Below are 72,089 nucleotides of genomic sequence, written 5' to 3'. Positions count from 1 at the left end.
AGTATTCACCCAATTTAAGAATGATAGTAGCTTAAAAGAGAAGTAGAATCTTGCACGGGTGATTGTCATAGAAGTTAAAAGATGAGAACTCTTTCCATTGGCCCTAATAACTCTTTCGCAAACCACCTGTTATTAAAACAGTCTAAACCTTTTTGCTCTTGACCACATACAGACAAACCTCTATGTCCTCAGTCAGTAATATGAGAAAAATCTGGGTCACAGAACAAGATCTCAATAATTGATTCAAGGCTTCTCCAGAATTTGTGAGCTTTTAAACCCACAAGGTTTACATGTGGTAAATTACATTATTCTGAATCCTTAGCAAGGAATGTAAAAAAATTCAAAAGCCTAAATGCTCAGGATAGAATTTCCAGTACCATGTTGAATAGAAGTGAGGAGAATGGGCATACTTGCCTTGTTCCCACTCTTAGAGGAAAAAATTTCAGTTCTTCACTATTGAGTATGATGTTAGTTGTGGGCTTTTCATATATGGTCTTTATTAAGTTGAGGTAATTTCTTTCCATAACTAATTTGTTGAGAGTTTTTATCATAAAATGGTGTTATTTTGACAAATGCTTTTTCTGCATATATTAAGATAAACAGTTGTTTTTATCTTTTGTTCCATTAATGTGGTGTTATCACATTAATTGATTTTCATATGTTGAACCATCCTTACCTCCCAGGGATAAATCTCACTGCTTGTGGGTTGTGGTGCATAACCCTTTTAATGTGTTGTTGGATTCAGTTTGCTAATATTTTGTTGAGATTTTGCATCTGTGTCCATCAGGGATATTGGCCTGCAGTTTTCTTTTCTGTGGTGTCTATATCTAGCTTTGATATCAACATAATGCTGCCTCATAAAATAAGTTTGAAAGTGTTCTCTTTCCTTCAGTTTTTTGGGAAGGGTTTAGAAGAATTGATGTTAATTCTTCTTGGAATGTTTAGTAGAATATATAGTAAAGCCATCTGGTCATGAATTAATAAAGAAAATATGATATGTACATACATTGGAATATTATCCAACCTTAAAAAGGGGGGAATCCTATAATGTGCAACCACATGGATGGAACTGGAGAGCATGCTAAGCTAGTCACAGAAAGACAAATACTGTATGATTCCACTTATATGAGGAATAAAATAGTCACATTAATGGAAGCAGAGAGTAGAGTGGGGTTTTCCAGGGGCTGGAGAGAGGGGGAAATGGGGAATTGTTATTAAATGGGTGGGAAGTTTCAGTTATGCAAGATAAATAAGCTAGAGATCTATCGTACATCATACCTATAGTTAACAATACAGTATTGTACACTTAAAAATGTCTTAAAAGGGAAGATCCCATGTTAAGTGTTCTTATCATAATAAAACTAATTATTTAATTTTTTTAAAATTAAGTAGTAGCCAAGGTAGCACAAGAATAGACGTTAAGGATAGAAAAGTATTTTATATATTTTCACATTACATGTAATGTCAAAACAAAGCCAACATCGTATTTATTAATGATAATTCTAGAATTAGGAACCAGTCAAAGATATTCATGATCACCACAAGTATTTAACATTAGACAAGAGGAAGAAATAAACACTAAGAATATTGGCCCCCAAAAAATTCAAGAGGTTTGGTAACTAAGGGCTAAGTTCTCTTCACTCGAGAATGCCTATAGTTGATTGACTGAGAGAGGCACAAATGCTAGTCAATAAAGTATCTATCAATTGCTTCCATCTCTAGTAGCACATGATGGCTTGCCTATGAGCCAGTCCCTAATAAAACTATAAAACATTATAAAATGCAATGTTGCATGTCTGCTTTGCAGAGGTAAAATTGCTTGATTTATCATTTGCTCAGCATAAATGCCCTTCTGAATGGTGTCAAGTATTCAGGGGGAATTGGCAAGATCCCATATCCACCTTCATAAGACATTTCCACTTTTTTTTCTGTTTTTTTAAATTTATGCAAATAATGTGCCATAACTAGTCCATGGTGATACTATAAATCAGGGCCTGCGCTGGGGGGAGTAAACAGTAACCACAGGCAGTTGCAAGATAACAATTAGGATACTAAGCCTTAAACCTGAGACCCCCGGGGAAGGCCAGAGTCCTTAATATGCACAGTAAATTTTCAATGGTATCCACTGAAAGAACTGAAATATAGTATGTAAGTTCTAAACCAATAAAGATGAAAAAGAAAATAGACATAATAAAAATAAAATTCAATTGATTTAAAATAAAAAGAAAGAAAATGTAAGAAACAACACCACAACAGAGAGAGCGTGACACAAATGGAAATCAAAATCAAATAATAGAAGAAACATCCAAATATATAAATAGCCACAAAAATTACAAATTGACTAAATTTGTAAAGAAGAGACATTATCAGATGAGGCGAAAAAAATCCACCTATATGCTATTTATATGACACATTAAATGTAACGACATGAAATGTTTGAAAGTAAATGGTTAGGAAAACATATAACAGGCAAATACGAACAAAAAGAAAGCTGGACTGGCTATATTACTGATCCAGGAAAATATTAAGGAAAACATAATCAATAGAAAAAGATAGGTTCATTGTATAATGATAAAGTTTCAGCTCACCCAGAAACTATAACAATTCCAAACTAAAGTCCATGAATAAAAATAGCTTGTAATAAAAAAAAATAATATTAGAATAGGAAAAAAGAATTGTCAGACATCAAGGAGAAATTACCCTTACAGTATCAGGTTTCACAATACATCTCTCAATTATTGATAGTTACATGGAAATAGAAATTAGAAATTAGTAGCCATTATTCTAATGTGGGAAGCCAGACATAGTGAAAAGAGTGCTAATAGTGAGATAAAGTAGCTAGAATATAGCCACTAGGAAGTATTATGTACATTTAATTCATGCATCAAAATTTTTAGCTAAGTATTAATACTCCCATTTTAAAGATGAGGAAACTAATCCTCAGAAACTATATAAATTGTACATAGTCACACAACTGTTATGTTCAGGATTCAAACCCAAGTCTGTCTGACTGTAAAGCCAGCTCTTTCTTTGAAAGAACTTGGTATTTAGGACATACTTATCACTCAGTAAATGCCAACACCCTCTTCCTAATGTAGGCCTTCAGAAACATTTATTGAACACTTTCCTTCTGCCATCTACTATGTTAAGAACCGGGAATACTGAAAATAGAAATACTCTGTGCCTTTTAAGAAATCCCCTGTAGATTCTCTCCTTGACTAAACTTTACTCATGCTCCTCTGAGCACTCTAGTCCTCAACATAGGCATCTATCCCTGTTGGGCCTACATGGCCCAGTCGTGTAGCAAGAATCATCTTATCATCCTCAATATGTGATCAAATTCCTCATCCCCTACCCTTGGTATCTGATCACCCTAGCCTTCTTTCAGCAAGAATTCTGTCAAGTCGGTTTAGCCAGAATCCTCCCTTACCTGAGATGTTTTTTCTTAGTAATTTTACTTCCATTGGCCCCTTCTGCTCCTTCACTATAAATCCCCACTTGTCCAAGCTGTATTAGGTATTGAGACCAGTTTTATACTCAGGTCTCTTTTCCCCTATGCAATAGCTCCTGAATAAAAATCTGTTTTTACTGCTTTAACTACTGTCCAGCTCTGATTTTTTTTTTTAACCTTAGTAAGGAGACAAACACAGAAACAAACCATCACATTATAATAACTTAAGTGCTGAGGGGGAATCATGGTGCTTTTAAGGGCACTGAAAATGAGGGGATTAGATGTTAGTGGATTGCTGACAGTTGAGGCTGGAAAGACAGTTGAGGCTCCCCTTCTTTAAAGCACTTGCGTGACATAGGAAAGCAATTGTGCAAACATGGGTAACAAAGTCAAAATCCCATGATTTTCAGTCTAAATTCTCTGAAACATCAATTTGAGTATTAAAAAGCCTTGGAGAACAATATTGGTTAAGTTGGTATTCAACAGAAAAGACTTTAAAATCTTAAATTGATAGTCTCAAGTGTAATTCAGGATTCCCTCTTCAAGTACATTTAAAACAAATCCCCACGCCCTTGATCCAAATTGCTTCCACATTAACACATGTGGTTGAAAGTTTAGAGACTTTCATGATAAATATAAATAATGAACTAAGTTACCGAAAATTTGGTTTAAGGTTTAAACTCAGAATTGTCATCACTTGACTATATTTTTCCTACAGTTTGAATGTGAACAGCAATACTGCATCTTTGTTTATTGAAAACATGACAATTACCCACAAGAATAGGATTTATTTGTTCAAAAACAAGTAATTAAAATCAAATCACCAAAGAAAAAAGCTTTCCTTAAAAAAAGAAGTTGGAAGAAAAGACATGACATTGACAAGACATTATTTTGAGGCATCTAACAGTTGTTAATGTTTGCAATTAGTGTTTCAGTCTGAAGATATAACCGTCCTAAAGTCCCAGAATTTCAAGGGAATTAGTGAGGAACACAAAGTTAGGGAGAAACAAAACTGTTTAATGGCCTGTTGAGTAAATCCTTCTAATTCTATGATTTTTATCTGAGTTGAATTTGCTTCACAAAGCAGCTAATTTAGTGACTTGCTCTTGAAATCACCAAGATACATTTGATTACTCTAACACAGAATATTGCAAGCTAACAAAACATACAAGATATTTTTAATACACCATGCCTTATTTTACCCAACTGGTATGTATCTCAAAAACAATTTTCATTTTTGATAATTTTTTTCTTGATCATTCAATTCACAAATTACTATGTGAATTCCATGTTTATGAATCCTTTTATAAGGTAAACAGTTGCCATTCTGCCTTAAAGACATTAACTATAATGGATATTTTCTAATTCTTATTTTATAACTTTTAAAGTAAATCATATCTGCATTGACAAATTATTATCAACCTTTCAATTCTTACTTCTCACCACCCTGGAGTTTATTAATTCTTTATTTCACTTTACATTGCTACTAGTCACCTAAAATATAGACTCCATAGCAAAGTTTCTTCATATAATGATTGAAAATCTGAGTGGAGAATAGTAGGTCATAGAGAAGCTAATAAATCCATTAGTATTGGGGGTAAGTGGAAATTGGAACAGATATCAGAACTTGTGGAGAGATATAAAATAATTAAACAGGCAATAAAAGATGATAGGAATAAGTAATAAAACTCATGGTACAAATAATGTTATAGAAATTTAAACACAATGTAAATCATTATGTACTAGAAAAATCTGAGAAAACAATGTAGAGAAGGTGGTTTCACTGGTCCATGAAGGAATCAAACTAGAAACTGTAGCCATTTTTCTTCAAAATTATTTTCAGCACTGTATACTCTTTCTTTTTGGGATTCTGATAGCATAAATTTTAGTAGATATTTTATCATTGTTCCACAGGTTCCTGTGGTGTTCTCATTTTTTAAACTTCTTTTTTCTCTGTGTTCTGATTGCACAATTTCTACTGATTCATCTTCAAGATCACTGGCTCTTTCATTGGGGTCTCCATTCTGCTGTTGAGCCCATTCAGTGAGGATTTGGTTTGATGGTTGTTGTTATTCTTTTTCCAGGTCCAAGATTTCCAATTGGTTCTTCTACATTATCTTCTATTTATTTTCTAACACTTTTTCTTTTTCCATTAATTGCAAAAGTGTTTGCAATTGCTTGTGCCAGTATTTCTATAATAAGATGTTTAACTCTTTGTCAGATAATTCCAACACTTTTGTCATCTCTATCCTGGCATCTGTGGGTTGCCTTTTCCATGCAAGTTGAATATTCTTAGTTTTTCATATGCCAAGTTTTTTTGGATTGAATCCTGGGTGCTTTGAATATTACATTATGAGATAGTAGGTCCTGTTTAAATTTTATTGAGAATGTTGATATTCTTGTTTTAGTAGGCAATCAACCTGGTTAAGTTTAGGCTATAAGTTCTAAAACCATAGGCCATCTGTAGTCTATTATGCCAACATCTGTTCAGCTTTCAAAGCCCTTGCAGTTCTATTTGTATCTGTCCCACATATGCACAAGTCAGCTTCAGTCTATGACCTGGGTGATGGTCTGTTGGTTAGTTCACTTCTCAAAGTCTGTAGTAGTACAGTGATTAGGATCAGACCCACGCATACACAGCTCAAAGGTGAGTTCATCAGGAATTTTCCTGAGCATTTCTCTCTCCATGGTCTCCCCAGTATTTACCAATTTTCTTGGGCTCCTCCTTTTCACACCTCCTACCAGAAAAGTGGGATTTTATTTACTCCCTTCTGTCGCACACTTCTGTAACTACATCCACATCTAGAGTCAAGTGGCAAGAGGAAAAGGGAGAGGGGAACAATTGGGAGGAGGTGTTTATCCCACCTTTTTGGTGGGATAGCTGTACACAGCTCCACTGGTCAGAAGAAGCTTCCTCTGTCTGGGAATTTAGTCTCCTACAGGTTCCCATTGAAATCTCTTTCTCCACCACTACAGGCTTGGTTAGAGGCTGGAGTACAGGAAAATAGAGAAAAGAAAAAAAAATCCCAGCAATTTCATACTCTCATTCTGAGATTTAGAAGTTTCATTTATTTCTCCTTGAGCCAGAACTAAAAAGCTTTTCCTAGAGAGCTCTCTGCACCGTGGTGCCCATATCCAGATTTCAGGTTGTGCATTCAGGCCAGAGAATGCCAATGGAGGTTTGTTGGTATGTTTGGTGGCTATATGTTGGTATATTTAGTTCTAATATTCTCCCCTAATCTTCCTGCTAATATTTTCTTTTGACTATTCAAATTGGTGTTCCATGCATGCTGTCAAAGTTTTATAGTCATGTTTAATGGGAGAGAGAGTGTGGGGTATGCTTACTCTGTTTACCCCAAACCAAAATCTCTTTAAGTTTTAACATAAAGTAGTATATATAAATATTTCCAATATTTAACTTTGATTATACTCATAATATAAATCTCATTTATATTTGGTGCATTTTTATAATGTGTTAGTATTTTTAGAAATAGATTTACAATATGTCAATTAGAAATTTTACATCTATGCTCATAAGTATAATTAGTTCTATAGTTTTATTTATTATTCTGGGTCATCATATTTGGGTATAGAATTATGGCAACTTTGCAAACTTTTTTAAAAAATCTCCATCCATTTTTTTCTGAAATAGTTCAATTAATATTAATTATTCATTCCCTAAAAATGAGAATTCATCATTAGAACTTTCTGGGTTAAACATTACATTATTTCCCTAAAACTTACCTACCAGAAGGTGTCTGTATGGGGGCGGGGGAGATAAATTTGATAATTGTTAGATGCAGCCACCAAAGCTTTGAAATGGATTATATTAATTAAATACAACATTCTGTAAATCTACTAGTACATTAGCTTGAAGAAGTATGGAAAATTCATGCCTTCACAGGAAAAATCACTACCTAAGCATGACCTTCCATGGGTTGTTTCTCATTTTCATCTACATTGTAACAAATGCAATGAGAGGGGAAAAAAGGACATCAAGAAAAAAGAGAAAGAAAACAAGTTTTTTTTTCTGTTTAGTTCACATGGTAGAATTAAAAATGGAACTATTAATCAAAAGGCCTGGATGAGAAAACGAACTATCCTAGTGACTAGTTAGTTATATGACATCAGGACACATCAATTAGTGTCTTCAAACTTCAGTTACCTCATTCTGGAAAAGAGAGATTTGACTGTAATTCAGTGTTTTTCACTAGATTTGGTATGATAAGATTCATCTTGAATACTTCATAAAAATTCTGACTTCAGGGGCTTCATCCCAAAATTCTGATTCAGTAAGGAAGTACTAAAAATTTTCATTTTACCAAACACCAAAACTGATCTAATGCATGCTGTTTAACAACTGCAATTTGGAAAATATAGTAAAATATTCCATTTTCCTTATGGTTGTATCTTGAGCCTTTTTATTAGGAAATAAATAAAAGCAGAACTCAAATTTAAAAAAAAAAAATCCACAGAGCTTCTAACCATCAGTGTTCTTAGAATCTTGGTTTACAAAACTCATGAATCTCCTGAACTCAACTGTTAAGAGTTGACAGAAATTAAAGTCTTTTACTTAAAAGAACTACTTTTACATGAAAGGCATCTATAGGCACTGTTAAAATTTCAAATAGAATATGCTTAGGAATTGCAAAAGCTATTACATTAAACCATAGGAAATTAATAATATTCAATAATTTTTCACCTACAAAAATAGAATAGCAATTTCCTATTATTCAATGTTATTTCATTATAGGCTTTCTCATAATTTAGTAGGCATAATTCCTTTTGGTATTTCTGTCTTTTTCTCTACATTGTGAGCAAGGCTATTTATAATACAGGAAGGATTGACGTATAGGAAATTATTATGAGGTTTTTAGGTCATTACTTTTAAGAGTTGAGAAGGTTTTGTTTGTACTGGTGGTAATATCAACTTTAGTTATTTTCTTTGTGAAGCTATTTACTAGTTTCACCTAATCCACATTCCCTTCTGACAGAGCAGAGAAAATGAATAAATCTGCAGGGATTAATTGGTCCCTTGCACATCAGTCAAGTAGCTTCTTAAGATTTGAGCTCAGTTATCTTACTGGTTAGCCAGAAGTTTGGTTAGCAATACACTAAAGAGACACAGGCTGAACAAATTTCCAGTATTAGGAAGAAGTAAGGAGATCATTCATTTTTTCATTCTATAAATATTTATCAAGGCTTTGAAAGGCACCACTGGGAACTGTGGGGATTTCAAATATAAATAAGACCCAGTCTTTGTTCTCTAAAAGCTAAAAATTTAGTGAGAAAATAGACACAAGCACAAGTAATTACATTACAAGGTAGATTGTGTGATAAGGGTTATAATTTTAGTATAATTTCTAATGAAATAAATATGTCTACTCCTTCAAAAAGTATCCAGTGGAGTTGGAGTATCTTTGCTCTCATTTTTCTTTTTAAGAAAATACAATAAGGGCCAGGAGCAGTGGCTCAGGCCTGTAATCCTTAGCACTGTGGGAGGCTGAGGCGGAAGGATCATTTGAGGTCAAGGGTTTGAGACCAGCCTGAGCAAGAGCGAGACCTGGTCTCTACTAAAAACAGAAAAATTAGTCGGGCATCGCGGTGGATGCCTCTAGTCCCAGATACTTGGGAGGCTGAGGCAGGAGAATCGCTTGGGCCCAGGAGTTTGAGGTTGCTGTGAGTTATGATGACGCCGCCACTACACTCTACCCAGGATGACAGAGTTGAGACTCTGTCTCAAAAAAATAAAATAAAAAAATAAATGCAAGAAAATGCTGTGATATCTTTAAAATAGATCAAAGAAGGTTTGTTTTACACAAACATTGTGTGGTGAATATTTGCAATTTATATCTCTAAATGATAAAATTTCAACATTTGACTCATTAATCAGAAATTATAATTCATGCTTGGGAATTTATGGTAACGACAGATAAGACATCACAAACTCAGCAGAGCTTCTGGTTAGCAGCAAGATCATTTGAATGAATATTCACTTTGAATGAATAAAATAATATATATGGATGGTTTGTTCTTATCCTACTTTTTGGGAAGACAGGTGGGCATAGGCTTAGTGTTGTTTTATTTCTATTTTTTGGTTTATTTCTTTTGTCTTAGAACCTGATTTAAGAGTGGTTTCATTCGTTACAGGGAGTTATATGAATGTCATGGTAAAATCTATTATAGTACCAGTGACAGCAAAGCCTCAAACATATGGATGCTTCCTTGACCCTGGGATTTACCAGAGGATCTCAACAGGTTTTATAGGTATTAAGTAGTCAAGCCTCAAATCAGCTCTGAAACATGGATATTACACAGGGTTAGTACTATGAACCATAGGGGCACTAGGAGATATATATTTAAACAGAAAATCTTTTGAGAAACATCAAGCTGAGACTGAACAGTCCTGCCCTACACTTGAGTGTAGAATATGTGTTAGTGCAGATGATCTCCAACTTTGTTATACCTAAAACCATTGAGGTAACTTGTTAAAAAACATAGTTTTCAGACAAGCACTTCTAAAAATCTGGATATGTTGTTAAAATACAGGTTCTGCTTCAGCAGGTCTGAGATCAGACTATATTTTAAGCACCAAATGCCAGCACTGGTATCACTGGGAATCAGTAAGTTAGTCTGGGCTTTACCTTCATAAAACACAGATTGCTAGGCTCCACCCCAAGCCCTCCTGATTCAATAGGTCTGAGGTGGAGCCCAAGAATTTATATTTCTAATGAGCTCCCAGCTGATGCTGATGCTGCCTGAGGATCACACTTTGGATAACGCTAATCATATTGTTCTCCAGAATCACTGGGATCTGAGCAACGTTATTTTTAACATACTCCCCTAATAATTATAGTGAGAATAAAAAGTTTAGAACTATAAAGCCTATAGGGTCTGACCTCGCTATAGGGGGCTGACTCTGGAAGGCAGCAAATGGCATATATCCCCAAAGCTAAATGTTACTTCAGTCAATGCCAGTAGGAACAACACAAGAAGTGGAACAAATAGTGGAGGTAACAAGTGGTTGTGAACACACAGGAATGGGGCCAACCTTGACTCCAATCTAAGGAGGCCTGGCCCTTCAAGGCATGGCGTGGTTCTGTAGTAGTGGATAGAGGAAGCAGGATCTGACCAAGGCAATGGATGGTAATATAGCCAGAGCAGTCTAAATGGTGGTTAAAGAAGGGATTACAAAGGTGAAAGCCAGTTCTGAGGACTTACTAGTAATGAAATGAGTCATGGAGTGACAATCTGGGAAATCAAGAACAGGTCAGGACAGAAAGTATAAAGTAGTTTAGAGTAAACTGCTCAGGACGGAGGCCCAATTCATGTTCTAGTGGCTGGCCAAACATCTTATCTGAAAGAACTGAAAGAAGTAGGTGTGGACATTTAAAACATTGTATCTACTTAGACACTAATACCTGCAAATCCCTCCTGTTTTTATCTGAATATAGCATAAGTTCCTTCCAGTTTACTAAACATACTTCCATTTTGTATTTAATCAGTCTTCTTTTTTCAACCATCAAGTTACCTGTCATTTCCATAATTTTTGCTTCTATTTGTCCCAACCTTTTCTCTCTGTCATTGTTTAGAGCACAATAGCTACTTTTCTTTTAAAAAAAAAAAAAATCTATCCTGGACATTAAAGTTCCCAAACTGTTTTTATATTCTTTACCTGGCATCTAAAATTCTAATAAAGTTATTTATCAAACTAACACCTAAAGACAACATGCAGTATTTCATGTTTAACATACAGATCCCTGGGCATTACTCTAAGGCTAACCCTACTCAATCTGAATCTCTGGATCTAAGCCCCTTGAAACATCCATTTTTACGAGTTTCCCTAGAAATTTCTATGCACACAAAAAGTTGAGAATTACTGTACTTATTGCTCTTTCCATTCATCCTCATCTACCTCTCCACCAACCCCCTCACCACACCCCCATAGGCCTCAGCTGTTATACATTTTCCAGTTTGCGTTACACCATTTAGGTGAATAATTCAATATAGCTTCTTAAAGGCACAGATATATATCATGTCTGGATATTCAGAAACTACTCAAAAATAGAGGGGTAAAACACCATTTAAACATGATTAAACAGTTTCTTTTCCATGTTAAAATATAAGATGTAATGAATGTTTTGGATAATATCCTTATAATATCAAAGCAAACAGAATTTAAAATCCACTTCCAATCTTAATTTGAGGTAACCCTATCAATGTTGATATCTAAGAACATGGAAAATAATAAAATCAAATATAAAGCTAAGTAATATCATCCCCTACTTTATAACCCAGAACATCAAGTTCATTCATTTATTATTTATTTATGTTTGGTTAGATTGGAAGGATAAGCCCATCACAGTAGTCTCTGGGCACATTTACAGCATTTTAGAAGAGACATTCTACAATTTCTGTATAAATTCTGAGCAGCTTAAAGTGAATACTAGCTCTGTTATTTAAAAGGATTTCTGGTTTGTTTCAACTTGAAAGTGATTTAATAGGAGGCCCACAGAGAAAATCTGTCTCAGTAATCAAATTATAACGAGTAAGGATTAAAAGTATTAAGAAGTTTAAGCAAACTTTTCAGCTGCCCTGTTTTTTTCTTGGGGGGGCAGGGAAGGAGTCATATGAAGTTGACTGTGGGAATAAGTACAACAAAATTATAAGAAAAAACACAAAACTTCACAAATTTGGGGTTCATTATGCATCTCCAGCAACAGTGTCTTTCAAATGTTTGGGTTTGGCCAAACCCTAGCAGCTTTTTTCCTATGGACATTTTGTCTCAGTTTACTACTCCCTTTCTCAATTTATAAAGCCAACAGTATATTATAGGTAAATCTAAATTTACATTTTTAGATTCATTTGTACTTAATTCATCAAAGTATTTTGTTGTGTGAGCCATTGGATTTTAGAGAAAACTTGTGATCTTTTTAATAGACTTTTGGAACCTTTTTTTTTTTTTTCCTTTCTTAGAAACAGGAAGCCACTTTAGCCAAAAGCAACCAAGGTTAAACTCCAGAGTGTTCGATTTGGGCTTGACATTTAGAAACCATGGGATCCAAATGGGTCTTGAGCTTGGCAAAACATTCCTTCCCTTTTTTATTAGGTGAAAAAAAAACATTTAAGATAAAAGCAAAAATGATTAAAATGGGAAAGCATTCCTTAGTATTTATAAGCAAAAATAAATCCACATCTTCTGCTTTTTAATTTAAGAAAACTCACATTTCTCTAAAAAATTTGTAAACCAAATCAATTTGTGATTTTTTATCATATACACTGCATAGATATGTATAATGTATAGTAAGTTTGTGTACATATGCACACTTATAAAAGGCACATTTTCTCTTAGTTAAGAATTTCTTTACTGCTTTTCTAAAGTGACTAAATTGTATTATGACTGGACATAACAAAGGCAGAAACCCCTAAAAGAACAAATGGTAAAATTTATAGATTCCTCTCAGATCAATGCCCCAAATATGCAAAGTGATTGTTAATAACCTACTTTTAAAGCTCTTCAGACGAGATCAGGTGCATTCAGGGTGGTATGGCTGTAGATACACACTGGGGAAAACAATCCTTATTCAACAAATGGTGCTGGAAAAACTAGACAGCCACATGTAGAAGACTGAAACAGTATCAGCACCTTTCACCTCTCACAAAAATCAACTCATAGTGGATAACAGACTTAAACCTAAGACGTGAAACTATAAGAATTCTACAAGAAAATGTTGGAAAAACTCTTATAGACATTGGCCTAGGCAAAGAATTTATGAAGAAGACCCCAAAGGCAATCACAGCAACAACAAAAATAAATAAATAAATGGGACATGAGCAAATTAAAAAGCTTCTGCACAGCCAAGGAAACTATCACAAGAGCAACAGACAACCTACAGAATGGGAGAAAATATTCGCTTGTTACACATCCGATAAAGGGTGTAACTAGAATCTATACAGAACTCAGGAAAATTAGCAAGAAAAAATCAAACAACCCTAACAAAAAGTGGACAAAGGACATGAACAGAAACTTTTCAAAAGAAGATAGACTAACAAACATATGAAAAAATGGTCAACATCTCTAATCATCAGGGAAATGGAAATCTAAACCACAATGAAATATCACTTATCCCCAGTGAGAATGGCCTTTATCAAAAAGTCCCAAAACAATAAATATTGGCGTGGATGCGGAGAGATAGGAATGCTCATACACTGCTGGTAGGACTGCAAACTAATACAGCCTCTGTGGAAAGCAATATGGAGATACCTCAAAGAGATACAAGTAGACCTACCATTTGATCCAGCAATCCCATTACTGGGCATCTACCAAAAAGAACAAAATATATTCCATAAAAAAGGCACCTGCACTAGAATGTTTATAGCAGCACAATTCACAATTGCAAAGACGTGGAAACAACCCAAGTGCCCATCAATACATGAGTGGATTAATAAAATGTGGTATATGTATACCATGGAGTTCTACTCAGCCACAAAAATCAATGGTGATCTAGTACCTCTTGTATTATCCTGGATAGAGGTGGCACCCATTCTACTAAGTGACATATCCCAAGAATGGAAAAACAAGCACCACATGTACTCACCATCAAATTAGTTTTAACTGATCAACACTTAAGTGCATATATAGTAATAATATTCATCGCGTGTCAGGCAGATGGGAGGGAGGAGGAGGGGATGGGTATATACACTCCTAATGAGTGTGGTGTGCACCGTCTGGGGGATGGACACACTAGAAGCTCTGACTCAGGTGGGGCAAGGGAAATATACATAACCTAAACATTTGTACCCCTGTAATATGCTGAAATTTAAAAAAAAAAGAATAAACTAGTTTCTAGCATGATAATATAGGCAACACTAGCCTAGTTTCTTAATCTTTCCAAACCTCCAATAAAAACAGATGTGGAGGCTAGAATAATAAAACAAAATTGTATGGCCAACATCTATAGCAAAATTGACAGAAAGGATATTCCTGCAACACTGCAACACTAAAACTTAAACCTGACATCAGGCCCACATGGTATCAGCAACTGCATGGAAGAAATTGGAGGGAAAACAAAAGCACTTCTGATGAGTCTGAGATCAAGAAACAGATATTTACCTTCCAAATAAGCTATTCCCATTAGTGTTGAAAGCTCAGGGAGCCAATTCGAAAACGGCAGACACACCTGAGAAGGGTCTTCAAAGGCTGTGATTCATGAGTGAGTTTAAGGGACCACAGAACAGAAAGATCATGCCGCAGAGACCTAACACCAAGAACTCTCCAAACTGATCAACATAAGGCACCTTTCAAGGGAGAACTGCCTGAGAGGACAAGTTAAAAGGAAGCAGTGTGGAAACACTGAGAGAAAAGTAAAGAGAAGCTCCGGGATAAAAGAATGGAGGAGAAGTCCAGAACCATAAAGGTAGGCAAGTTCACGTGACTCTCCCTTTTCTTTGAATACAGAAAAATCCTTCTCACTTATAATCAGTAAGAGGAATACATTGTGGACAGATCTCATGTAAAGTTTTTATGAGAAAAAGAATAATGAGCAGAATACTATCAATGTGGACAATAAGGTATGATAGAAAACATACAATAAAACAGATAAAAAAAATTCCCTACTATTTCAAAACAAGCTATAAGAATTTAGGAAAATAATAGAAACTATGAAAGAATACCAGAACAGCCGGGCGCAGTGGCTCACGCCTGTAATCCTAGCACTCTGGGAGGCCAAGGCGGGTGGATCGTTTGAGCTCAGGAGTTCGAGACCAGCCTGAGCAAGAGCAAGACCCCGTCTCTACTAAAAATAGAAAGAAATTAGCTGGACAACTAAAAATATATACAGAAAAAAATTAGCCGGGCATGGTGGCGCATGCCTGCAGTCCCAGCTACTCGAGAGGCTGAGGCAGGAGGATTGCTTGAGCCCAGGAGTTGGAGGTTGCTGTGAGCTAGGCTGATGCCATGGCACTCTAGCCTGGGCAAGAGTGAGACTCTGTCTCAAAAAAAAAAAAAAAAGGATACCAGAAGAATTAGAAACAGTCAGAAATGAGATGATGAGGAGGAAAAAGGAATATTTGAAAAGAAAGGAGTCAAAACTCAGGAAAGGCTTAGAAATAAAAGTCATTCAAGAAATGACTAAGAACAAACAAATGGATTTGGATAATGGGTAAAGTCTTTGGCTACAAGGATAATTCCTTATAAAAATAGAATATGGGTAAGATGAAATTTAAAGAAAATATAAAAGTCAAAAAAAATGGAAAACAACTTAAAAGAAAGTAATAGAGAGATAGAAAAAGGCAAACAAAGTCCAGTACCAAAGAAGTCTCCAAAGAAGATACCTAAAGCAATAGAATAGAATCTATACTAAAATGTATAATTCAGGAAAAAATTTTCTTGAATAAATAAAAACTTTAAGCTACATATATGTTGTAAGTGCAAACCACTTGCCTAGAAAAATTTAATCAGAAAAGAGCACATTGAGATATATTCCAGTAAAACTAACTTTTAAGCAAAATGCAGTCTTCAGAGTACCTAAATAAAAACAATGGAATATTACTCAATTATAAGAAACGACAGTGATCTATCTATCACCTCTTATATTTTCCTGGATAGAGCTTGAGCCCATTATCTGAAGTGAGGTATCACAAGATCAGAAGAATAGGCTCTACATGTACTCGCCATTAAATTGTCACTGACTGATCAACACTATGGTGCTCACACAGTAGTAATGTTCTACAGGGATTAGGAGGTTGTGGTCGGGTGGGTAAACTCACAACTAGTGGACTTGGTGAGCACTGTAGAGGGAAAGGGCATGCCTCTAATCCTCACCTGGGTGAGGCAAAGACATAAAATGTAACCAATTACAAAAGGTTTGTACCTTCGTAATATCCTGAAATAAAAAAAAAAAAACTAAGTCACTTATAAGGGAAAGAAAGCCTGATTGTTATCATGCTTTTTAACAGCAATACTTTATGGCAGAAGACAATGAAATATCTTTTTTTTTTTTTTTTTTGAGACAGAGTCTCACTCTGTTGCCCAGGCTAGAGTGAGTGCCGTGGCGTCAGCCTAGCTCACAGCAACCTCAAACTCCTGAGCTCAAGCGATCCTCCTGTCTCAGCCTCCCGAGTAGCTGGGACTACAGGCATGCACCACCATGCCCGGCTAATTTTTTTCTATATATATTTTTAGCTGTCCATATAATTTCTTTCTATTTTTAGTAGAGATGGGGTCTCTCTCTTGCTCTTGCTCAGGCTGGTCTCGAACTCCTGAGCTCAAACAATCCGCCCACCTCGGCCTCCCAGAGTGCTAGGATTACAGGCGTGAGCCACCGCGCCCGGCCAACAATGAAATATCTTAATTATATTAGAGAGCCCCAAGGAAAGAAAATTTGAGCCAAGGATTTTATATGCAGTGAAAGTGACTGAAAAAAAAAATGTTGAACTTTTTGTAAACATTCAAGTACTTAGGAAATATTGCCCCATGGAATCCTTCCTGAGGATTCTATTACAGAACAAACTTTGGAAAACCAAAATGATTGGAGACTAGACAATAAGGACCAGGCATAAATAGCTATAGTAATAACTTAATATGTATTTACCTATAGAACTATGATTAAACAATAAATATAAGGAAACATTATAGTAAATAATGCTATATGCTATCATAATGTACACACATCACAATTATCAAGAAGTCCAGGGAGAAGGAAAAAAGAACATAGAAAACAGAACAAACTTTCTAGTTATCTTAGAGAAGCTGCTAGACTAATGAAAAGTACCATAGAGTTAGAATATCACCAGCCCCTAATAAAATAGTAGATATAGACAATAATTTTTAATGGCAGTTAATACCATAAAAAGAAAAATAACAGACAACATGTGCCTCCTGATAGAACTACAATCATGATCTTTGAAGTATTTTTGTTATACAAAAATAAATCAAACCTGAATTTGAAAAAGTCTCTAAATTCCACTAATTTACAGAAAACACAGGAAAAGAGCATACTAAATAACCCTACAGGGATACAATGAGCAAAATCCAGACTGTGAGAAATTGTTCCAGATAAATTATTCACTTATTTCTACAAATAAATTGTAAGAGGGAAAAAGAGATGAAAAAAGCGTATAGATCAAAAGAGATTTAGGATACATGTCAAACAATTGCAATGTATAAACTTTGAATTCTGCTTTGAAGAAAACTACATCTTAAAAAGTAATTATGAAGCAATTGAGAAAATTTTAACACTTTTTGGATATATGATGGTATTAAGAAAATAGTGGGAATTTTAAATATTTTATATTTCTGTTTCTTAGAAAAAATAAATAGCTCATTAAAAAAATCTCATCTTCATTAAATTCTCACACTTTTTAACCTAGTAATATGCTAGCATAAAATTATACCATAACACTACGGGACAGTAATATCAGATTACATTGATCAAATAAAAATTTAGAAATCTTTTGTGTATAAAAATAAAGCAAAATACTAGAAAGTATGTCAAATGAAATCTAGTCTAATAAATGATTCCTTGGCCCAAAACCTGTCATTTTAAGGATGTTCAGTGATAAAATTTTAAGTTTACTGATTAATCTATTCCATAGACATAATTAATATTCTATGAAACTTATTTATTTTCATGTCTAAAACGAGCTCTCTCTGACTTATATTTAAACCTATTTCCTTTATTTAGCCTTCTTAGAAATGGTCATATGAAGACCAGACCTGGATTTGCCTATCTTTTTGTCAGTAACTGCTGGGTGGTTTGGGGAAAGTTAGAGCCTCATGAAGTAGATGTAAAGATTAAGTGAGATAATATTTAAATGGTGGATATGAAAAGCATTCACTAGTTATTATAAAAAATTTTTTGATTAATAGCTATATCATGCAGGAACCTTGCACAAAAAGTAATCCACTATATCTATTATAGTTTTAGAAGAAAAGGCACTATTGTGGTATGGGGTTGGGGGAAGTTGGACAGTTTACAGAATCTCTAGGAGAACAAAAAATTCAGTTTTTTACCACAGAGACAAGAACAGAGCATCCAAGAAAAATGCGCAAATAGCTGTCACCTTGTTGATTAACACCTTAGACACCAGGAACTGGTTGCCAGAAACTTAGACCTTGCTTACCATAAAAGAATCAAATGCCTCCACTACCAGGATTGCCAACCAACTAGCTCTCATCAGCATAACCACTGCTGCTCACTTCTGCCTCTAGGTCTCAATTGGGTGTATGTGCTTGGTGGAATGTAGGTCATGACTATAACCCTTGCTACAAAGTATTCTGGAAAATACAACTTTAGCCTTCTTTACACAAAAAGATATGCTAGAAGAGAGTCAAATACTTACTAGGTGAACTCAAATATTTTCCACTGTGTTTTAAAATACTTAAAATCAACCTATGTTTTTTCTAGCACGAGCACAGCCAACTCCTCTAACCTTCCTCAAATCGACTATTCTTTCTCAAACCTTTAATTATCTTTACTAGACTTTTCCAGTCTTTCCAAATCCTCTATTAAAATGTTAGTAAGCTTGGCCCTATATTCTAATTTGTCTCATTAGTGCCAAGTGTAGCAGAAGGATGTTTTTTAGAAGTCATACATCTGCTAAAATATCCCACTGTATTCCAACCTTTATGACAGTAAATTGATTTTGCAGATACATATTCAACTTGTTGGATATGATTCTTTTTTCTTATATAGTCATCTATAACATAGTGCATATATATTAGCATATGCTTCTTTAGATCTATATTTTAATTTTAGATTATCTTTTAAAGTCATTAAAATTAACAAAGATAATTATCTTTTGAAAAGTATAATATGTTAGATGCTACTTTTAAAAAGAGTAAAACAACATAAATATTACCAAATTACTTTTTCAAAAATAATAACCTCCAAATGACACAATACAACATGGTCAAGTTCCAAAATTCATATTCTTTAAGATGGAAGGTCTACTTACTGTCCCCTCTATTCTCAGCTCGGTGTTCGTTACTTATGGCTACTTTCAGAGTTTAAGGAATCATACAAACTATATTTATTCATGTTTGCAACTATGAATGAATCCCTTTCTTTAAGAGGCTTTTTCCTTTTTTTCCAGGCAGACATGTATACATATAAAATCATTTAAATATAAGCAAACCCAAGGAAGGATAAGGGACTTTTATCTTCTAGAAGTAAAAGTGTTGAGAAATGTATCAGATCATTTAAGTTTCCCTACCAGATGTGATCAGACTTAAACATTTCATAATTCTGTTTATAATAAAAATGGTAAAGAAAACAAATGGACAAATAAAATTTGCAAAGGAGTGAACTGCAAAATAGGGAAATATGGAAAGAGATGAAGGAATTACTTACAGGCAAGAATGAATGGTTTGAATATGATACAGAAGGTAATGAAAAGAAAAAGGTTTAATGATGCCAGGAGAACACTATGATTTTGGCTATAGAATTCTGAAATGGCCTAGAGCAGGGATGAGAACCTGTGGCCTTCTGGCCACATGTGGCCTTCTAGGTCTTTAAGTGCAGCCTTTTGACTGAATCCAAATTTTACACTTAATCTATTTTTATTAATACATTTTTGTATGTCTTTTATATTTTATTTTATTTTTAAAATGAGTATATTTAAAATACCAAAGAATAAAATAAGTTTCAACAAAATAATCCTCCCAGATTGACACACACAATTAGAACATTAGTGAGCCATAAGGGCTAAATTGACAGCTGCTACGCTCATGGTTTAATTCTAACTTCTCTTGCCTGACTGGCACCAGTACTGTATACAAGGCTGGTTGGCAAGAGTTTATAGGGGTAGAGTAAGCCAGTCGGTTATTATCTTTTGACAGTGTTGCATTATGTTTCTGTTTGAAGTAGAATTTGTAAATAGTTGCATGGCTCAACAGTATTTTTTAATTCTGTCTTAACAGGCCACCATATCAAAGAAGATCAAGACAATGCTGAAAGAAGAAAACAGATTTTTTAATGAGGACTGGGAATTGCAATATTACCTTGTTTCTGCTAAAGATAAGATGATTTGCTTGCTTTGTGATACTGCAATATCAATATTAAAAAAACTCAATGCTCATTAGCATTGTAATACTCATAAGTACCAAAATATTTTAAATTAGAGGGAGAAGCCCGAAAGATTGTGTTGCAGAAATTAAAAGATGAAAAGCAAAAGCAAAGACAATTCTTTCAAGCAGCAATAAAACCTGGAAATAATGCCACTGAAGCAACTTATAAAGTAGCTTATATACTCGGGGGGAAAAGGGAAGCCATTCATCGATGTAGAAATTGTGCAAGAATGCATAGTCGAAGTTGCAGGATGCTTAGACCCTGATAATCTTTCAAAGTACCAACTGCCTCTTTCAAGGAGAACATAACTGACTGGCAGCATGAATTAGCCTTCAACTTAACAGAACAACTTCATGCAATACTTCAAAAGGAAAATATTTATTATACAATCACTTTGGATGAATCAACTGATATTACTGACTTGGCACAGGTTTTATACTTCATTCAGGTTATAACAGAAGATTTTCTTTGCTATGAAGAGTTACTTACTTTGGGCACTCTTGCAAACATAACATAACATAGGGAATAGATATCTTCAACAACTTGAAAAATAAATGTCGTGAAGTTGGATTGAATATGGCAAATTTACTGAGTGTATGTACAGATGGTGCACCTTTCATGACAGGAAAACATGAAGGGTTTATTGAGCAGATAAAAGAAGTATTAACAGATCCAGATGCTCTCATTTCTTTTCATTGTATCTTGCATTAGCAAAATCTCTGTGCTAAAACTACTATTAATATTTTAAGTGACACTTTGCAACAAGTTATAAGTATTGTTAACTATATTTGTACAAATCCAACAGGGCATCCTCAGTTTCATAACATGCTAAGGTGTGTGGATTTGCCGTATCATTATAAAGTACGTTGGCTATTGCAGGGACAGGTGTTGGCCAAAATTTTATCTCTGTGAGAACAGATAGTTAAATTTCATAAAGGACAGAATCAGCAATGTGAACTATTGAAAGAAGATTTCTATGGTAATGAAGCATTTCTGTATGCTATCATGTCAGATCAAAATGACTTGACTATTTCTTTGAAAGGTAAAACTAAGTCTATATATGATATGTGGCAAAAAATCCAAGCATTTCAAAAAGAACTATCTTCTTTTGAAACACTTCTTCAAAAGGAAATTTCAGATGAACATTTCCCCAGTTAGCAAAGGTCATTGGTGAACAGGATGATATATGCGAATCATTTTAACAATATGTAGCTGTTATAGACCTATTAATTGTAAAATACAACGAAAGGTTCACTGACTTTGAGAATCATGATATCATACTCAAAATAGCGTTTTGGCCTCACTTAGTTGATACCACGAAAGCACCTAAAGAACTGCAGATGGAATTGATTGAGCTCTCAGTAGATGACATTTTAAAGTCATTGTTTGATGCTAAGAAAGATCCAGTTGAAATATGGAAAAATGCAGAATACTCATGCCTTTGGCAACATACCCAAAAAATGCTTTCTTGCTTTTCAACTACTTATTGCTGAGAATCTACATTCTCCTACTTAACCCAAATCAAGACACCCTTAACATCACAAATGACTGATACCCATCTAGAGGATCAGCTGAAACTGCGGACTTCCATGCTGCAACCAAATATTCAAATGTTTTCCAACAAAAAGCAGATACAACAAAATCATTAAAACGTTAGTTAACTTTAAAATTAACAAATAGTATTCATTTTTTGAAATTATTCAGTACATAGATTTTTTACAAAATAATGTACATTTTTAAGTATATCTATTTGAAGTTTCTTAAGTGCAGCCTTATTTGATTATAGCTAAATTACTGCAGCCTTCCAACATGAAAAAGTTCCCCACCCCTGGCCTGGACTATAAGAAGGTAGAAAGAGAATGGTTAGATATCTTTGGCTCCATTGGTCTAAAGCAGGTATAATTCAAAATTTCTCAGTTTTGGTAAACTAAAGCTATCTTCAAGTGGCTAAAATAATCAATATATTTGGTAAAACTATTCATGCACAAATATTAGTGGCCAGTTGTTCAGAACAGTGTCAATTGATTTATAGACTGAAATTTTTCAACCAACATAATCAAGAGATAATAATTAAAACCAAGGAAGAGGAAAAACTATAAAGTGTAGTCCTTGCTCCCTTAGAACTCCCAGAACGACCCCATACATGCACAACCAAGTCTGATAGGCCAGACTGGCAGTTTTCAGGCTTCTTTGCTCCAAGGTTATTGGACCAATGACAGAGGCAATGACCAACCTCTTTCCAGCAGGCCCAGAGGGACCTGGTAAACAAATTTCAAATCTCTGGAGAATATTTTCATCCCTACAATGAACTACAGGCCCTGCTTATGTTTACCATATGGGCTTATTCTCCAGCCAATTAAAAGATAAGCAGCCTCAGAAAACATATGGTACATATTCCACAATGCTTTGGAGAAATTATATAATATAATGTGTCTTCTATAGAATCTACAGTTTAACATAGAATACAAATCTATGTTATTAATACAATCTAGGAAACCTGCCAATATCAGATTGTTTTTAGGCATAAGCAAATACTAATTTTCCCATTCTTTTATTTTTTACCTTATTTTAATTTCTTTTAGAGACAGAGTCTCACTCTGTCATCCAGACTGGAGTGAAGTAGTCCAATTGTAACTCACGTAATCTCGAATTGCAGGCTCAAACCATCCTCCTGCCTTATCCTCCCATGTAGTTGGGACTACAGGTGCACAACACCACATCTGGTGAATTTTTCTAGTTTTTGTAGAGACAGGGTCTTGATATGTTGTTCAGGCTGATCTTGAACTTTTGGTCTCAAGAGATCCCCTGCCTCAGCCTCCCAAAGTACTGAGATTATAGGCCTGTGCCACTGTGCCTGACCCATCATGTCCTTCTTAATGGGAGAAAAATTGCAGTTCATCCCATGTAGTTGATATTTTGTAATTTTTCTCCTTTTGCTAGCCATAATATACTAACCAATGGGCACTCTTTTGTATCTATGTAAGCCAACTTCCTCATAGCATATAATGCAGTTTCAATAGTTCTTAGGTATTATGCCCTGAAGAAACATATGAAATAATGATTCTATCAATTGATATAGACCTGTAATTGAAAGTACATCAGTATGCAAATGCTTTTGAAAATATTTTTAATCATTCTTTAAGTCCTATATCACTTAAGCATGATTAAAAATTATAATCTTTTCCTCTAAATATGTAATATAATGTCAGTTTACAAGGTATTTCTGGGTAGTATCTGGGATATATCTATTGGAGAAACCATGTTTTCACTCCCAAAGAGGGTGACAAAATCCTTTTAATTTATAATGTAGAATAACCATACTATTTTACAGCAGGCAATTTTTTACTTTTCTCCTTGTCTTTATTTTTAGCCCCTATGATGTTTTGTTTCCAGATGTAGGAATGTAGTTGAACAGCCACTGCTAATTACTAAGAAAATATTGTATCCACATGAAGTCCAGATGTTAATATGTGATCATTTTTTTCTATCAGTAAATAGATTTTTTTTCTGTGTCATGTTGAGATCAGACAAGACCCTTCCTATACTTTACATTACTCATTTGGAGCCTTTATTTAGTTTTTGATAGGTTACATATCATTCAGCTATACCCTTATTTAAGTTTATATACAAATGAAATAACTTCATGTATGTTTCTTACTTTGTTAAACATAATCTGATTTAGGTTTCCATAAGAAGAGAAGCCCTTAAGAAAGGTATTTTATTTGTAGCTTATAAAATAAAATGTTGAAAGTAAGCATAGTGAGAATTTCTGTAGAGGTTGAAAACAGAGAGACAGACAGATGGATAGGCAGACTACATTTTGCTGGGCATTAACATCATATGTTTTCTTCCAGAGTGATTATTAGTAATAGGAGAGCAATACAAAACCCTCAGTCAATTATGGAGATTTTAAAGGTCTTCCTATTGGAAGAAAAAAGTCAATACCACATAGTTTGCCAATGGATTAATAAATGTTCATTATATAAAAGTATTTTATATTTTAATTCTAATTTTATTTACTGAGTCTACACTCCAGAGTAATATAGCTGTTTAAATAGAGACAATTACCATAATGTTTTCTGAGGCTAACCTAGAGTAGGAATTATAAACTGACTCCACACTGTTCTGAATCCTCTGGAAATTTTAAGATTATAAACAGCACACAGCACTAGAAAATGTACATTTCAGTCTATAGCTCTCATATGGGAATAAAAGGAGATTAGTATAAAACCAAAATTGATAATTTGAAAAAATAAAAGGCCAATGAGCTTAAAATTGTTATAGTAATTTCCATAAAATTATTATTATATTTTTTGATTCTTGGAAATGTTGAAAAACACTTTATTAAAGTATGTCTCAGTTACTCAGTAAATATATAAATTTATTTCCATGTATAGACACAACTGGGTGAAGAAATCCAGGAGACACTATAATTTCAAGCTGTATTTTTGCTCAAACTGAGGTTATAATATTACAAAGTCTTTCCATCAACCAAGGAGCCAAAGAGGCTGCTCGTTGTCTGATTTGGCTCAAGTCATGAGGACCGTAGTCTTGGCCTTCAGCAGAGTTGGTGGAAAACTGATTTCAACTGGGTCAAAGTCAAAATTTGAGTATACTACTGATATATCTGATTGTTTTATGTAAGAATATATGATATGGAAAATTTATTTTGAGAGATAGCTAAATGTAAACTGGATTTACAGTATTTTTGAATTTTCCAACAAATTTAGCTTCATTTTTGCCATGCCAGGTAATTTTCAACATATTTGTCATGAACCTTTGCTTTTTAAAAAAACAAGCCATTCAGTCACCCAGAGAAAACTTTGGCATTAAAATAAAAAGTCACTATCTAAAGACTTGCCTCTGTTGTGCCTAATGAATGAAAACTTTTCAGTGACTCATATAAAGGTTGTCTGACTACAGTTTACCAATTAAGAAGTCACACCCTATAAACAAAAAAATGTTCAATACCCATTATAGACTTTTGCCTCATGCAGCATTAGAATACTTAATCTCCAACTATAAACTATCACATCTTACATAACAACCATGTATATTAACACATTAATCTGAATGCCTAAAAAAATCTGATGGCATAAGTTCTATTTTTCTTTTTTTTCTGTTAGCAAACTCAAAATTCAAGAGGAATGTCTATTTTTTTTTTATTTAGCGTAATGGCACATGGAGAAAAGAGAAGTTATGATTACATATTATTAAACATGAATCAAGTTTTCAATATTTTAAAGAAAAGTGAAATTTTTGTGAGATTGTAGATTCTTAAAAATATTTTCCAAAGTTTCCATCCTTGATATTTCAGGAGCTTGACCTCCAGTCTGCATCTCAACATCATGGAAGTACTTGAAATATTAGATTTCTCTGCAATGCCAATCAATGTCTAATATTTAGGAGGAAACATCATATCTGGGTGACATTAGTAAGTAGACTTGTGTCCACAGTCCTCAGTAAAGATGGACCCCTAAAAGATACTGTAATATAGATTCCATAGACGTTATGCTTCAACTAACAGAACTTGACTGTTATTATCATGCAGCACTAACATTCTGGAAACGAATAACTTTGGTGGTTTAAAAAGTATCTTGTTAAAATTATCATTTCCTTGACCACTCAGCTTTACAAAGCCATAGACTAAAAAGGATTTTAAAGGTGATTACTATACCTACCTGATTCTAGGAAGGATTAAACCAAGATTATGTAGTGAATGTAGTTGGTGGGGGAGTAATATATAGAAAATATATCACATCAGTTATGTAGTTATGTATGTAGCCCCAGAGATTTCATCATCAGGAAATACTTTTTATATGTCATTATAAACTTTCTGACCTACACTGACCCCAGAACACAAAACTCTGGACAATAAAGTTGGTCCCAAAATGAATCATTTCAATTGATGGTATACATTTAGAGGACAAGCTTTTAATGATAGCATAACAGGCTTGAAACATTATTTTTACTTCAGAAAAAAACATTATTTTTAAATATTTATTTGTTTATAAATATTTGTTTATAAATTTCTACTCTATTTGTTAGTACATTTTTTCAAGAATAGAAAATGAAGCACTTACAGTCTAAAGCTTTATCTACACAAAAACCAAAATATTAACAGTGTGGTCTTATGAGAAGAGCTGTGGTCCAAAGGTTTTCAGATGACTCTATCTAGTAAGACATTATATTGGCCAAATGATCCAGCCTCTCATTTAACATTTTTAAGCAGAAAAATTGGAATAATAATGGTTACTTGAGAAAATTAATTACGTAAGTAACATGGATTGCAGTATTCATAAAGATGACAAATTCACTTTTTTACTTAACAACATGATATGGACCTTAAATTACCTAATTTCCACAACAGATATGTGATTTTAATAAGTCACAATGTTTTACTAAAACATCTAGAATTTCCCCCTCCAAATATTCAGATATAAGATGGATGAAGTCTAGTTGAGCACTAGGAAGGCAGACAAACAAAAGATATCTCAATAATGGCTGAGAGATTAGATACACTATTAATATAAAAAGCAAGCATGTTATGAGCATAAATATACAGACTTACATAAAGAAGATAAAAATAATGTACTTGGCATTTTCTACAGTTTCATTCAAGAGATTTATCAAATTTCAATTTTTCCACTTTTGAAAGAGCTAAAAACAAAATTTCCACAGGCCAAGAAAAAGCTATTTAAAAAGGGGAAAGCAGTTCTTACTACATATAAAGAAGTTGGATGGTTTAAGACAAAGAAGAGGATGCTGTATCCACTCTCAGAGTAGAAGGCTGTTATGTTTAGAAGAATGTTAAGCAATGGTTCTATACCATGACAAAAGATTTTTAAATCATTAGCAGAATAGTTTTAAAACTTAGCAGAAGAGGACATAATTAGGGTTATTGTACAATTTTACATTATGTGGTTAGGCATTGAAAGAGCTTGGGAAGAGAGGGCTCGTAATCAGGATCTTTAAGAACAGAATCGATAGCAATTCATGTTGAATGGTTTGGCTCTACCTTTGCAAAAGTCTGAAGTACTTGATCATTGATCTTTGATGTCCCTTCCAGCATTTGGATTTTATAATTTATTCCCAGGAACAGAAATGGTCATTGCTAGGTCAACTGTGAGTTATAATTTCTTATTTTATTATACTTGTTGTAATTTTAACACATCATTTTTTTAGCAATGTTTTATAGGAAGATGAGAAGCTCTGGATTCAATGAGTTTAATGCCAATCTAATCACTTTAACCCAGCCAGTTTTGAAACAGAGTAGCTATAAAGTCAATTTCTAACTTGGTTTAATACACACAATGAATACTAGTGTGTTTTTATTTCTAAAAGTAAGCATAATTGCACATGTCTAGCCAGATATAATTAAGTCTGAAAAGGTGAAACATTTTAGCCAGTATTCAGAAGAAGAAATATATTAATAGTACATTTTCATTATTAAATATTACATGCATTATAATGTGCCACAAAAGAGACATTTCATTTTTAAAAGATTGTTGGTTATATTCAAAATGACCTTCCAGACCATTAGGTAGAATTTGTTTCCTTAGAGAACTGAAAGTGATACAGCCTGCATCATTTAACTGCTAATCTCTTGGTTCCCACATATTCCAGAACTAGGATTTGGCCTGCTGAGTTTTGGCAAGTCTTTATGTTGGTATCAAGCAAATTACTGTCCAAAAAAGTGTTGGATAGCACTACCATAACTCTGAGTTGTACTGCAATCCAAATGTGAATTTCCTGGAACACATATGGGAACATGTAGTCAACAGATTTCTGAAATTGCATACCAGCACTTTGCTTTGCTTCTACAAAAGCTTGCCTATCTTGGAAGAAAATCTATTATAATCTTTTCCAATGGGAAAAGCAAATAGCTACAACTAAAATGTCTACTTTACTAGTCAGCTTCAAAGTTTTATACCCTGATAAATATTACATGTTTATTATGTATATATGGTGTACTTCCAAAATAGCAAAATACTGTAACATAGTTACAATCATCATCATCCTCTATGCAAATTTCCTTAAATCCAGACTTTTCTTTTCCCCATCAGCCTCATAATCAAGACAAGGTTGAGACTTAAGACTCCAATTTGCTATTTTGTGCTTTTGCCCAATAAGAAGGTTTGCTAAGAGATGCTTTACATTGCACTTTCTTAAACTACCTGACTAAAACATTAGTTTGCATGTATTTTAATTTTTGTTTAACTTATTCAATTTCCCACCCACTTTCTACTCCTTATTTCTAAAGGAATTCTCATTCCCTCCCTGAATCTATTCTCCACTTTTCAGTTTTCTTCTACACGAAAAGCAATGACAAAGTTGATGGGACAACTCAGCCACTTTCTTATGTTTTATACTAATGGCCTGATAAAATCATGTTAACTTAAGAAAATGACCTAGTTTACCATATTATCAGTTAATGCTTAGTCTGCACTTCTTAAACAACCACTGGGATTCTGACAGATAGAAAATTTTGCAATCTGGATTTATTCAGCCTCTCAGATAGCCCTGGGCTTTTTGAATTATCATGACAAACACATCTTAGCACAGGGCCTTATAAAAAGAGGGGAGGACAGAAGTTAAACATGGAAATCCTTTTCTAGAATCTTAAGGACTACTAAATACAGTAAAAATAATACCTCTTCTCAGAATAAAAAATTATTAAAAACAATGGCTGGGCATGGTGGCTCACACCTATAATCCTAGCACTTTGGGAGGCTGAGGCAAGAGGATTGCTTGAGGCCAGGAGTTCAAGACCAGCCTGAGCAAGAGCAAGACCCCATCTCTAGAAAAAAATAGAAAAATTTTCCAGGTGTGGTGGTGCGAGCCTGTAGTCCTAGCTACTTGGGAGGCTGAGACAGGAGGATCGCTTGAGCCCAGGAGTTTGAGGTTGGAGTGAGCTATGATGACACCACTGCACTCTAGCCCAGGTGACAGAGTGAGACCCTGTCTCAAAATAAGTTAATTAATTATTAAAAACAAGAATCATTATTTTTCTAAATTAAATGTATCATGTATAATCTAAAAATATAAATTTTTGAAGACCATGTACTGGTATATGGGATTGGCATAGATAGAGACAATTCAAAAAGCAAAGAATCAGAAATGACAGTCCTCCACTAAGCAAGGTAGGCAAATTTACATGAATCCAGGACAGTTTGCATAAAATCACTGTTTCTTCTTACCACTCCTCCCAAAGTTTTCTTAAAAAATGTGTTTTACTCACAAGAGGACCACCTGACAAAAGGCTACCTGATCTGAAGTAGTAGGGCAAACTGATATTTTAGATATGATGTTTGAACCATGTTGAGAGCAATGGCTATGTGGTGGGGAGAAAGATTGTCATAGTGTAGAAAGTCTCAGGTCAAGTCTAAGTGTTGTGCACAGCTCAGATTCAAACAGGTGTGTCCAGGTCTTACAGACTGCAGGCAAGCCAGACGGATGTTTATCTGAGTGAGAGACAAAGGACTTCCTTGGACAGAGTTCATTCTAGTGGATGAGAGAATAAGGTTTGTAGATTTGGCACAATAAAAACAACTGGGTTGGTCAGTAGGGTCAGTTCTAAGTGTGATAGGCAATACGATAAGGAGGCTACTATTAATCAGATTGGTCTTCTGACTCAATGATGTATGAGGTTTAGGGACATAAATACTGCAAATTAGAAAGGAAAACAAAACTTAAAAAGCTGCTTTATATTTAAAAAAAGAAAAAAAAAGAAAGAAAGAAGCTTTGTAAGATGTTGAAGTCCAAGCCAATCCTTTGGGATACATCCATAGAAAAGAAAAATAGTACTAAAACAACAGAAAGACATACTGGCCAATGGCCTTGCAGCATTGCGGGGTAGAGGGGTATATAGGATATCAGCTTTACCTCAGCTCCGTGGGCAGTGGGATACAGCACATGGCTAACTGCCTGCAGTAGCAGTATTTCCTAAGAGCAATGGTATTGGGAACACAGGAAACAGACAGCATGGATTGTAGGGGCCATGGCTATCTGAGAGCAAGCAGTTTGTTAAAATCTTACAAAAATATATTATTTAATAAACTCACCAGCTTCATTTTGAAGCTGGTGAGTATATTAGAAAATTAACTGAGATATCAAATACTCTTAGCATTGTTGACTACTCCTTCCTTATTAAAATTATTCCCCTGATTTCTATGAACCTGGTTTTTGTCCTAACTTTCTGGCCACTAAATCTTACTCTCAATCTCTCTTTCTTCTATACACCTCTTAAGTGGTCATGTATTCCAAAACTCTATATTTCATCCTCAGATCTTTCTTTGTACATTTTCCCTCATATCTCATCCCAAATAAAGTTTCACCTAAAATTTATGTGCTGACAATTTTCCTAGTTGACATGATTAAGAAATCATAGGATCTCTTAGTAGAGGTAGAGGAAATTTCAGGTAGGGAAAAAAAGTATTTATAGCATAGACTCAAGAATACCTCTCAGATAGCTGGGCTACTCAACAGACACTCAACAGAAAGTGTTAATATTCTTAACCAAGCAGAGACATTTGAAGTGTTTCATCAATACAATCATGCCTACTGTGCATTTGGAGAAGCAATCCCCAAATCTCACACACTTTGCTTAACCAGGAAAAATCCTTGAAAGACCAGGGAATCTCAGCTACTGCTCTGTTTTATTTCACTGGTTCAATTGTACATCCTTTTACATTGCAAACCAACACTAACAGATTAAAACAAACAAACAAATAAAACCACTGGGGTCAGAGCATTTAGGAAGTAAAAGAGAAAGTGTTCAACATGACAAACTCTGGCCCCAAAGGAAAGTCCTCCTTCTAATCATCCAGTGGCTTATATATGGGTAATCATCCAATATTATGTACTTTTAAATCAACAAGTATTTATCTAATAAAATCCAAATGTACTATTTAACAACCTCCTTAGATGCCCTAAAGATACTTAGGATAACATAGGAGAAAAACTCTTCTGTCTCTGAAGTAATGATTTTAGTTGGCTTGATTATATTTGTGTGCACATGTGTGTAGGATAGTGATAAGGAAGATAAAGTGAAAATATAGTCTTTCTTTCTTTACAAAATATTCATACCAAGCATGATGGCATGCACCCATAATTCCAGCTACTCAGAAAGCTGAGGCAGGAAAATCACTTGAGCTCAGGAATTAGAGACCAGGCTGGGCAACACAGAGAGATCCTGCCTTAAAAAAAAATTCACTAAAGTGAAGAATAAGCTTTATAGACACCAACATCTGGTCTTCCTCACCCCTTCCCAAAGCAGTGAGCATCACAGCCTCCCCAGGACAGGACCCATAGTGAGGAAATATGTCAGACTTATATACAACACTCTGCCTGCTCCATGTGTTCAATGTCTAGCAAAGATAGAGGCAATGAACAGTGTCATTATGTGAATTATGCTGACACACACATATATATGTCTTTTATATTTTATTTGAATGGGTAATATATAAGCAGTCTTACAATATGAAACTAAAATTTAAATATATTCTAGGCAAATTAAACTTTTCTATTTTGAGCACTAGTTCATCTTGCTTGAGAGTTATAAAATGCCAAATTGAGTGTTACTTATATCTTCCTTCATTGTCTGTTTGTAAATGTAAACTTAACATGTACTGCACACCTAATATGTTCAAAACAAGATGTTAATAAATCAAGGATGGGAGGAGACACACAGGGGAATTATAAGATACAGTCCCTGCATGAAACAGCTCAGAATCTATTCCAGATACAGACACAGGGTCACTAACCCAAAGCTAGGCATTCCATAAGTGAGCTAACAGAGGCCACAGAATACTATGGGAAAACAGACATTTGAGCTGACCTTGGTGTTTGAGGACAGGTTTTCCCCCAAGTGAGGAAGGACATTGGAGGAAGAGGGACAAACACAGACAAAGGCTTGGAAACATGAAGAAAATGTATCTTGTTTTCCTTGTAACAGAGGAAATAACTTTGAGGGAATAGTAGAAGAGCATTTCAGGATTTTTTGTTCTTTATGTATTCTAGAGAATCCTTAGATCCCTGCAGAAATTGTGTGAAACACAATAAACCTGTAACGGAAGAAATACAAATATATTTTAAAAATTCAACCTAACTGAATAGCAAAGAAATGCAAATTAAAGTATTTGTGTTTTACTTATGAGATTAGAAAATAAAAATAATAATGCTCTGATTTGGCAAGGGTGTGGAAAAAATGGACATTTTGTATATTTTTTGAGATATAGTCTAAGCTTGCAAGACTACATAATGACAAAGAGATTAATAGGGGACATTATTTACTAGTCAAATAACTTGAGAAGAGATTAAATGTCTCACAATAGGAAACAGGTTAAATAAATTATTCTACAAACACAAATGAAATACTCATTAAACATATTGAAAAACAATTGTTAATAAGATGGATTATGTTCACCCTTTATGTTAACTGAAAAAATTATGTCTGTGTACAGTACATACAGGGACAGAGAACTATGGGAACACCCACAAAAATAGTAGCACAAGTTATCTACAGGTGGTAGACATGATTGTGGTTTGGTTTTCTTTTTATGCTTATATGCATTTTCTAAAGTTTCTAAAATGAGCATGCAATGATTGTATACCAAGAAAGATTATTTATCCAACTTTACAAAAAGCTGAGGAACTGTTCTTGGTTCCTATATTGGAACAAGAACAAGGTACTTTAGAGTAGTGAGCACAGTTTTCCTTCTGCCAGTGAAAGAAAAATTTGGAAGCCTTTAGGCCCTCTTTGTCTAGATAATAATCACTTATTATAGTATGATGTCATTATCCTCCCTCATTTTCCCAGTCACTCCACCCAGCAAGGTGAGTGCTCCCATGTGAATGTGTGGCCCCACATCCAGAATTAAATAGACAACTTCCAGGAGCTCTCTTCTCCCCAAAATTGCCCTCCACTAGACCACTTTTTTAGGGACATAAGGGAATATATTCACTCTTTGAAGTTGCTAGGGTATTTCTATACCTACACCATTGTCAAATATAAAGTCAAGTTCAACCAAATTATGACAATATATTCAGTTCTATGACATTATTTTTAAATGATAGTCAAAGCCCTCTACATTTTCATCTTTATTTAACAAGCTCTGTAGTTTACTGATTATAGAGGAAGTACGGTCTCTTCCAGGGTGTTTAGCATGTAACTAAAAATAAATGTCAAGATACATACGTGATATATGATATATGTGGGTATGTGGGAAAGTGAATTTAACTCTGATAATCAGGGCCTTGTGTCAAATAATATAGAAATAATCATTTTGGAAAAACATGATTTTCCTGAATAATGTTAGGTTGTCAAAAAGTAAGATTTTATTTTGGGTGAGACATTTCAGACATGTCAGAGCATTTGATAACTTCGTTAGGATAGAGCTGAGATCATGCCAATATGTAACCATAACCATGTAACTAGTTTTTAAAGGTCTATGCTCTTCCTTCCCTTAAAATAATAAGGAAAAATGAGTAAAAAAGTATAGTTTTATTTTTTATTTCAATAGTTTAAAAAAAAAGATAGTTTCAGGGAAAACAAACATAGTTTTTAACTAAATCCAGGCATCCACAGTAAATGTAGATGGGTATGGCCCATCACACACACTCAACTGAGGTGGCTGGTAGATGTTTAGGTGGCCACATGAATTAGCAAATGTGAAATTCACATTATGCTCAAATCCTATCAATTGTTTTAGAACAAATGCATACTTTCTGTGGCTAGTAATAATGTGTGATAGATACTAGGTTGATTCAACTACCATATAATTTCAATCTCCTATTTTCATTTACCTATAGTATAGAAAGTTAAAACAATTAAAATACACTTGAAGTGAGAAGTGAACATGTGACAAAGTTCTTATCAATGACATACAAGCATTGAAACAGTTATAATCAACGAGACATAAACACTTAGAAGGTGAGCCCTGTGCCCCAGCTAATGATTATGCTAAACAGGAGTCCTCACTAAAATCCTCTTCTCCCATGAAACCCCAACAGGCCAAAGCATTGGAAATGTGCCAAGAGGATAGTACAGAATGCTGATGATTAGCGCCATAGTCAGACAGCATATACTGAAACAAATCAGGTTGCAAATTTCATGAGAATTATATATTGTGTTTCAGGACAGCTGCATGGTGATGCCTGAGGAATTAAACAAAACTTTTGAAATTTTTTACATGAAATTACCTACCATAACAAGGAAAAGTTCAATGAATACTGCTGAGGAAAGTCTTATTAACTTACTGAGGATGTCACTGGCGTGTGCTTCATCTGTCCTAGCAGAACTGTAAAGATGATACAAGGATGAAGTTATAAGCCTCAGGTCTCTTCGAATGGCTCATTTTGTAGTTTTAAAGTCTATTACACGTTTCCAGTAAATTTTTATATATCATTTGAGGTGAGAATAGAGGTTCATTTTTCTCCATATGGATATTCAGTTATTCCTAAATGATTTGAATTTCTCATTGAATTATCTTGGAACCATTGTAAAAAAATCAATTGACTATACATACATGAGCTATTTCTGGCTACTTATTATGTTCCATTGACCTACGTATCTATCCTATGCAAATTATATCTTGATTATTCATTCACGTCTTCCAATTTAAAAAGACACCATATTTTACTCTCTGATACCTGGAGTAGTCTCGAATTGGGAGATTTAAAAGTAAGGATTCTTAGGAATTCTCCCTAAACAAACAATTTTCAAGAAGTACTAGCACCCACCAAAGGCCTGGGACCAAGGGGACAACCACAGGAAAGAACAGCTTCCACTCAAAACCCACAGATTAAGATCCAAGTGACCACAATTACAGATTATCACACTTTAATTTGCTTGCTTTTTCCCACTCTCCATTTTTTTTGGCTTGTTATTTTTCCTTTCCTCTTTGTTAATCTAAGGTTCTAAGTTGTTAACAGAGCTAACATCTAACTATGATATCTGTAATAAATTAACATGTAACCATGGTCTCTGTCATTAATATTGATTTTTATATTCTTAGCTACTCCTTGGTTCAATTACATTTTTTATCCAAATCCTTCAAAAACTGTAGCTCGGCATTGAATTTATTCCAAGGAATGACTAAGACTGCAAATTTAGTCATGTATTATAAAAAACTGGTATTATAAAAAACCTGGGTGGCACGCCTTTAGTCTCAGTTTCCTGTAATACATGAGATTAATTTCCTGGTGTATTTGTGGTAAATGAATTTTTGAGGAAAAAATATCACAACCAGCCAAAAAAAGAAAGAAAAGTAACCTAAAACCCTCTTTCATGCTATACCTTGATATAAAGGGACTTTGTCCCTATCAAAACAAAATTTAAGAATTTTTTCTTTCTGAAAGTTAGCTTTGATAATCAAACTGTCACAGAAATAAGACTGGGAAAGAACTAGGGAACAGATGATACCTATTGGGTAGCTGTATCACTTTTACAGACCTTACAAATAAGAAGCGCTATTTATCCTCAACACCAAGCTCTTTTGCATTAGATCTATTTGATAATCTCTATAATAAAAACGAGATTGCCTGGTGCAGTACCACTCTTATTAAGTGGTAACAAAACATTACAAGACTATTTCACAACCTCACAAGAATACTTTGGCTATAAAGAGTTTATGGTCCTAAATGACTAGTAATATAATACTCAACTCAAAAGCCTGTTGGCTACTGTCCTTAAATCAGACAGGGGTTTGTTATATCAGCAAACTGATGCCTGTCTTTAAGATAAAGGTCACTTTGGCTCTTGGCTATTCTCAAGAAAGGGTGAGAGAGAGAGAAAAAAAAAGACAAGAGAGAAAGAAGAACTTAGATAACTCAACTATAGAAGAAAAAAATTTGGCCTCAGTTGGTGTTCAGAAATTTTAACCCCTGAAGAAGAATTTTGGATAGCTCACTTCAAGCCTCCTTTTTTTATTCTCTATAAAAGACACCAAGAGTGAAGAGACTCCCACAAGAGATGAGAATAGCATGAGAACTAGACAATATCTATAAGCCATAAAACCCCTTCCTCAAGATGTTCATGAAATTGAACAAGCAGTAGTTTAAAATACGGCCACATTAGATATAATACTTGCCTCTCAAGGATCTTAGATATTACTAAACAGACCCAGGAAATAAATAAAACACGAAATTAGATAATTTGCCCATATCAGGTGCTGCAGGGACTAGGTACTGGGTATGGGATCTGGTTTTTTTTTGTGGTAATCAGAGTTCTTGGATCCTGGCTTAGATTTTGGCTACAAACTCCAATAATGACCCCTTTCTTAGTCTTTGGTTGTGATACAGAGATCAAATGCATGACCTTCAGAATCTTAAATGCTGTTGCACAGCCACCATCTAGTCAAATGATCCAACAAAAGATCATCCAACAAAAGAACAGGAAAAAAACACCCCCCAAAATTAAATACGTGATCATAATACCTCAAACAATGGTGCAGGTCTGGATTCATCATATCCCCAGATGGCAATGGTCTATCCTCCAGCTCAAGTTGAAGAATTACCACAAAGGGGAGAACTAAGAATTGAGGCTACCTGTGTGGTCTTAATTCCCTTCTCCACAAATTATTTTAGGTTCACATCGGTACATATCCTCACATGTCCTAGTCAATCATTCAAATATATTTTGTAACTGTGAGAAAGGACCTAATTATTTTTTCTATGACATTTTGTATCCCTAAGTTCCAGTGGAAAAAAAATGAGCAGCAATCTAGTATATTATACTAGCTGAATAAAATGTTTTAGTGGTCTAGAACCATATGTTCACATATATCATGATTGACTCAGCCCCTTGCCTCTCTAAAATTGTAAATTAAATGGAATTTAGTTTATCAGTGTGTGGGCTTTAGGATTACCTCACAAAATGAAGTGTTATTTGTTCCAAAAGGATGTCAAAGTGTGGAGAATATTTTTCATAGCCTTTTGGTCAAAGTTGTTGAGACAACAGATATTAGCAAGTTAATACACATCTAAGTTCTATATATTACTTACTATACTGTGAAAGGTAAAAAGACATAAAAAATCCAAAGGAATTTTTAAACACATAATTTCTTCCAAAAGTTAAACAAAAGTCTTAATGTAATTTTCTTTTATAGAATCTTAATTTATTAGTTATTTGAGGTTAACAACTTAAAAAATCATTTTTTTTCAGGGTGATAAAAATACTCCAAACATATTGCCTTTTACCAATAACAATACTCATCTATGAATACTTACCATGTTCCCTTATTTGGAAAACACTATATTTCCCCCCAAAATATCTCATGTTACACACCACCACCACCACTCACTCCCTATGCTGTCTTCCTCCATTGCCAATGTTTTCCTGTTTGTTTTCTATGTAAGCAAAGACATAAAACGTAACTCTGATCTTGTTCTTTTATTAAAATTGTCTAGGTCATATGGATGTGGATCTACATCTGTTTCCTCCCTGAAAACCACTCTATTGGATATTTATCAACACCTTTATATGAGACTTCTCATTTCTTCACACTCAAGAAGGAGTCCCTGAAGTGGCAGACTGGACATAAATATGTCAGTTTTTGTCAGGTGTCAAATTTTTCTGCATCCTTTCTCTCTCTGTTTAGGATAGAACAAATGCAGAAGAGAGCGGAAAAGGGTCAGGTTCAAAAATGACACAGATTGGAAAGAAAATGACTAATTTATAATGGTTCATTTTCCTTTCTCATTTCTAGCTTAGAAAGATTTTCTATACTTAAAGATGTACTTCTTGGAGATGAAAAAAAATTCTACAGCCACTAGATGTCATTGTGATGTCATTCAAATACTAATGGGTATTTGATAAAATTCACATATCTGATAAAATTCAAAAGAAAGATTTATGCAAGAAGAAGAAAATATACAATATGTTGTCATTATCTACAAAATGGTGATAAAATACTCCTTTCATCAAGGAAAGCCTTAAATTTCTACTCCATGCTGAAAAGATTCTCCAAGAACCTTGGGAAAACAATTAATTTTTGTTATTTGACATCATTCTAGCTTTACTACGTCAGAAGACCCTGTTCATAATATATGTTTTAATTCCGAAACTATCAACTGCTCCTGTTGCTACCTACCTAATTTTAAACAGGAGAAAACAATGGATTTGTGAAAGCAGTTGAAGGCAAGTTTTCATGTGAAGAAGGAAAGGGAGAAACTTGAAGAAGTTCATATTGAATAGTGCCTATGTCCTCTGTGAGTTAGAATAAAGGCAGAGCCAACTTTCTTAGAGTAAGGGAAGAAGTAGTGTGTAGCTGATCGATGAAGAGAGGTGACAGTTTCAGATACATTTGGTAGATAATGGAAGACTGTGATGGACTGAATTTGAGTCCCCCCAAAAACTGTATGTTGAAGCCCTGCCTCCTATATAACTATGTTTGGAGATAGGACCTTTAGGTAATTAGGGATAAATGAGGTCATAAGGGTGGGGTCCTAATTCAGTAAGATCAGTGTCCTTATAACAAGAGGAAGAGACACCAGCAAGACGCATGGACAGTGAAAAGGCCATGTGAACACATAGCAAAAAAGTGACCATGGGCAAGCCAAGGCGAAAGGCCTCAGGAGAAACCAAACTTGCCAACACCTTGACCTTGGACCTCCAGTCCCCAGAACTGTGGAAAAATAAATTTTTGTTATTTAAGCCACTCAATCTATGGTGCTGTGTTATGGCAACCCTAGCAGACTATTAATAACACAAAGAAGCATATAACTAGGTAAATATGAGGAAGTACTCATGGAGTTAACATACAGAACTTAATTTGTAATGATGCTATGGCAGATACTGATAGTGGTCTCCCCAATATTTATTTATTCTTATCCATTTCCTTGCTAGCAAAATGTGATTTTATCCTGAACAGCTTATATGTATATATGTTTACATACACACACACACATATATATGTACATACACACACACACATTCACATATACACACGTATAGTCTCTCTTATAGCTAGCACTGGTTCTGACCACTGACAAAGAATTCTGCTGAAAGAGTTGGAACCCATTCTACTAAGTGAAGTATCCCAAGAATGGAAAAATAAGCACCACATGCACTCACCATCAAATTGGTTTCACTGATCATCACCTAAGAGCACATTTAGGAATAACATTGATCGGGTGTCAGGCAGATGTGGTGGGGAGGGGATGGGTTTATACATACATAATGAGTGTGATGTGCACTGTCTAGGGGATGGACACATTTGAAGCTCTGACTCAGGGGGGTGGGGGGGCAAGGGCAACATACATAACCTAAATTTTTGTACCCCCACAATATGCTGAAATAAGAATAAAAAAATAAAAATAAATAAAAAATTTAAAAAAAGAATTCTGCTGAGACATATCTGAAATACATTTGCTTTCCTACTATAGGTACTGCCACTTTTATCCTGGTTACTTCCTTTCTTTTGTTGTGCCTGCTCTTTAGATATGGGACTAAAGATGGCAAATTGCTTATGGCCTTAAAGCAATCATGAGATAACCACTGATGATTAAAGCCACATAAAAAGGATAGTGGAGTAGACCGATAGAAGGAGCTTAAAACATTAATGACATAGTGGAGCTACTGTTATTAAAACAATAATATCTCATTTTGTCAAGCCATTGTACTTGCACATCTACTGCATTCATTTAACTGCAACCTTTGACTGATAGAGATGTCAACTTAGTAGACATATTTACCCAAGACTAAAGTTTTGTCAGGCAATCATAGCAGAAAGACCAAGGAAAAAATAAGTTGAAACAATTGACAAGAGACTGACAGAAATCCAATTTAGATTATATGGTATGGAAAAAATTAAAGAGAAGGTATAAAGAAGCTGCTATTTAATCAGGAAAATTACAGGGAGAAAAGAAAACTTAATAAAGTTGGAGAATGGATGTGGAGGGAATAAGTGAATGAAATGACAGGAAAGATAAAAATAGTGGTCAGAGTGATACCTTAGAGTTTAAGATTTCATAATGAAATAGTTCCTGGTAGCAACACATTTCACGATCTTGCCAGAGGTAATAGTGGCTAGAGAAGAGGAAAGTAAAAGTCTCTAGAGTTGAGATAAAGGATATTGTCATCCACATTGACCATGATGACAGGCAGAAAAATAGCAGAATATGAGTTTAAAGCTACATAATAAAAGTTTTAATAAAATCTTTAAATGGTATCAAAAGGTGGCAGTGTGGAAGAGTAGAAGGCAATATAACTAGATCACATGAATTTTAAGAGGATACATTTTATACAATACAGGAGTAACAGGAAGCTAAGAGTACCTATTTCTTCCCAATCCCATGGTACTTGGAAGTAGCTTCTAGTTATCTTACTAATTATCTTTAAGCAGATACTTATTAAATGTTTATTAAATAATAAAGAATGACTACCTTCTCAATTCCTGATGATATTCAGTCCCCACACAGAAGTCCTCTGAATCACAGGAAGAAGCTGATGATAAGTTTCTAAATTATTTTCCTAAAAAAAAAAAAAAAAACAGTATATACTTTTATATATAAACACACACACTATATACGTAGATAGAGAGATAGATAGATGGCGGGCTGCCATTTTAGAAAGGCTTGAAATTTTGAAAAATGAATGTGGGCTTCAGCCATGGTGATGTGTCCCTACTTTAATGCAATTTTCACCTAAATATTTTTTCCTTTATAGGACCCATTTGATAGGGAGTTCACTCCTTCAGTAGAAATAACCGTACTCCCAATTTGGCTTCACAATGGAACTTTTCTTCAAAACTGCCTCCTCATGAGGACATAGATGACCAGGATGTTCATTTCTAAAGTCAATTTCCTCTTCCTTAACTGGCCCTCCCATGCATCTTTGCTGTTGATTTGGTCTAGATTCTACAGACTCGCCTGCTACATAAAACCGGGTAGACATACCATCTCCTTGCCGAGAAAAATTAAGCTTACCCATCTCAATCTACATCACCAACAGCTTCAGTTCCCAACTGTCATGCTGCATCAGGTTACCTAACAAATCTGTTTAACCCTGGTAATAATTTTGTAAAGTTTATCTTTCAATATCTACCATATTTCTTTTTTAAAATGTGGATTAAAAAGGTATTTTATGCAAAGATACTTATATTCTTGCTTACTACAGTTTACTAAATCCTGCATAATCTAGCTTCAACCTACCTCTCCCATTTCTACTCATATCACTTTCCTCCAGGCCACTAAGGTCCAGCCACACTGACTTTTATTTTACTCGCACAGAAAATTTATTTCTAACCCTTTCTTCTGCCTAGAATGCTGCACTATCTGACCTTCCCATGTTTGGCTCCTTAAATGTTTGTGGACACTGAAATTATTAATAGCCTGACAAAGAATAACATCATCATTGCCTGAATGAAGTTGTGCTTAAAAGTAGCATTATCTATTCTGAAAGAATTAAATGTCACTATAATGCAGAGATGCAGGAAGATGCCCTAGTAAGTTAACAATGGAACACAAATGTGCTCATGGCAACCAACTACTTCCATGGAGGGGACGGAGATTTGGTCTTAGCTAAGTTTCTTCAGTGACTGAGCAGTTTAAATTTACTGGCTGAACGTGGTTTAAAGTGGAGATACAAGAGTATCTTGTCATGTAGAAGGTATTTAAAAAAAGTTTACTGGATTAACCTAGAGTGGCAAAGTTATATAATTTGGCAAATCCATTCAGTTTAACAAATAAAGTATAGCCATGTATCACTTTATGATGGGGATACATTCTGAAAAATATCATTAGGTGATTTTGTGATTGTTTGACATCATACACTGTACTTATACAACCTAGATGGTACAGCCTACTACACACCTAGTCTGTATGCCATAGCCTATTGCTCCTTACTATAAGCCTGTACAGCATGTTACCATACTGAATATTGCAAGCAACTGTAACACAATGGTAAGTATTTGAGTATCCAAACATAGAAAAAGGACAGTAAAAATACAGTAATCTTATGTTGTCTATCATTGACTAAAACGTCATTATGCAGTACATGACTGTAATAAAAACCTGTAAAAAAACAAAAACAAAAACAGGGTGGCCTTTTGTGGACAGTACTGCTGAATATGCCTCTGTCTTTCACGAAGTTGACCATTCTTGTCATGGTATCAACCAGAGATGATTTAAAGTATACCGGAGGATGTATATAGATTGTATGCAAATAATACACCATTTTATATAAGGGACTTGAGCATTCAAGGTGGCATTTGTTGTGGGGGTAAGGTCCTGGAACTAATCCCCCATGGATACTGAGGGAAGACTGTATTTAATTCAGGGCATACTTTGTTCATTCAACAATAATCATTCAACAAACATTTATTTGGTACCTACTAAGTACTAGGCACTATCCTAGGGATCAAGTAAACAATATAAACACAGTTCTTGTCTTGTGACTCTTAAATTTAAGTGAAGATAGACAATTAAAATTTAATTGCACAATTATTTAATTCCAATTATGTATGTACAAAAAAGGTTAATACAAGGAAGGAGACCATATAATTTGCCATCCAAATTTTAAAATTTTTGAAAGCAAAAAGAGGTGCTATTAACCATTATGCCTGCACAATAGGAGTAAACCAGGACTCTCATAAAAAAAAAAAAAAAAAAAAAAACTGGAGTGTACAGGCACACAAGGTGTCGGAGGCCAAACAGGCATATAATATACCAGACCTGGTCTGATATCAGTAAGTCAACAAAAAAAGGTCTTGAGGAAGTGACATTTGAGATCAGCTTCACAGAATGGGTAGGGAGTACTGAGAGTAAGAGTAGTCAGGTAAAAGGAACAGAATGTGAAAAGTTTCTGAAGCAAGGAGTATGGCAAGTTTGAGGAACTGACACAAAGTCAATGTAGCTGAACTGTAGAGTGAGAATGAAAATAGTGAGATAAATTTGTTAATGTAGGAGGGATCAGATCACAAGCAATGGGAAACCTTGAAGGACCTTAGAGTAGCATGAGCATGTATTCATTTGTATAAGAACATTCTAGCTGCATTGTAGATAGTGGATCATAAGAAGGCAAGAATAGATATGGGGAGACCACTTAGGAAGTTATTGCAGGAGTCCAGGAAAGAGATGATATTAGTATGGTTTTAGCCAAGTTACAATAGAGATGGAGAAAAGATGACAGATTTAAGATATAATTAGACTTTGATGATTGAATATAGATTGTGAAGAAAAGTCATAAAACAAGATTGGAACCCAGCTTCTCGGCTTATGCTAAAATTACACGTTCTTCCCTATGTATTCTAAAAAGGGAATCATCTATGTGAGAAAATGTGGCTATGAAAGACAGTATGTGTCTAGTGATAATGCACACATATATATCATAAATTGTATTTGTGGCAGCAGCACTTTATTTTCAAGCCAGTATTGTGGCAGAGTGAAATAAATTGGGGCATTTGGTGTTAAACCTTTATTTGAAACTCCTCTTAACTCCATTTGAAACTCCATTAACTATGAGAGCATGGGTATATTATTTAAGTTCTCTGAGTTTCACCTTCCAAAGCTATAAGGTATGCACTTATGTAGATTAAATTAGATAATGCATATATGGTAGGAATAAATTTAGAGATCTTAACTGGATTTTACATAATTCTTGGCTCCCCACCCCATGAGTTTTCTCTCCTATTTAAAGGAAGTTATATAAAAAAAAAAAGGAAATAAAAAATATAACATATGGCTTTGAGTTCCAAAGTTGGTTCTTAAAACCTATTATAGATAAAGGCCTTAGATGCCAAGGGTTTTGATTTGCTAGGGCTGGATATTATGGAACTCCACAAAGTCAAGCCATGAAGATAACTGGCATAAATTTACATATATATACATAGACACACACACACACATATATATAAAAATCTTGATTTCCCTGACAATATAAACTAGTTTCCTAGCTGGATGAGACTGAGTTACAGACAGGGAAAAGAAAAATATTCTTCTCTCTAAGGATATAGCTAGAGGGGACAGTTGTGGACAACAGAATCTCTAGAAACATTTGGGGAAAACAGTGCCTGGTTTCCTATCTGAAGCCTAATGAGGAAGAAACTTCATGAAGTCTACTATTAAAAAAAAAAGTATAACATCAGTAAAATTTAAAAACTTGATCAATGCCATCTGCAACTGTGAATAGCAACTGTCTCCCAGAGGGTCCCACATCTCAATGTCATGACAGCAGTGGATATGGCTGGAAATTACCCTGTCTTGGAAGGAAGTTACAGGCAGTCTTGGCATCCATCAAGTTAGAAAGTGATAGGTAAAAGGTAGCAAATGCATATAAGAGTAATATGTCACAGAAGAAAAGATTGTTTCAAAGTACAAGGATGGATCTTGAAAATTTAGAGGTTGGGAAAAATTAGGAAACAAAATGATATTTACAATCTTTTCACAGACTACTCATTCACTTTCTACATGATCATTAAATCTATGGAAACTCTTTGAATGCTTGCTTTTTCATCTAGTCATTAACAAACATTTAAGTCTCCATTATGTACCAGCCCATGAGCTAAGTGCAGCCTATTCAAAGTTGAACAAGACATATTTTCTACCATCAGGAAGCTTAAAATCTAGTAAGAGGGGCAGAAAAGTAATAGACAATCACAATGCAATTGTGTAATTAATAGCACTTATGCATTCCCCTTCTTACGCTTTTCATCTTCTTTCCAGGTGATATGTCAGCTTAGTAACTGAAAAGATATACTAATATGGAAGGTGCCATATTAGTACCTAGAAGCCCAAATGATTATAATGGCCTTCAAGTATGTCAACCAAGTAAGCAATTTCTTATACATTATCTCTCAGACAGCTGAAACTCATTAGTTTTCTTGGGCAGTCCTATGAAATATGTCCTCCACCCAAACATGAACAACAGTAGGGCCTGACCTTAGTCAGAAAACAGACAACCAAATGCCCTGTGTGTTATCCATCTGTGGTACTCACTATGACAACAAGAACCACTTCAAAAAACAATATGTGGCATTCGATAAAATAGAAGGTGCTGGAGGGAAGAGACCATCAGTTCAGTAAAATTAGATCCAGCTGTGAGGCACTCAGGCCAGGGCTATCTGTGAATCGCTTTTTTCCCTTGCCCTGTACATTATAGCAATCTACTACACATCACAAGAGCATAGCCAAAAGCCATATGTTTGGCATCATGTGGACAGCATCTGGTATTTTTTAAGATACAACTAAAAATGTTGAAAACACAATAAAACAACTGTCATTCACTTAATGCTTGTGCTTATGTCTTAGTTCATGGATGGTTTTATGACAAATAAACAGTTGTATGAAGTCTCAGTTTAGTCACCTTCCTTCATATATTTCTTTCCTTTGTGAATTACACTTTTGTCTTTCCTTTTGGCTCGGTCTGAGTGTCCTTTTGTATATGTCAGTGTGCTACTGTAGTTGGTGAAACATTGCTGTAGAAGCAGAATGAAACTATCTTTTAAGGTAGATTCAGCCAAGTTGTCCACAAGGTCATAAATATAATTTACACTCATTCTGTTTACTAAAAGTCAGTTGGGGTCTGGCTAATATGTTTCATAATGTCTAGAATTCAGGCTTACACTGGAGTAGTAAGGGAGAAACACACACAGTTGGCACTTGGGAAAGTGGACATGGGCAGTTTTGCTGGTCTTTCTTAATTTTTTATGAACTATCGTTCTAGATCAAGTCTACCCTCTGATTTGGAAACAAAGCCAGACATTTTGACAAGTGTACCTGTTAATAATTGGTAGCCCCAAAGCAGTTTATATAAACCTAGAAATAATTAGAAGCCTCTTATTTATTGATTTGAGAAGACACTTAACCTGTAACTAATCAATTATATTGACTAATTTACGTCTTCTTTACATCTGTCCATACAATTGTGCTGTTAGGCTTAAAATTCTAAGATACAGATCATGTTTGCTTTCTCTTTTCAGAGGCTGATTCAGAAAATAAGTATACCACTTGCATTTGAAAGACATATTATTAATAGTTTATATATTGAAGATGGCAAAAATGTTATGATATAGTCTTTTTATTTTAATTAGAAAATCAAGCTTAAAAAACAGCAACTCTCCTCTATAGAATTTACATATAATTTCTGAAACCAAGGTACACTGTATATAAAACATCACATTTTATATTTATCTAATTCTCTCAACCGCTTTTTCATACTTCAGAGTTTACAGTTTTCACTATGATTTATTCTGGAGAGTAGCTAGTATATGGTTGGGTCTTCAGACATAGATTTCATATCCAAAAAAGACTAGGGTAAAGTTAATTAAGAGCTAACAACAGCAACAACAAAAGGATAGGATTGGTTAGAATAAGTTCTCAGTGAAAAGTAGAAAGGCTTGGAACATATATATAAGGAAAAAAAACAGGAAATAATTTCATTAATTTAGTTAATTTGTAATCAAAATTAAGGATTTATATTCTAGATTTATTCTTTCACTAGACATTAACTTAGTTAACTCTCATTAATTTATCTTTAAATAAATCACTTAGTCATTTAAAAAGTAATTTATCTGTAGTAAATAATCAGTAATTATTTTTAAATTAATGATCATGCTTAATGGTATTACCACACAGACAAAATTCCAAACAGTCTACTTCATTCAAGTGCAGAATGTCAGTTTTTAATTATGTTGCTTCCCACCATGTCACTTCCATGTTACTTTTTGACCAACCGTAGTACTTACCAAGATGAACTGTAATTACTATAACTAGACTGTGAGTTCTTCCAGTATCAAAGCCATGTCTTACTCATCAGTGTGCCCCTACCTCCAAGAAGTTACCTGAGGCAGGGGAGGTGTGAATGAAAGAATATATTATTAATATTTAAAAACCAAAGGAATGCTGGTCAATCTGGAGACTTTTTCACTAGTGTACACTAGACAACAATTTCTTTACAGACATAAACCCCTAACCTGTGCCAATCTGTGATACATAAACCCATTAACCAGAAGACACAGTATACAGGATTATGATAATAATGAATCCAAAGAGCAGTGGAAGTTGACTAATGAAACTGATGACCATTATTTCTAAGTAAGGAGTCTAATATAGTCAACCACTACCGGGCATTTTTAATAGGCCACTTTACTGTCTAAGTTATAGCTCTAAGTTATAGATTGACAACATTCCCCTCACAGAAATTTTCCATCTCCATTGATATACATGGGAAATTTGTTTAATTGGGAGAAAGTAAAACAGTCCGGCTGAGACAGATGTTGCAAGTAGGAAAGAAGATGGCCTTTGTTTCCCTCCTGACCACCTGGGTTGGTTTTGAACTCATATTCTTTAATAGTAGAAGGCCAAACAAAAATTAATTGAACTTAATGTATATTATGTGTATATTTTAAAAAGCAAATGGTACAGAATGGTTTAAAATGATAGATAAGTCCTTCTAATCCTGAATCTCACTCCCAAGGACAGGCACATTCACCTTTAATAAAATTCCATCTTTAAAAAGTGTATTTACACTGCTATCTCCTGATTTATGAATCTCAGGCATTATCTATTAAATTCTGGTTATACGAAAGTTGAACTTACTTAAAGAACTCTAATCTCTTCTCCTCCTTCTTCCCAGTATGGATAAGCAATATTTTAGTTCTTCTTTAGCAAATTTTAAGTAATATATTTTCTCATTTATTTCTTGTTGCATCAACCAAAGAAATGATATCTCTCAAATCCCAAAACTATAAGATATTACCTTCCCTAATACACTCTTCACCTCTCCTCTTACACCTCAAAATATTTTTCATCTACACTTTTATATTATGTTAAAAACATTTACTTTTTCTTCTTTAAACAGTGAATGAATTCTCCCATGCTTTGTCTACAAAATGATTCTAAAAGTTGAAATTCAATAGTTTTATATCATCATGACTATGTGAATATTATCCACTACAAAGCCCAGAGTAAGTAAATAGTGTGTTTTATATTTCCTTTCTTGTGCATCATTCTTACTTTTCCTGGCACTTCCAATTCCCTTTATTTTTTTCTTACACTACTTGTCTCTACTACACCCTATATATTTCCAAATTCTCTACTCATTATATTGTTTAACTTCCCCCGTCTTATATTTCCAATTACAGTGTTATTTATAAATATAGTTGAAAAAATAAATGTCCATAAATACTGGCCTAAATGAAATGTGTATATAGGGTGATACATTTTGTTTGAAAATTTGTATAAAAAATAAAAATGTTTGAAAATCAACACACTAAAATTACACTGTGGTTATAAATTACCTATAATTTATATTATGGGTGATTTTTTTTTAATTTGTGAAAAGCAGTACATTTAAAATCATATTCTTTGGAGTCTATCTTCTGGGTTCAAATCCCAGCTCTACCTGTTTCTTAACATCTCTGTGTCTCAGTTTCCTCATCTGTGAAATGGAGGTAAAAAAACGTTTATCTCATAAGGCTATTCTGAAAATCAGTTTAAAAAATGAATTTATATAGAGCATCTAGAAGGTTCCTGGACATATTAAATGCTGTTGTGATTTTTAGATGTTCTGTAATAAATATGCATTATATTTATAGCCAAAAACAACTTTAAAACCTGTGAGAAATTTACTCAGTGAAAAGAAATTATGTTAGTTGTGGCAAATCTAGAATAAATATGATAATGATGATGATGATAGTAATACTACTAATAATAACTTTAAAAATCTTACCTAAATTAATCCTATAGCAAATAATCTCAGATAATCTGATTCTCCTTTTAGACAAGCAAGATTCTGAGGTAGAATAGAGTGTTCCAGATACATTAATCTGTTTTGAAGGGCCTTTGCATGAGTATCTTGAGGGTGGGTCAAGAGAGACGCAAGAAACCAGATAGTGGGTAAAATGGTTGCTGGGAGAGAGAGGATGGGATAGGAAGGTGTATGAGTGGAGGGGCATTTACTAGGTGGTATCAAATGTAGCATTTTGAGGAGATGTCAAATTTAAAACTTCGCCAATGGTCCAAAGACATCAACAATACCAAGAGCAAATCAGAGGAAAAGATTCTGGAGCAAAATCAGAATATAGCCTAGAAGTCCAGTCTAGTGAAAGCATTAGAAGGGGTGTGGGGAGGGCAGAAATGGATGCAGTTTCTACACCAACAATAATTCCCTGGCAATTCTTACAGAGCTCACACCACACAAGCAGCCTACAGAGATGGTGCCCTGAATGGTGGCCCTTAGAATGGGGCACGAGAAAACCATAAGAAAAACTATGGTTTGAAATATTTTTGCTTAAATTATTTCAATTTTGCTATAATTTATGAAAAATTAAATGTCAGAAACACTGTGAAATCTACTACCTATTAACCAGGCATAGCTGGTTAATAGGTAATAGACATTTGTATTCTAGAACAAGAACACAAATGAAGGCCATGATACTAGATTCCATATATTTATAAGTTATAATCAAAGCAACTTTTAAATTAAGCATATTCTATCCTCCTATTTTGACAAATAATTTTATAACAGAAAGATAAAGTGTACAGCTATGCTTTTATGGCTGAAAGTCAGCAAAATATCAGAGACAACTGAATTTAATAAGTATTATAGTAAGTGGTCTGTTGATGGACTAAGCAATGAAGATCTATATAAGTCATAAATTATTTTTAAAAATTATTTTTCTTACCATGATTTCAGCAAAATCACTTATTACATTGCTATAATCAAGATTTTCACATAGTCTGTGCCATTTTGAATGTTATTTAATGATACTAAAATTTTATTTTATTTTTGAAAATTTAAATTTATTAAATATTTTAATAAAATGAAACTTAGCAGCTCTAACAACTGATACCATGCTTTAGGCATATTACGTGTATACCTACATATATAAAAATTTAAGAGAAATATGACTCATTTTATTGTAAAATTTCTTTAGCTGTCTCATGCAAATATTTCAAATACCATGCTAATTTACAAGTACCTTCAAAATTAGAAATTGGAACACAAAGAAAGCAAAAAAAATTTTAAAAGGATGCTAGGCAATGCTGGTACCAATGAAACTTTATTAACGAAAATTTATTGGATTCTTGCTATCAAAAACAAATTTGACAATTTAATTACCTAAATGCTGCTTTCACTAAAATCTTTCCCACACCCTGAAGCTATATTTATCTCCAAAATCCAATAGCACAACTCAGAAACATTCACCACATTCAGATAGTTACGTTTTGTTTCAAGAAGACACTTCAAAAAAAAAAAAAATAGAAAAGTATTTCCCTTTCCCCAGGCCTGAACAATGTTAGTGAAGGAAATCAGAATATTTTACCCCAAAATATATTTTTTTGATATCTTTTGAAGAGGTTCTGCAAGGCTATCTTTTGTGTAGAAGAATTTGTGGAGAATCTATATTAATGCAGCCAGGGCTTCCCTTGTCCAGATCTAGGAAAAATTAACTGAGAATCTGATACTTCTAAAGAGAGATTTACCACCTATTCTCTTGGAAAGCTGCTGTGAGGTTTCATCTACATTACAAGACCATTTTTCCTAGCCAAGTCACTTCCTTTCTCCCTCCCATAACTTGTCTTGCCACTAAAATCTGACCGCCTTAACCTGTTTGGGGCCACGCTCTGAGCCTGCATTCTTTCTGCAACCTCAAGATGGTGTATAAGTTTCCATGCCTCATTGGAAAGTTGTGTCTTAATTCTGAAGTCTCCTGTGTATACATGTTAAATAAAATTTGTATGCCTTTTTCTCCTATTAATCAATCTGCTTCATGTCAGTTATTTTCAGTAAATCTTCAAGAGGCCAAGGGCATTGGTCCCCACATTAATCTTCAGAGTGGATGTTCAGGATGTTTAAGGTTACTGGTTGCACTATCAGAGGTAGACATTGGATCATGAATAACAGAGGTACCCATATGTACTTTAATAAAGTGTACATGTCGGGGGAATATCTAGTCATCAACTAGATCTCTAAAGAAATGTGGGACCCAAGGTTAAGGCCCTGTTTGCCTAGTAATAAGTGTGGTACTGCCAGCAACAGATGTGACTCAGATGTCAGCAAAGGCCCTAAGAGTAAATATCACTACTGTTAAAGAAAAAAATAGTTAATGATACCTGCTAAAGCATGGTAAGGAAGAATTTATTCAGGATCATCACAATAGGTATAGGGACCACAGCAATGGGATTTTGCAGTTGGAGGAGATTGGGGTAAGGGCCATTCTGGGTAGACTGACCTAAGAGGATTCTTGCTGAAGATGAGATGGAGCAGGGACTCCCTCATACAGGGGCTGCCAGGCCACCCAAGCACGGAAATAAAAGGAAATCTTGAGTTCATTCAGGGGAAGTTCCAGGCACCTAGCTAACCTTGAAAATAGAATGGGAAGATGATCAGAAAGATAGTAATAACAATGGCCATCCAAGCAAGCCAGAGTCATGAGGTGTTTTCGTTCCCTGTGGAAAATAAAAGATGGTGTCCTCACATATGTTCTTGAGTTGTTTTTCAGAAACCCCCACTAGATGGAAAATGCAGATAAGGGAGAACTGAAGAATTGAACTCTGTCCACTATTCTCTGTTCTGCATTTATCCCTTAAGGGCCTGGAAAGAGTCACAGCCATCTTAACATTTCCTTGCCGCAAATCCAGGAATCCCTGAATCCACCTATGACTGTAGGCACCATTTCAGGATATCTTGCCTTTTTAGGTCAGGCCAATGTATAACTTCCATGTATTGATTTATAATTTTACCTGAAACTTCTGTTTCCCTGAAATGTACCCTGGCCTTTAAAAAGTCCTTGCTTGTAACCCATGAGGAAGTTCAGGTCCTGAGCATTAACTTCCTGTTCTCCTTGCATGGTGTCATGCAATAAAATTGCCTCTTTCTCCTGCTGCAATTCTCAGCTTCTGTGTCTGAATTTGCTGCACTGGGTGAGTAGACCTCAGTTTGGTTGAGTAACAAAGACAGGCCAGGATGATTAGACATCACCTGGGAATGGGAGGATAAGGAACCCAATCAGATGTTGAAGGTGATAAAATCAAGATGAGGGTGGGGGGTTCTTGCCAAACTGGCTTAGCAGTGCTCTTTACTAAAACTGGGTTTTACAAGGCAGTACAAAGACAGGCCTAGGAGAAGGTTCAGGAGCCTAGCTAAAGTTTGGTCAAGCATAGAATATTTGTCACTACTAACAGTAACCTTTAAATGTTCCTATGTCATTATTATTTCAGAATGAAGGAAATCAAAATATTTTAGCCCAAAATATATTTCTTTAACATATTTTGAGATGGCTACCAGAGGACAAGTAAATAGAAGTGGCCCTGCAAAGTTGTGTTTTGTGGGGGAAATTTATATTTATGGAGTCTGCATTAATGCAGCCAGGACTTCCCTTGTCCAGATCTAAGAAAAATTAACTGAGTCTCTCACCTTAAAGGTCTGAAAGAAACATTTACCATCTATTCTCTCTGACAGTTGCTACCTGTGAAGTTTCATCCACATAATAAGACCGCCTTTGCCAGCCAAGCCTCCTTTCTCCTTCCCATAACCTATCTTGTCTTTAAAACCTGATTTACCACTATATGCTGGTTTGGGGCATGCTCTGAGCCTGAATTCTTTCTGTAACATCAAGATAGTATATAACTTCTGTTTTCCATTAGGAGGTTGGATCTTTATTCTAAAGACTCCCATGTATGCATGTTAAATAAATTTATATGCCTTTTCTCCTATTAATCAATGTGCCTCATGTCAGTGATTTTCAGTGAAACTTCAGGGTGCCAAGGGCCTTGGCCCCTTCAGGGACAAAATAAACAAAATTAAATAAGTAAAATTTTAAAAATTAATAAATTCAACAAACCCTAAACTGCAAGTTTCATGATTCAGGTATCATGTCTGTGGAGGTCACCATTATGTACCCTGAATACTTGGTACATAATAGGATCTTAAGTATTTATGAAATAAATTAATGACTGAAATATTTTTATTTTACCTAGTTTGCATTATGTGATGAGCTAGAGTTAAGACAGTGGGTGCTCCTCACCCATAGCCTCAGAGACTAGATTCACATGCCAGAGTAGAATTTTGCAACCTTTCCACAATTTCTGAGACAACTCAACCTAAAGCAGATGGAGCCCTTTTTGTCATGAACAACATTGGACACAACAGCAGAGCCACTGCTCATCACTAAGGTCATAGGTGGATTTCAGGGTTAAGTCAATACTAGATCTGAGGCCCTATTTCTTTCAATTCAATGCATAATTTGAAGGCAGACCAGTTAATCTGAGACAATATGTTTCAGCACTATGACAGCCTCTTCTAGCTTCTGCTTGGACTTTGGTTCCCTCTCTACCTCTGCTCTCAAGTTTAAATCAACTTATAGAGTCTGTTCCAAATTGGAGTTGTGCCATAAGAATTTCCCCTGGCAACAAGTCACTTCACCGATGAACTTTAGGAGTTGGTGGCACAACCCATGAACCCAATCTGGATGGTGGGTCATTTGGAATTGGTAATGAAACTAGGCTTAGTTCATCAGCTGCCAAACCTTGATTAAAATATTTAAATTCATCCAAACTTCAGACAATTTATAGGGACTTTATAAAAAGAAACAGAGAAAAAAATTGCTGCAATAAAGTGAAACACATTTTTGGAAAATGCCGACTTTTATAACTGTCAAAGGTTATAGTTTCCATGAAATTATACTTTAATTCTTCGGATTTTTCTTTCTCCAGAATAATCACACTTACCCAGACTTTCAGCCCAGGTAATTACATGAAGATTTCAACTCATTTAATGACAGCACAGAGGTTTTTTTTTTTTTTTTTTTACCAGTTATGCGTAAATAATGTATTTGTACAACTGGAAGTGATTTGCAACAAATTTGACTTATCAAGCAATACTAAGTTTAGAACTGATAAATATTAGTAAAATGTTGGATGGGATTCAGACCACATTGGTTGGAATAAAGCAGTGTAGGTTTCAGGGGATGCAGAGGGTTAGTAGCATAATAAAAATCAAGAGCATTAAATTCACCTAAAGGGCCAGGCTGACAGCACTGAAGGCCAATATTTTTCCTTTATTCCCAAAGCATGTATAATGTAAGCTTCACGCTCAAGTATTAGTAAGGTTTCCTCTAGTGTTCTTTCAATAAACTTAACATTTTTCATGAAGGAACATCTTACAAAAAGAAAAAGGTAGTCTCCACCTTATAATTTAAAATTTTAATCTTAAAATTTTTCAACAAAAGAAACCAGTATTTCCTGGTATTATAGAGACTTCCACTGTGAGTTTCATATATGTGGGGCTCCTTAGAGACAGAAACAACACCTCTAATCTGTACAGTCCATATTCCCACAGAGAGAACTTGGCACAAGGCTGGTGCTCCACCTATATTTATTGAGTGAATTTATTAGTTAATATAACTTATTCATTTTCAGCATTAAATTTTTAAAAACTTTTCAATCTCAATAAATAAAAATTAACACGTTTCATAACCAGCATAAGAAGGACAGATACTGAAGTCCCAATTACTTATCTACCAAATATGTTGACTGAGACATAACAATACAATGTATGTTTTACAATATATTTTTCTATATACTATATATTTCCATTTACAATGCTAGTTGCTAATCTTTCCTGCTTCTTTTTTATTCAGACTTATTTATACATGATCATTTTCCATAAAGAATATGAGGTATGTTTCCTTTTTCTCTGAAAAAGGCAGCTATGGGAATCAGGAATAATATTTTCCAATTGTTACATAAACATGTCTAACATTCTGCATTCTATGGATTTAATTGTGTGCACGCAGCTCTCATCCTCCTCTTCTGGACTTTAGGTTCATATCTTCCACATAATATTAATTACAATTCCCTGTTTTACGTACACAAGGTGCGCTGGACAATATATCTCAGCAAGAATGAGTTCTAAAGCAGTATGATAAACTATCTCACCATCGTAGCTTTACCTTATTCAGGCGTAGAGTGCTTAAGGCCAGTACATTGTTTTTTGTTTTGTTTCTGTCCACAGTGGTTGAAATAAAGTTAATACTAGAAAAAAACTCGAGGGACATTTTAACTTTAATGGCCCTTACATGTGTGGTTATAGCCAAGTGTAAAACTATTTAAAATGAAGCTGGTGTAACATGATTTTATGGCACTATAACAATTACCTGGGAATTGCATCCATGCTGGGAAACTCCACAAGCGATCAATCATCTTGTGCTCTTTAGAAGAAAAGTACTAAATGAATATATATACATACATATATATAATTGTATCTATATATGGAGTCATTAGGAGCCAGCAGACACATGCTTGAGTTGCAAAAAGCACAAAAGAACCAGAAATAGCAGCGCCTATCATCCATGCATACCCACTCCTACCTTCATTTTAACACGTCAACAATTAGAAGTATTTTGGTGGAAAAGTGAAGTTTCTGTTTTCATTAAGCCAAAGGAGGAGATAATTTGTAACACTTAGACCCTGAAGGTGCTGGATAGAGCCAAGCTGTAGATAATTTGGGGTTTAAGAGACAGGAGAGCTTCCCCTGGTTATTTCATACCACTTGCCCCTTTGAAGGAGTTCTTAAGCAAATGTTTACCTTGTCATCACATTTAACTTGGGCAATATGGTCTGAGTATTATGAAGTTATGTGCTCCCTGCTGTGGGTTTTTCACAAAATTTCCTCTAGTTGTTGTGCAAAGCCAGTTACTGTGAAGGTTCTCCAAGGTTCTGGTTGACTTGTGTTTGGAATAAGTCTTTTGTTGTTATTTGCTCTCTGACAGAGGAACTGGAAATTGTCTGGACCTTGGAACAGACTTTGTAATATTTGGATAATGCTCTCAAAGTGAGTGGTGTATGAGCATGTCGTTTACTTATGCAAAACAAGTCAAAGGATGTATTTAAAGTACATTTCTTAAAAGTCTGAGTGTTTTTTAGAAAAGTTCCTAACACTTCCAATTTTGTAGTACAACAGACTCACAATGGCTAAAAAGTCTAGGAAGGTGCTTACCTATGACCTTTTGCAATCTGAGTTTACCAATGCTGCAGAAACTGTTTCTCCCTCCCCCAAGCACATATTACAAAGGACAGTTTATTTAAGAACCACATCCTGAAAATTAAGTGAACAGTGATACTACTTGCATGCTACTACATTTTACCAAGGTCTAAAATAAAGTTTTTGAATAGTAGCAACACAAATCTAACTCAATTCTATAGTGACTAACTCTGGACTTTATTTATAAAAGGATGCTGGCAAGGAAATAAACTGCTGAATATGTAAAGTAGTAAACAGTTAACTAGAGGATATACATTTTCATAAAAGGATACAGTCTTTTCCTTAAATTGTATCATCTATATAATTCTGGTTGAAAAACAGCAGTATAAATTTGATACACTTTGTGAATTGAGGTTTCAGTCAAAGCACTCTCCAGCTCTCCCTGGTTCCCCCACTCTCTGCTTTCCACACACTCCACACTACTAGGGGAAAGATGTTGCATCCTTTTATCCTAGCTCTCTCCCTAAACCCCAAAATCTAAAAGTAAATTTAATTAAAGAAATGATTTAATTGATATTCTGAGTTCCTTCATCTACAAAAATAGAACATCATCCTTACTTAAAGATGTTTGCACATAGGCTGAATTGTATACACAGGATGAATTTATTTTGTGGTAATTTTGTCAAAATGAGAACCAATGCACCAACCCCAGCCCCATTCTTGACATGAAGGAGCACCAGGCTGCCCCCATCAGCACAAGACACCTCTGTGCTCTTCTCTTCTTCTATCAATCAATGGCATGTCATTCACCATGTGGTACACTTTTCTGCTGCCAAACCCTATGACTAAGGGAAATTATTTTGTGTCCTTCAGTTTTCCCTTAGGAAATATTTACGTATTTTAATAATACAGCTAAAAATATGATTTGTGTGATAGACTTAGCCACAGAAATTCTGACAAATTGCATTCCTAAGAAATGCCCAGTTCTGGGACCTCAGCTACAGTACCTACCCTGATTCTGCTCTCCTGGCTGTCTTCAGCCCCTGTCCTGTCAGCCCTGTCACTGCTACTAGGGGATCTAGCTGGTTCCTGAGTTGCTACCTGTAAACATTAATGGCTGGAATGACAACAGAAGCCTACTATTACTAGTGTAGCAATATGATTCTTCATCAGGGGTATCTCCTTAAAGCAGTACAAAACTAGAGACAGTGCAATCCCAGATCAGGAACATGTTGCCCTTGAAAGATGCCCATTCTATTATATCTCAGGAGGAAGCTGGGATGCCTGACATACTTTTCTACATTAGTATAAAGCATTAACCAGGGATGTGAAGACTACTAGGAAGGCATACATTTTTTTAGCTATGCATATAGGGCCCATATAGGCCCTCGTATGGGCCAGAAAATCCTTTCTCTCCTGTGCCAAGTATTTATATCCATTCATTCATTAATTTATTCTTTCACTCATTCTTAGCACCAAGCAAGATTCTTAAGCACAGCCAAATAAAAATTAGGTTAGTATCTCAGCCAGTTCCATCTTTAGACATGCGTACCATATTTATTGATATCTTCCTTTGGTCAGCCACTACATTTTGAGACCTTGTCATTGTCAGCCAAGGCTATAATGAGAACAAGTTCTACACACCCTTGCATAGGAAAGACACCACTTCAGAATACTTCAAATTTCCTAGGCTGGCTAAATTAGAAAAGACTAACTTCTTCATATGCCTCCTCAAAGGAGTAAAAATTCAGCTCTGACAGTAAATGCAAATAAGATGGCCTTTATGAGTCCTGAATATAGCTAAAGTAATGAGAAGTGAGGGGGGAAAAAGAGAAAAAATAAGAAAGGAACGAGGTAGAAAAGAAAAAGAAACAGTACAGAAATGCAACATGCCATAGAGGAGAAAGTAAAATGGGAAAGAAAGGGGGCTAGAGGCAGAAGAGGTAAAGAGCTGTGAGGTCCAAGATAGGCGCTCACCAGCTATTGTACCAAATTGAGAGGGGGAAAAAAGGCAATTTGTGGCGGACAAAAATGTAATAGACAAAGGGATAAGAGGCAGAGAACCAAACTTCTCACCAACTCCACCACTTCCACATAATCCAATTTGCCATCATGATTGTGAACTATTGCAATAGCTTCTTGTAATCTTTCTGACCCTCCCTGCTCCTTAAAAAAAAAAAAAAGAACAAAACTATAGTTTTTTTCTCTACTCAGAAACTAAAATGATTCTTACAAAAGGTAGTCCTGTCAATTACCTGCTCAGAACATTCCAACATGTTCTTCGTTCCAACTCAGAATAAAATTCAAAGTCCTTACTACAGCTTCAAAGCCGACACATTATCTGGCCTAATTTACCTCTTCATCAGCATGCTACAGCAAGGCTCTCTTTCTGTACCTTGAACACATTAGGTTTATTTTCTCTTCAGGGCCTTTGTGCTCACAGTTGTAACTCTTTCCGACAAGATCTTCTCAAGGCTGAATTCTCATATTGAAGGTCTTAGTTCAAAAGTCACTTTGACAGTGTCTAGATCATAGATGAAACCCAATAAATGTTTGCTGAATGAATGAATGAGGATTATGAAAACTTTAGCATAAAATTCATCTGAGGATCAAAGAAGACTTAGCAATGGGAATGCTTGTTCCTATAGATGATTTAGAAGTATCTCATTAAAAACAAAGACTAATTTGTGTTCTTTCAGAACACAGAAATAATGCCAATGTATGGCAGTAACAGGAGCATAGGTTCCAGCTTAATATAATAAAGAACTTTCAAAATTATAATAGTTTTTATTCCATTGGATTTCTTCAGTATGGAGCTACTCATATAGTAATCAACAAAATTGTTAAATAATAGAATAAATGGAATTACTTATTATATACCTGGAGTTGATTTTGTTATTTAAATTCCAAAGTAGGGACAGTTGAAATACTTGCTTTATTAAGAATTCACTCTAGACTTTTATTTCACACTACATGTAACTATCATAAAATCAAGAATTATTTGTTCACAAGAGACATGTATTATAACTCTCTGAGCTGTCAGTTCTCACCTCAATGCCAATGAATATGATCTCAGGAGCAATGAACCTGTACTCTACCAAGTTTACATCCAGAAATCAAAACTCCCGAGCCATGCTTGTACCCATTTTTTCTTACTTGTCCTGCATTCAAATAATATGTTGGATTATTAACAAGCTATCAGAGAAAAATATCAAATCTGATTAGAACTAATGAGAATTATAAAATTCTTCTAAGTCAAATTTCACCATATAAATTCTAAACCCATAATGGTTCAATTTTAAGGAGTCACTGGCTTTGCTATTGTTAAAGAATATGTTCCCTATTTAGAGTTGCATCAGTCTTTAAAAACATCTACTTCCTATGCAATTTCATTAGTCCTTTCTACATTAATTGAAACTAGCAATGCTAGCTTTGATGATGATTACTTTGGATAAATTTATTTTTATATAATTCTTACTAATCCAATGACACTGTTTTCCCACATGTACAGTTTTGCCTATACTATTCTTCCTAAAGAGGATCTCATAGTTCTCCTCTATGCCCACCCTATATGACTCAGAAAAAAAGGTAATCTTTGGAGACTACCTCAGTCACCCAAATTCAGAGAATCCTCTATTTCTTAGAACTCTCACAGCAATTGAGGCCTAGACTTTAATTGTGTGATAGCTCCAAAGAAGGCTCCCAAAATGCCTCCCCTCTGTCTTCTTCACATTAAGAGGTAGAGCCTATTTCCACACACCATCATCCCCTCTTGATTCTGGGCTGGTCTTTTGAGTGCCTTAACCAACAGAATGTGGTAAAAATGAATATTCTGGGATTTCCAATCCCAGGACTTAAAAGTGCCAAAAACCTCAACTTCCTGACTCTTGGAGGCTTTAAGCCAGGATGTAAGAAGTCCAGGCCACCCCAGTGATAAAAGAGGCCACATAAAGAGGTTCTGGAGGATGAGACATCACTGGGAGAGTGAATAGACATGGAGGAGCCCTGAGGTCTCATGTGAATGAAGAAGTCATCCTGGCCATCCCAGCCTAGCTATCAGCTGATTGCAATGACATGAGAGACTTCAAGTAAACCAGCAGAAGAACTGCCCAGCTGAGCCCCAGCCAATGCACAGGATCATGAAAAATAATAAAATTGCTATTGTCAAGCCATTAAATTTTAGCATGGTTTGCTATGTAGCAATAAATAACCAAAATAGGCAGTCATGTTAGAAACATAGATTTTTATAGCTAGCATGGCTTTAAATATTAGTAAAACTCCTATGCCCTCAAGTTATTTTCTGTGTTATTTGTTCAAAGTATAAACTTCTTTATGGTAAAGAATGTGTTTTAATGTTTTATATGCCCCCTCATTCTCAAGCATAGTGCCCTAAAAAATACTAGGTTGTGAAATAATATTTAATGTCTTACCCACAGAATACTTTATAGAGTCCCATCTAATTCTTTTTTGCTCTTAGAAGCTTTAGAATAAAGCAAGTTTTATTATTATAAATCATTTCCTTATATACAAAAAAGCTTTGAGGACTATATCGTTAACAAGATTTCAGAATCTGAAATGTTATTTTGATATAATTTATATCTTGTACCATTATTATTTTTCATGAATAAAGCATTGCTACATAGTTATTAAACTATAATGATATAAGAAGAAAATAGAATTACTTTGAGGCCTTCCTTAAAAAGCCAAGTAGAAAATGACTCAGCTCCATCTAGAAACAAAGTAACTTTTTTTTTTTTTTTTTTTTTTTTTTTTTTTTTTTTTTTTTGAGACAGAGTCTCACTCTGTTGCCCAGGCTAGAGTGAGTGCCATGGCGTTAGCCTAGCTCACAGCAACCTCAAACTCCTGAGCTCAAGCGATCCTCCTGTCTCAGCCTCCCGAGTAGCTGGGACTACAGGCATGTGCCACCATGCCCGGCTAATTTTTTTTTTTTCTATATATATTTTTAGCTGTCCATATAATTTCTTTCTATTTTTAGTAGAGATGGGGTCTCGCTCTTGCTCAGGCTGGTCTCGAACTCCTGAGCTCAAACGATCCGCCCACCTCGGCCTCCCAGAGTGCTAGGATTACAGGCGTGAGCCACCGCGCCCGGCCCAAAGTAACATTTAAAATTCCAAATGACTATGAGTAACATTCTATTACTCAAGAGCATAGAATCTATATTACTAGTAATATCCCAAAACACTTTAGAAGACTTATGTGAGTAGCAATGAAATGATTACATTTCCAGAAAGGACACTTAGCAAGTTTATTGCTAGTTCTTTCTGTACGTCTTCAGTGATTCAATCTTTTGGCTAGACATTTTAACTTCTTCTGCACCACTGGAGGCTTGTTCCAAAAATATTTCAAATAACCACATACCTTCAGGGCCTTGTTCTTAAAACCTTAAGGAATATTTCACCAATTTAATGGTCTCATTGGCTAAATATCTTTAGCTGTACAATTTTGCACCTACATCAAATATCGTTTAGGGAACAAAGTGTATGAGGTATACCTGATAATCTATCTGGCTACATTTATTTCCTATTATAGAATTGTTATAAGTATTCTAGTCATTCATTTAATTTGAAGGTTTACCTTCCTCTAGTATCATCACAAGTGGTGTTAAAAAGCAAGAGAATGAAATGATATACAATTTTGAAAATATAATTTAAAATATTAGAAGCTAAAACTATAAACACAGAATATAAATTTTTAAATTTAGACATGTTCAAAACCACATATTTATGTAATATTTTTCACATGTATGAACTAGTCCTCAGAGTACATATATTTTCTACACTTTCTTGCTGACATAATCTAGGTTTACTCTGGCAACACGGTCTGGGAAAGCAATAGGACCAGAATAATATTTAAAAAAATGTCCTCATTCAGTATCCACACAACTGAAAGTACTCCAGCCCAATACATTAAGGTTTATAATTTTGTAATATAATGTATATTTTGTAGAATCAATGGGTTCTACAAAACAACTTTTTTGTCAGAGATATCTACCCAATATCTGTTTCTCCGTCCCTTAATAACAGAATCTCAATTGTGCTCAGAGAAACAAACTGCTTACTCATAACAACTCACTTTCTCTAGACTCCAGTGCAGCTAGTGTTGGTCATATGACATATTCAAGTCAACAAGATGAAAAGCTTTTTGTCTCCTCATACAGGCACTACCCTTTTCTGTTTCCCCCTGCACTCCCTGTATAGAACATAAAGATGATATCTGGACATGCAACAGCTATCTTGAAACTATGGGGATATGCACAAAGATGAAGAAAGGCCTTCACCCAAAAGATCGAGAAGAAAGACAGAAAGAGCCCAGAACTCTGACAAAATAGTTAAGCCACTGCAGTTGTCCTAAAATGCCCATTTCCCCATTTTGTCTAAGCTGCTATAATTGACATTTTCATAACTTATATCCCAACATTCCAAATTAATAAATGTCCTCTAGATCACAGTTTACATGAAAGTCATAATGTATCAATGTTACTTTTAACTGATTAAAATTAAAAGTCAAAATGACTCAGAAACTAAACAAATCACTTTATGTAATTTTTCCTTCACTAGTTATCCCAGATCTACTATCTCCTCTTTATTTCAGAACTTCAAAACTTTTGTGTAATTACTTCATATCTGACCCATTATAACAGCTTCCAAATTAGTTTCACTATCCCTATTATCTCTTAACCCACTCATATTACTAGACTAATCTTCAAGAAACTATTTCCTTTACTTACAATCCCAAAGAACCTCACTATCTTCTAGCCCTTGCACTGACTCCAAATCCCTAGTGTTTCAAATCTACCACTATTTGGAAGTCTTCCTGACTATCTCTTTGATCTCATCATGTATACCTTCACTCTAATCTCGAGTTACTCTTGTGATTTATTCCTCCTTCTTTGTCTCCTACCATTTCCTACAGGTTTTTGTCAATTTTCAACCCTCCATTATCCATTTCCACCAAATCTGAACTTGATACCTAAAAAAAAGAATTACATAAGGAAGCCTTTCTGATCCAAATCCTTTAAATTACATATATCTCTGTGAGTACTATGACCTTGATTTTTTAAAAATTTCATTGATAAATATTTAAGCAAATTTTATAGTAAGTATTCTGCTATGGTTTGAATGTGTCCCACAAAATGCTTGTGTTGGAAACTTGTATGGGAAAGTGGGGCCTAAAGGGAGGTGTTTAGGTCATGAGGACTCCACCCTTATGAATGATTAATGCCAGTTATAAAAGGTCTTGAGGCTGTGAGTTCCATCTCGCTCTCCTGCTCTTCTGCCTTATGCCTTCTGCCATGGGATGACAGAGCAAGAAGGCCCACACCAGATAGCCCTCAACCGTGGACTTCCTGGCCTCCAAACTGTAAGAAATAAATCTCTGTTCTTTTTAAATTACCCAATCTTAGGTATTCTATTATAGCAGCACAAAGCAGACTAAGATACACTCTCATATAAGTAGTTAGATGGCAAACTTCTTAAGTAAAGGAATACTGTCTTTCACTCTACTTGAATTCTTAGCACATAGCAAGAACTAAATAAACATGCTCAACAAAACTGAGTATATGACATAAATTTACATATTCAGAAACTATTCATAAGATGGTACTCATGGTATCATTAGATCTCAAAGGTACCTATGCAAGTATGGTTCATTCAACTTAATCTAAGATCCATTTAAAATCTAAATTAAGCAAAAATGTACATATATTATTGAAAATTTGTTTCTAGTAGTATATGACAAATTTAAAAATAGAAACTTTAATGGTTTAGCTTATATCTAAATTTTAATAAATTTTCTAAAGTACCTGAAAATTTTGTATAGTCTTGAAAATTGCTATTTCATTAACCAAACTGTTTATGCAAAGGAAGTAGTGAAAGATGTGTATTATATTTATATTATGAGTAGGGTAATTTTTAAAAAATAACTACAGAGTAAAATTCTGTAAAAGAAAAACTTGTTTTCAAGGCTATAACTTGAACTTATAATACAAATCAAATGTAACTATACTATATATTTATTAGAGTCCAGTGTTTTTTTTTCTGAATAGTAAATATAATGAAAATTATATCACACTCCATCCCAACTTTATTTTCAAATTTGAATTATTTTTAGTACTTATGTGTCACAACTACAAAGGCTTAAACTTTAATGCCAGTAGGGATAAAAACAAATTTCACCTCCTCATTTAAATCTTGGCAGCCTTAACTATCAAAACTTAGAGATAAAATTTGATTTAAAAGCCCACTAGAAACTAATTGCTCAATCAGAAATTAAGGAGTTTCATCATCGACAAAATATGGGGGGAAAATTCACTGTCACAAGACATAAAAATGTTCATTTTCCTTTAGCGCTTTATGGGTCAGAACTAGGAAGAACAAAAACAGACGTGTTTTTTCTTACTTTATCAGTTATTGAAATCCCTAAACAGTAGCTTTAGAATACAATCTTTACATCATAAACACATGTATTTTTACACATGGATAACATTATTTTTCCTTACACTGAGATATCCTAGTTGTGGTTTAATCCCAACTCATATAACGTCCAGAAAATCTATAATTAAGTCACAAGTCCATTTTAATTATATCTCTGACCCCCAAGTTTACAATATTTAAAGTAAGGATTAGACAAGTGATCTGAGTTTATCTATCCCTATTATCTGTTCTACCTGAGAATTAAGCAATACCAAGTCATGTTGCATCTTCCAGATCTCAAGCCTCACCAGGAGTATTGTCTTCAGCATTTTGTCTACATGAAAATTGCCTGCCACAGGCAATTTTGAGCATGATTATGAGCAGCAAGTTCTCTCTGAACCTAAGTTTCCTGATTTGTGACTAACTGAATAATTATGAATAATATCCTTCTAACAGGCTTCTTGTAAGGACTAAATACCCTAACCATTATGGAAGCAGGGTTGCTTTTACTCCATCATTATTGCCTAGGTATTAAATTTGCTATTTCAGTAATTCTACCTCTTCATGTCCACCAATCCTGATTAGATGAGTAAAAGAGATTTGGAGGGAAACAAGGTAAGAGACACACTAAATTTCCTTTGAGTTTTCTTTGTACATATAATAAAGTGGACGGTTTTTATTTACTCATTCACAAAAGAGCTGTTTCTTATGAGAAAAGCAATCTTGATAGGAAGCAGTTACATTTAAAAGGGATGGGGATGGGGACAGCACCAGACATGGAGGCTCACACACAGCATGGTTGCAAGTGCACTGCAGAAGAAAAAGAAGAAAAGCTATTAAACACTGAGAAAGAATGGTGGTGATAGTTCTCTGGAGAGAGTAGAAGAAGCAGAATCTTTAACAGATTTCATCAATAGGAAACTTCAGGGAAAGAGAAACTTATCTGAAGAAAAACCTTAGAGGCTCATGTGTGAAATGTTATAGAAAACCCTTCATCATTCCTTTAAGAGAATCTATAGGTACTATCTAAATTATTCTTCAAAACACTTGAAGACAGGTTTCTGTTGCTTAGAATTGGACACAGAACAAAGACTAGGCCAAACCAGGATGGATTTAAGTGGTTTCCATCACTCATTTTCTCAACAAATATGTACCTGAGGGCTCAATTGATGTAGACACACTAGTACATTTTGCAAGACTACCATCCAGAATTCTAGATCTCAAGTTTAGAACCAGATGTATCTTAAATTACCACCCTAAAACTAAGTCTATAGTACATTCTCACCATGCCTGTCAAACACTTAGAGTTAGGAAGCAAAGGAGTAAAGACAAATAACTGTGTGGTATTATGGTTTTGGGGGAATCATCACAAAGAAAAAAGAGATATTGTTGATATAAGTACAATTTGAGAAGGTGCCTTTTAGCATTGAATATACGAAGAGCCAAATCCTATATAGCACTATTATCTGCACACTAGATTCAGGAAGTCCGAGAAACTCCCTTGGGAAGCTGCAAATTTGACATTAGTTTAATCCAAACTATTTAAATATAATAATTCTTAACAAATTTGAGTTTCTTTTGGATGGGAAAGATGAGGTTGATAGAAGATATTCTTGGATGAGTTCAAATACTTACTACTCTATTTCCAGAGACTAGATTTCTTAAGGACCCGGCTGCTGCTCTTGGACTTGCAATTAACCAAGCTTTGAAACCAATGGTACATCTAATTGCTACCAGAAACATGAGAAAATTTTGGAAAATACCATGCTGAGAAGGAGAACATAATTGAGTCATGGCTAGGACATGCCACTAAAATTGGCCTGAAATGTCAAGAGAAATGACAGATTTTACATTTTCAAATGAATTTTGGACTCAAATGTTTACACAGGTGCTACAGTTAACATAAGTAAAGCCTAAGCAGATTGATTCAAAAATGTGTCTTCATCTAAAGGGAGAAGCTATTATTTAGGTACAACTGATTATGGATGTATTATTGCCATATTGTTCAATTCTTTGAAAGAAGCCAAGAATTAAACTTATATGTGGAATTCAATTTTGAAATGTATTCAACTAATTCAGTTTTAAAAACCCTTTATATGGGCCAAATAAAACTTATCTGCAGGGCTTCCAGTTTATGGCTTCTGGTTCTTCCATCCTACTAGAGATGGCCAGCTGATGAAATCTCTCCAATCTGAACACAAACCACTGTCTTCAGCTGGTTTACTTGCTGTTAGGAACTCAACATACAAATCCCAGATACTCTCCATTTGGTAGTATATGGTTTTTAGGCAGTGCTGTTGTTCACCAAAGAAACAGAGGTCTTGGTGGCTACGAGTCCACAAAAAATCCTCGAACTGAGACTTAACAGATTAAGGCCATTTTTCTTTTAAAGCATATTTCTATGTTAACTACAATGTGTTTTTAAAATAAAATTTAAGTATACAAGTGAAAACTGTCCCTACTCTACACAAGGTATATCTTGAAACAACTTCTATCTTCCAGCAGTTTTTTTCTCATTATATGTAGAATTAGGCAAAACAAGAAGAGTGATTCCAGTATAAATCTTAAACTTCGAAAAGCTTGTTTTCAGTACAAGCAATTTTAAAAGACAATTATAGGAAATCATAGAGGAAAAAATTGGAAATGAAGAGAGAAGAACATAGAAAATAGAATTAAATGCAAAAGAGATTTAAGAGAGGTTATCAATAAAACATCTTCTCTCCTTCAGGGCTCTTATACAAACAAAATTAAAAATATTAAGGGGCTCCGAAATGTTATAATCACATTGTGGTTCATAAACTTCAGACAAAGTGAATTAGGGTTCTGATATATCCAAATAGTAGGATATTCTCCCTGGTAGCTTTCTCAAAAACTACTACCTTTTTATTTTTGAAGAGTTACCAGAAAGTTCAGGAAGTCTATGCAGACTAAAAAGGAAAACAAACAAACAAAACAAATTGTAGGGAAACTAATCACAGTAAGATTACTAAAAACCAGAAAGAAAAACCTTTAGTAACAGAGAAAAAAAAGACGATAGAAAACTCTTAGACACAGGGAACTCCAACTCTCAATAAGGTAGATCAGATCCCTTCTAAAAGGAAATTGCAGGTAACATGCATTAGTCAGAGATGACAATATCTCAAAAAAATAAGGTTAATATTTAAGTTTTACTGGTGATAACTGGAGTATTTCATAACCCTCTCTCACTAAATCCAGTCAGAAAACTATCACGATTCAACATAGCTAATATAAATAAGGATTAAGTAACCTCAGTAACTGCAGCATCTCAATGAGTCCTTTAAGTTTTATTGATAATATTTACAAATATTAGTTGGATAACAATATTTTCACTGCATGCCTCAAATAAGAGGGATGATTTAAATGATAAACTAAGAAATATCTACCTCTAATGAAGGATAGCTCATTTATCTATTTGATAGAAATTCTAGTAACCATTTCTTATTATTACCTGTATTTTGTTTAAATACCCAGGGGCTAAGATACTTCCATGTGTTTATTAAATAATGTGGTGGGTAAATTCAAACTTTTATGTATTTGGGCAACCATGGAAGCACAAGTGGCAAGAAAAGCAGCCTCTGGAGTAGAATCCCTCTTCTGGCATTTTGGCAACTCAAGCTAAAGCAACATAGGGATATATCAGGGGAAGAATTATCTAAAACAGGAGTCAGCAAACTTTTTCTGTAAAGGGACTGATAAATAATACAGGATTGCAGGACACAGTATTTGTTCCAACTACTCAACATTACCATAATTAGTAGCATGAACGCAGCCACAGATAGGCATGTGTGCCTAGGTTCCAATAAGTTTTATTTGCAAAAATTTTGCCAAACTGTGGTCCAGATCAGTCATTCTCAAAAGTGTTGTCCCTGGATGAGCAGCATTAGCATCACCTGAAAACTTGTTATTATAGAAATACAGATTCTCAGCTCCACCCTAAGTAGAATTAGAATCTCCAGGAGTTAGACCCAGCAATCTGTACTTTATCAAGCCCTCTATGTGATTTTGAAGCTTGGTAAAGCTTGAAAACCATTGATCTAGGGAATATGTTGTCATCAAACTTATCTACACCTACATCCTGTATTGATTATCAAGATCAAAATATCAAAGAGAGAAAGAAATATCCATCCTTAGGTTTCATACCCACCTCATATTCAGCAATCAAGACCTAAAACAATGTTGAGGGTATTAAAGAAAAGAAAATATTTGAAGCCACAGTTTAGATATATTCCAAGGCCTACTACCCATAACCACATAGCCAAAACTTAAGTCATCCTGATTTTCTGGAAACACTAGCTCTAGTCATAAATGAAACATAAAATGTAAGCTTTATGTCCCTGTCATAAGGGCAGTGAAATTAAACCAATCAGTTTAGACAAATCAGTTTAAACAGCTCTACTTAACCTAAAAAGAATGGTAATGTATAACAGCCAATCATGAAAATGGTCAAAATACTTCCTCCTGTATGCTTCATAAACTGTGCTATAACTGCTATTAAGGTGAGTTTCTTATCACTTAGTTTGAGGTCTCCCAGTTCACAAACTGGTTTTTTGTATGCACAAGAAACTTTAAAAATTTTTTAACTTGATTTGATTTTATATTTGATAAGCAATGAAGCACAAGGAACATATGTGGCCAAAAACAGTAGTTACTACCTGTACAGAAGGGGAAACTGAGGTGCCAGTTAAATTACTTGTTCAAGGTCTAATAGACCTTCCTCAACATCCAGAACAAAATTCAGTTAATCTAAAATCATCTTTCCCCATCCTTACAGGACACCACATTCTAGATTTTCTTCATCTTTTCTCATGCAGGTGGGGGAATTTGAGGCATATAAACACCCCAGAAGATATAGAAGACAAGCCAATAAATTTCTCTTGTGGTTATTACTACCCTTATCATGTTTTGACCCTGGTTTAGTTCAATCTTTAATTCTCCAAAATGAAAATACTGAAGTTACAATCTTTACTAAGATAGACATAATTGGGATTACATTTTAGAAAGACAACTCCAGTGTTGTAGAGATGTACTGGAGACTGTGTAAATGTAGGTTAGGGAACTACAAGCAAGGAGACCAGACAGGATACTGCAATAATTCAGGCATCCGGTACATAGGATTTCTTGTATTAGATATTGAAAGGAAGCAGTGGGGATGCAGATAGGGAGAACATATTTAAAATTCATCAAAGTCAGCCCAATATTGGTAATCTATTTGATTGAATGAGGGGAGGGGACAGATGCATTTGAAGGAAGAAGAGTCAAGAATAAATATTAGGTTTTTAGCTTAGATAATTGCAAGAATAGTGATCCCATGAAATAGGAAAAAAAATAAAGGATTTGCTGGAGAGGGTGAGTTCAGGTTTAAGCACATTAATGAAACAACCAGAGTTAAGGGTCACTTCATCTCCCCTACTACACTAAGTTTCTGTAAGTGTACACACCATTCACTACTACAAAGAAAATGATACATGCCTTAAGATGAAGGCATGCTGCAGGAATCCAAAGAATAGATTAGATGGAGAAAGCTTCCTACAGGAGGTGGTGAATTGAGTCTTCAGAAATTTAAACTTGTGAAGTAAGAGGCATCCAAAGAACTATCAATTTACTTGAAAGAGATATGTTTCTAAAAATAAAAAATAAAATGGCAAAGAAAATTTCTCACTAATAAAAAGTTATGTTCATTCAAAGAATTTATGTGTCCCAAGCTATGTGTTAGATGCTAGAGGAAATACAAAAATTAATAAGATAAATTCCTATTTTAAGCTGGTCATAAGTTTCCACATCTACCAATGCATACCAGATAGTAGAACAGAAGAAAATAACTGATGATGGGGAGAGCTGAAGCATTTTCCAACATAAGGAATACCAAAAGGGACAAGCCAAAGTTACTCAACAATTGGAGGACCAAATCTTCAAAAGGAAAAGTCACAATTAATGTTATAGGGAATTCTTCCCCACAGTTTTATTGTAGTTGAAATTTTTAAATGGTGTATATTACAGTGCACAATTTATTTGATATGTGTTTAGATTGTGAAATATTCATCTCAAACTAATTAGCATATCAATCATCTTACAGTCACTATTTCTTTTTTTTCTTTGTGTGTGTGATAAAAACACTTAAGATCTATCCTCTTAACAAATTTCAAGTATATAATACTGTTAACTGTAGTCACATTGTTGTACATTAGATCTCCAGAAATTATTCTTCTTGTATAACTGAAACATTATGCCCCTTGACCAGTATTTCCCCATTTCTCCCTTCCCCTAGCCCCTGGTATCCACAATTCTACACTGTTTCTATGAACTTAACAATTTAGCATTCCATGTGTAAGTGATATCACACAGTGTTTTTGTGCCTGGCTTATTTCACTTAGTCAAATATCCCCCAGGTTCATCCATATTGCCATAAGCAGCAGGATTTCTTTATTTTTTAAAGGCAGACTAATATTCCATTGTGTGTGTGTAAATTTCATTTCTTCAAACAAGCATCTGTCAACAGACATTTACATTATTATCTTGTCTATTGTGAATAATGCTGAAATGAATATAAGAGTGCAGATAACTCTTTGATACACTGATTTCATTTTCCCTGGATATATACCCAGAAGCGGGATCTCTGGATTACAAGGTAGCTCTATTTCTTTTTTTTTTTTTTTTGAGACAGAGTCTCACTTTGTTGCCTGGGCTAGAGTGAGTGCCATGGCGTCAGCCTATCTCACAGCAACCTCAAACTCCTGGGCTCAAGCGATCCTACTGCCTCAGCCTCCCGAGTAGCTGGGACTACAGGCATGCGTCACCATGCCCGGCTAATTTTTTCTATATATATTTTAGTTGTCCATATAATTTCTTTCTATTTTTAGTAGAGACAGGGTCTCACTCTTGCTCAGGCTGGTCTCGAACTCCTGACCTTGAGCGATCCACCCGCCTCGGCCTCCCAGAGTGCTAGGATTACAGGCGTGAGCCACCGCGCCCGGCCTCTATTTTTAATTTTTTTAGAAACACCCATACTGTTGTCCTTAATGGCTGTATCAATTTACATTCTCACCAACAATTTACAAGGGTTGTTTTTTCCCTACATCCTTGCCATACTTGTTATCTTTTCCTTTTCTGATAATACCAATTCTAACATGTGTGAGGTATTATTTCATTGAATTATTTTTTTATTTTTTTTATGTTTCCATTTCAGAATATTA

The sequence above is a fragment of the Eulemur rufifrons genome, chromosome 15 (assembly GCF_041146395.1).
Source record: "Eulemur rufifrons isolate Redbay chromosome 15, OSU_ERuf_1, whole genome shotgun sequence".
Lineage (NCBI taxonomy): Eukaryota > Metazoa > Chordata > Mammalia > Primates > Lemuridae > Eulemur > Eulemur rufifrons.
This window is presented reverse-complemented; position numbering follows the sequence as displayed.